Here is a 72,089-nt window from a genome sequence, read left to right as displayed (position 1 = left end):
CAATTTCAGCAATGTGAGAGATATGTTTGGTTGTGGGAGGGGAAATCTGAGGAGGATCAGTTGCTGAAGGAGGGTATGAGGAAGGATGGAGGGGAGTGTGGGGTGGGAGGAGAGGCAGGGGTTAAATCTGACTTTGGTTAATGTTGAGGAAAAGACTCCAGGGCTTCAGAAGTGTCTCTGAGTTTACCCTTGTTGTCTCTTTTTCCTTTGGTTTTAGTTCAACCATCAGCAGTGTTTCCACATCATTTTGATGGGTAGCATGCTCATCATCTGTGCCTTAGACGCTGGGTTTGTGTGTGTGACTTTGAAGCGTATGCCTTTATATGTGTGTGAGGGCTGTCAAAGTCAAGTGTTGGTGTCTAGCCAACCGCATTGCTGTGCTTGACTGCATTTACAGACACGCGCACACACACGCACACGCACACACACACACACACACAGCAAGACCTGCTGTCATAGAGATGTGCCCATGTCTCCTCCTGAGTCTGCCCTGAGGGCTGCAACACAACTCCACTTTTTTGCTTTGAGAATCTCCACTTCCCTCCCTCCCCATCGCGACCTCTGCCCCTTTCGCTGCCGTCTTTGACTTTCTGTGGGTCTTGGAGCACAGTTTGTCAGTGTTCATGTATAAATTGGGTCCTCAACTGACTGTGACTCTTTACTGTGGTGTTCCGAGGTCCCTATAATAGACACAGCACACTCAGAGAAGCAGTGTTTAAGTGATGCACAAGTTGGACTCCATTATGTAACTGTTATGTTTGACAACTGAGACAAAAATCCTGCCAAAATAATAGTTACATATTTTATCAATGTCACCACTGCAGGGCAAGTTGTATTTGTTGGTGAGATTGCTTTATTTTTAACAAAATGAATATCTGAATTTATTTACAGCTTGTTTACAGCTATGTGGCTTCCATATCAGGTCAGGGCTGCCAAATAATTATTCCCATTCGTTTTTCATTTGTCTGGGAGGCTTCAGCAGCTTGGAAGAAATTATATTGAAAACAATGTGACATTTATTATGTGCTACATTGTTTTTTTCTTAAACTAAATTAGCATTTCAGCCGAAGTATGAGAAAGTTTGAGCCGCAGTGCATAGTGTGTCAAGTCATGAGCTGGTTTGGCAGGTGAACAACATGAGCTGGGTCACTTAAAAGAACTGGTCTTCTCATCACTAGTGCACGGAGTTGCCTCTGCAAGGTGAGAAGCTTGAGAGGCACCAATCGTATCTCCCGAAATGCAAGCTATTGGCTCAGGTGTTCATTCATCTCATTAGGCTCCTAATTTCCAGGTGAAGGAGAAGGAGAAAAATCCTCCAACTCATAGCTTATGTTAAACCCTTTTTACAGCAAAATTAGTGTACCAAGGGTAGTCTAAATGGCAAAAAATAAAGTGATAACCTAAAACAGCCTCCCGAACCATCCATCTCTATGGACATCAGTCCTGATGTGCATAGAGATGGATGATCAGTACCTCCTGAGGTACTGCTCTGAAAGACGTTAATCACTTTAAATACCTCGGCTCATGGATTGACTCAACAGAGCAGCACATAAAAGTAAGGAATCTAGCATGAAAGGCTCAGAACAGCATGGCCAGTGTATGGAAGCCCAACCTCTGCCAACATATCAAGCTCAGCTTCTTCTCTGCGACTACAGAGTCTGCTCTCCTTTATGGATGTGAATGCTGGGCCCTGAAGCCCACCCTGTAGAAGTCCCTGGACAGATGCTACATCAGAATGCTGAGCACAGTACTGAACATCAACCAGGCTGTGCACGTCACCATCAAGAGTCTATATGGAGAGCTGGCTAGGGTGAGCGTCAAAATAGCATCCAGGAGAGCGAAACTGGCCAGTAACTGCCAGAGACACTGGAAGCTCCCAGCCAGGACATCGTTCACAAGGACATCCCACATCAACATGCGTAGATGTCCTAAAAAAAAGATGCAGGAAAAGAAAGTAGAGGAGTAGTAGTCAGATAAATGAAGGATTGAGATGGCTGGACATGTCGATGAAAGGCCCGTCGATGGAGGGCTAGTCTGAGGACAACTGAATGATATGCAGCTTTGCCTTTGTTTTTTCCACTTTGTCACACTACTAAACGATAGAAAGCAGCATGGGGGCCAGTGAAAATGTTACTCTTTCAAACTCAGTGCAGGCTAATTTTGAATGAAGTCTGGGCAATGCTTGGACAAAGACAGATGGTATATATAGTGGCCTGTCATTACATTAATGCTAGCAAAGTGTCTAAAATCAGCAAATCGTGTGTCGTATTTCCCATCGCTGCAGATCAAAGTCGATCTAAGCTGGAGGCCATAAATACCTGTGACTACTGCAGAGTCATTTGTTCTGGGACTGAATACCTGTAACCTTGCTAATATCGATGCTATCACTTTGACATTTAGGATAAAACAGCAATAGTTACTATGGTAATGGATTATGTCCGACTTTTTAACCATCCCCTAACGTTAAAACTCAGCCAGGGAGGATGCCATTAATGTTTACATCTTGCACTGCAGAGGCAGGCCTCTCGTCCATGAGTAGATGCACAATTCCTTCTGCATTGTGATCCATTTTTTCTGGCCTGTTAATGGACTGTATCACATCTGTATGATTGCATATGATGAAAGCTGCTACAGAAAATTATGAATTTAAAATTGGCATTAGTGGAGGCTGATGTGACTTTTTGACATTTTAAATGTGAGCTCACCATCATACCCAAGTCAATACACATACTTGTTGGTATAGCACTTGTGATGCTCCCTCAGGTGCATCCATCTGCACTGAGAGCTCCTGTTAGAGACAAATCTCAGAGTGAATGTCAACTCAACTTTTTTATAAAAAAAAAAAATTCTGCTGTGCTCATGTGGTGGCTGAAAAAGAGAATAAAATAAAACTATCATAACAAGGAATGTGCTGTGTTGTAATCACTTGGGTATTCTCTGCTCAAAACCACATGGGCTTGCGGAGTGCACCAAAGAGGTTGGTGCTCCAGTGAAGGAGATTTCACACAGACGATCAGGTACGTTTGCGTGTGTGTGTGTGTGTGTGTGTGTGTGTGTGTGTGTGTGTGTGTGTGTGTGTGTGTGTGTGTGTGTGTGTGTGTGTGTGTGTGTGTGTTTTCTCTAGGCCAGGACCTGAATAAAAAATTCATTTTCTCATTCTGAGGTGAAGAAATGGCTTACAGCTGAGAAGTGCCCAGGTGGACCACTGGCTTTAGGCACACAGTGTATTGTATGTTTGCAGTATAGCCGTATGTTTGCAATGTGAACATTGAATCTTGCTCATAACCAACAGGATGCTGCATGCCCTGAACCTCACATCTGTTCTCTCTAAGACCATTATTAAAGAATAACAATATAAGGGAAGGCCTCAAACAACTGTAGATGCTAATGGAAAGACTTTGCTGTTTTTTGCTTAGTTGTGTATACCTATGTATTATATCTTCATAGTTTAAATGCCACAGCAGTTGGAAATTACCAGTCTGGATTACAAGCCTGCTAACAGCTCCTCAAACACTAAGAGCTTGTTAAAATGGCTCCCTTGTGGGAGGGACCTGACACTTATTGGCTATCTGCTCCATATATCAAACTGCAGAGGGCTAACCACTGAGTTCATCGTCTCTCTATTTATGTCTTTCTCTTTGCTTTAACTCATTTTCTATCCGCCTCCATCCCTCTTTTGCTCTCTCCATCTCTCAAGAGATTTGCTATCATAACTGATGTCACGCAGAGTAAAACTGTCAAACTAAAATTGCCCCCGTCGCTCCCCTGCCTGTCTGCTCTGCCCTGGTTTTTGCTTTGCCCCGTTGTGATGGAAAATTTAGAAAAGGGAATAAGAAAGAAAAAGAAATGTAACCACAACAAAGCCTGAAATGTGGGGTCATGATACGCGTACTGCTCGAGCGCATGACATTTCGCCAGACAAAAGTCGACACTTGGAGTACACGTGTTAGACCTGAACAATAATCTTTCTTTTTCCCGCGGTCAGATTCCTTCTGTTCCTGAGCAGAACTGCTGAATGCCCCGCTGCTCCTGCAGAGCAGCTTAGCAGCGGACAGAACAGAAGCCCGTGGCTGTAAAAGGCAGGTGTGGATGAAACCGAGCAAGTGTGAAGCTGCTGTAAAAGAGCACGGGCGCTTGGTCAACCTACCGTGAGTTGATAAAGTTTAAACTGAAATAGAAATACCAAGCAGTGTTAGCTTGTGCTCCGTGCATGTAGTAAGCCACAACTATGAACTAAAAATGGGTTGTTTTCTTTGGTATTACTATAAATCAAAAAGGAAAATGCTTTTACAACAATCAATTATTGATTTGGTCAAAAAGCCAAATTATTTCTGACAGCTGCTAAAAAAAATGAAATTTTCAGGGCCGAGACAAAAACAACAATAATTAATTTATTGTGGTTTTAATAATCCGTTAATTTAGGTCATTTATCAAGAAATGTCAGACATCTGCGAGTTACAGCTTCTCAAATTTATTTTTACACTTTTCTCAGTTTTATCATTGATGCATTATTTTCATTTTTTTATTCCACTTGGCTGACATCACATCAAGTATTGAGCAATATTAATGGACTTTTTTAAATGTTTTTTTTTTTGTTTGTTTGTTTGGTTTTTGGCTAAGTATCTAAAGGGAAGGTTTACAAATTTTTAGGCCATCTTAAAATAAGTGCCCATTTAAATATTAAAAGAGGTTTTCCTGTAACAAAATGCTGTGATTACTCCCTTTTACCAGCCTTAAAAAGATGACTTCCTAATGCACTTACATATGTAAGTGATGGAAATTTAAATCTAAAATCCTTCCTAAAAATGTATTTAATCACATCATTTTGTTACCATCCCACCACTGCGGCTCAACAGGATCCACAAAGAGGGATTTTAATACTAACACTGTTGTAATTTTAAAAAGATATCAACTTCTTGTCTGACTAAAATGTTGATGCCTCAGATACAACGACCTTTTTTTAAGAATGAGGGTTGTGACTTTGTCCTTCATAGTTACTCTAAACAAACAAAACAAAAACCTTTTTTTCCCCCCATTTTTTTTTGCATATTGAAGTCGAACATCTAAAACTTTCTAATTTACAAAAAAACACTTTTTCTCTCAAACATTGTTCACAAATTTGTTAAATTTGGTGTCAGTGAGGTTTTCTCTTTTTCCAACTGAATCCACACCCCTGACAGGTGTGGCACTTTAAGATGCAGATGTGCTGTGGGATGGTCACATAAAAGGCCACTCCAAAATGTGCAGTTTTATTGGCATCTTAAGGTCATTCATTCTGCATCAACAGGGGTAATGATTACAGCAAGCAAAACCTATTTCCTTTAAGTGCACCTATCTTAAGACTGACTTAAAAACTTGTGAACCAACACATTTATACCGTGTAACATCAGAACTGATTAAAATTTCTAATGAGGTATTTTCGACCCGCAACCTTTTCACGGTAAGTCAAATTCACTAATATGCGTTGTCTCTCTCATTATGTCCTCTCCCCCCTTTTCTTTTGCTTCAACAGTGACACAGTCCTTAATTCCAGCATGGCTATCTGTGAGACCATATGCCCACAGCAGGCACCCTGAAGAGGCTGGCAGAGGGCCCATTCTCAACCAGCAAATAAATAATGGGCCATTATGTTCAATCATGCTGAGCTATAAAGGTCTAAAGCTCAGAGCTGCAGTATGCAGTTTGCGGAAGGAAGAATGGAAAAGAACAGTAGAGAGGAGTGAACTGTAAGGGAGCTGTATGCGACATTCAGAGCGTTATCTGTAACTCAGTCTGAGCTGGGATTGTCTGCACACAGCTGTCAAAATGGACGTGTCTGAGTCGTCGGCTAGCAGCTTATAGTGCTAATAGCTCAAACAGTGCTAACTACAGCAGCAGTGCTGACAAAGCTAACATTACTACCTGGGGGCAGGCCAGTCGGAGCTACAATTCCACAATAACACTATCGATGTTATCAGCAGCAAATGCCACCGTATGAGCGCAGTGATCATTTAAATACACACACAAGGACTCACGTGTACTGATATGAATGCATGGCCAGACCATCTACAACCAACAAATAGAGAGGCTCATTTTATAACACACAGGAGCATGACATGACTCTCTGCTCAGGACGCCATTACTCCACTATATCTTTACAGAGCAGATAGCTGGTTGCTGCTTTATTAATGCTTCGGATGTCATATAAAGCTCGTTTATTACTGCTGTCACACAACTAATAATTGCTCAACAGCAAAGACTATTCATAAGTTATACTACTCTTTACATTAATTAGCCCAGCACCATTAACAATGCTTTTTAACAACCTCTAAGCCCCTTACCCACACCTCACATGTTCTGTGTACAAATGTCAAACAATGTGCTTTAACTATTTGTCAGTCTGTGTTTTGGAGCTCGAGATGAGAGCAGCACATCCAGGTATTTTGACCTTGCATCATGTCTCAGGTCAGTCTCATTAAGATCGAGATCTCATTTTCAAGGGAGACCTGAGTATACAATAAAAACATAAAACAAACAATTAAAGTATACAATATCAGTCACTGTAACTATTTATTTATTTATCTAATTAAAAATCATAAATTATAATAGAGCAATATAAAAAAAACAATGAGTCAATTCCCAACTTTGGAGAAGAAAATTAGAGACTGCTTTGTTGTAAGTGTTTGACTTGAAACTTTTAGGCTTATTGACACTACTTTTTCCATTTTTGTTTCAGCAGCACCTTAACAGTGCTTGTTTTCATCCAAAAGTGCATAGTTGTTCTGAAGACAGGGAAGTGACATACTTTCATGAATGACCATCAACAGCCAGCTTGTCACAAAACACTTAAAATTAGCCCCAGAGACTGCACACAGCACTTCAGAGGGTCCGTCCCTACAGAGACGCGTAAGGGGCTATAAACACGTTTCAGCTCTGAACAAAAGCTGTCACTATTGTTTGGAGGTTAAAAAGCAACATGTAAATTACACAATTTGAGTTACCAAGAAAAGCATTGTTTCTCTAACTGCCTCCCAACACCCCTAGCTGAGCTAACACATCCCTGACCAATCTGTCCACTGACCATAAAGAGAAAAAACCCAACATCAAACTCAAACAAATCCATCCCCAAAACAAAAGCTTTTCTGAGAATTACTGGGCTTAGCATCTACTACCTTAACTGAATTTTAGACCGTCATCTCTTACACTACTCATTGCATGAAAACACAATCACAAAACTTTAAAAAACATAAACTTTTTTTTTTAAAAAAAAAGCAGCAAAAGAACAAGCAATCTAAATTTGTCACCTTGGGCTTAGGGAGCATGATAGGTAGTTTACAATATATTCTTACATTTTATAAAGTAAGCGATTGATCAATGATTTGATAGAATAAACAATAATGAAAAATATAGTTAGTTCCAGCTCTAATATAATCATGCTTCTGTGTTCACACCAGCTTTGGCCTCATTAATAGTGGATACAGCTGTTTTATTCATGTTTAAAAAAGAGTTTAACATTTTCATATTGCATGCCAGCACTGCACAAGAATACACAAGTACCATGTTTCTTAGGCAGCATAATGGCACTGTGCAATCACTACAGGAAAACTAACAAATGCAATCTGAGGCAATCTTTGCTTTGTTTTTTGTTTTTCTGCATTTAAAAGCAGTGAATGCATATTTCAAATTCTCTCGCTCCCTATTTTCTCTTCTCTACAGCCGGCAGGTAAAGGAATCAGAAAGAAGCCTGAGGTCAAGATAAAATAAAGGTTTTTAATGGTGAAGTCTACCGCAACAGTGACAAGAAATTATTTCGCCTTTGCCTGAAACAAAGGGTAATTGATGCTGTCGCTTACCTTGCATGTTGAAAGAGAGACGACAGAACAACTCAAGGAGCATGCCATTGCCTTCTGTCTAATACAGCAGTGTATTGATGTGACTGTTTGAGCTGCAAATTAGTTGAAGTGACAGCATAATGGACCCAAGTGAAAGGAAAGGGAGAATTTTAGTTGAAAACAAAGGATTCTTTCATTCCTTTTACAAGTATGCCCACCAGTGCTCTGTATCAATTATAGTTTCATATCAAGGAAATATAATCTATTTAGCCTGGTTTGTTATGCAAATAACCTGAAGAGCTTGTGTGATGAAGTGTTTTATAATGTGCAAGCCTTCTGCTTCTCTCTGCTGCTGAAATCAATTTATGCTTTTTTAAACATGTCAGGGATGGCAGCTGTGGAGGAGAAATAGTGATTGTAGTTAAATGTTTGTAATAAAGGTGCTTTAGATGCTGATGGACTGTTGTTGATATGAACAGTATGTTCACTGAGCAGGTTGTATACAGCGGGGACAGCTCGTCTTGTTTCACAGCACTTTCCAGATGCCTATAAGCCTTTAGTATTCCCCTCAGAGGTCAGACACCAGCACGGATTTTCCATGTCAGGCTTAGAGCTGCTCTAATCCCTTCAGCTCTTCTGAGAGTTTTAGTGTCTCTCAGCTCATTGTTTTGGTTCTGTTTTGGTCTTCTTCAGCAAAAAGCCCTGATAAACTTTTATGTTTTACAACATAAAACTAGATATATCGCCATGTGGTTGTTGCACTTACATTTTACTTCCACGTCTGTGAAAACGTGGATGCTTCACACACATCTACCCCCAGCAGCACAGATCATGCAATCAGCACAGTTTTGGGGTGGGTACTCAAAGATCTTGAGCTATGTCCAAAAACACATTTTATAAGATCATCATGACCTTATCTCTGACCTTAGACCACCAGTTTCTAATCAGTTTATTCTTGATTCACGAAAATGAGACAGATGCAAGGTCACCATGACCTTGACCTTTGACCACCAAAATCTCATCAACTCATCCTTGAGTCTACTTGAATGTTTGTGCCAAATTTTTAAAAATTTCCTTAGCGGTTTTCTTGAAATATTACGCTCACAAGAATGAGACAGACAAGGTCACAGGGACCTTGACCTTTGAGCACTTATGACCACTAAAATCTACTCAGCTCATTGTTGAGTCCAAGTGAATGGTTGTGTCAAATTTGAACAAATTCCTCAAGGCTGCGATATCGCATGTTTAAATTTTTTTGTTTTAAAAAAGACAGATGCTAAAAAGTGGCCAATTGAGGCTACAGAACGTCATGGCGCCGAACAGGGATTTACAGCCTTGTGGTGATGACGTTTAAGTCATGCAATTGGATTTAGGTCTTTTACAGCCTAACATTAGCTTTTTACTTTTGGCAAATTGCATTTACACTTCAAAGATCATAAAAGCGGTGTTCTTTTGTGAAGATTATATTGCTGAACAAAACAATCACCATAAACATTTGTTTGCCATAGAGCTTATTTTCAGTAATAATCCAAAATCCAATGGGAAAATCCGATAAGCTTTTTGATGAGGGAACCCAGAAGATACCAACATCCATGTTGGCCTACAAATAAACATAATCCCTACACCACTCTATTTCCCTCAGGAGGTGGTAGAGATCAAAAGGGAGCTAAAAGAATAGCAAACATTGGACTTAAATTCATCCGGTAGACAGAACTCTGTGCTATGGTTAACTGGTGCATTGTTTGTCTTTATGGATCAAATAAAGAATCTAAAGTTTTACATTACAGTTTAAAGAAAGAATGTAATATTTAAAGTTATAATATCTATAAAGTATTGCTGTGCATGGGCATCTTGGCATCCTGGACTAATTTACAATACTACATGCACAAAATGCCAACTTGGATCTGTGTATATATTGTATGAAAGTAGTTCAGTTACATGACATTGGTTTTGTTACAGCCAGAACTATAGATTTGAGATTTGCCTTGAGGACTTAGCTGCTACAAGAAGTTTACTTTTCAACTTACACATTTTGAACTTACTAAAACAATAAAATATGAATAAGACTGTGTCAGCCTGGCCATGCATAGCCAAAACAGCCTGAATATTTGATTATTTGGCCTTTGCATTGCATGGACTGTGTCGAAGCACTGTGAATATCACGTTGAATAGAAAATGTTCAAATGCTGTGCAACTTCAAAGGACTCAGAGATGTAAAAGGCTTGCATCTCGACTTCTGATTTGCAAATGAAGACTTGGTTGACCTAAGGCGGAGAAACACTAAACCAACATCAGATCCAGACACACCAAACCTATGTTAAAGAGCTAGTGACAACAAAGGTCAGCTGTGCCGTGTGTCCCGAGCAAAAGATTGCACTTGATCACACAGCAAAGACTACAGCCAGCGGTCAAACCAGCACTTACATTCTACACCTGCATGAGAGGAAATAACTCTCCAAACCAGGAGGCAGCGGTAGATTGTATTCGTCATTCAAAAAGGGAAAAAGGGGACCAACACTGCAAAGATGCTAGTTAGCCAGTTAGCACATCACAGCGCAACCAGATGTTGAAAGAACAAAGTCTATTTATCATATATTAGTGCCTAATAGCTCAATGGCCAAAACATGATCTTAATGATTTAAAACACATTCATTTATTTGTGGCGGCCTGCCACAATTAAAACATCTGCTGCAAAGTATTGATTTTTTATGTTTGGAGATGGACCATCAACAAGAGCACTATTGGAATATAAATGCCTTTCTGTTTTCTGTTACTCACTGAACCACAGTCTCGGAGTGCAGAACATCCTCTGGGCAAAGAAGGAGCCGCATTCATTGCGCTGGGTCTAAAAGTTTGCATTCCCTCACCTCTGCAGCAGCTAATACTCTCATCAATCAATCTGATCAGATCAGCTGTGATCGGATGGACTGATCAGTTATGCACCCTGAAACTCAAACTTCACAAACTGCTGCTAAGTAGGAAAGAGTTCTTATAAAGAGTTCCACCTAAGTGCATTCACACACCGGGAAAGACGGGAAAGTTTGCCGACAAAAATACTCAAAAAAGTAGCAGCAACTTTTGTTACATTGTAAACTATTTTAGATCATGTTGCACAGAAAAGCTGCCAAAAGCATACATTTAAAAAACAAAAAGGTATTTTTCCCCAGTAACTGACATGACTCATCACAACAAGTTCTTCCCCGCATATAAGAAGAGGATTGTTGAGTCGTGTGAAAATTCACAGCCAAGGTGTGAAGATTCATAGTTAAGGATATACTTTCACACTAATAGAAGTTATTAAACACATCTCAGTAAACACTGAGCATGTTTTGGAAGAAATGACTTCCTGAACCACTGAAAACTGTGATATTAAAGTCTGATAGCCTGTGGGTATAGAGCAACATAGTATCTAATACCAGAATGACTGATCTGAAATTGCCTCTTGATGCCCAATTCGCCATGGGAAAAACAGCACCAAAGCCCAGGACTCTGAGAGTCACAGCAAAAGGTAAATATTCCCACAGGTTCCAAGGAAATTCATTCTGATACAATTTGAATGCATCATGGAAATAAATATTTCATACTGAAGGGAGGCCCTGAGGAAAAATAGACTGGGAAACACTGGAGTAAAAGCCTCAGGACCAGTGAGAAGGATCTTCTTCCAGGCTCCTACTTTTCCCCAGTTCAACTATCTGTCTGTCACATTGATAACCTGTCACCAGATGAATATAGCAACTGCATCTTTAAAACATGAGCTTGCAGAGCATGGTGCAGGGTATAGTCTGTGTGTGTATATAGTATATATATATATATATATGTGTGTGTGTGTGGTGGTAGTGCTGTGTGCGTGCAATGTGTCATCTAAAGCAATAAGTATGTGACGGATTTCCCCGAGGAGATCATTTGTTCATCATTAGTTGCACACACACACTAACATCGAACAAAGTCACAAATTACTCCTTGTCATGTTAATAAAAGCATCTAAAACAGGATCTGCAATGTTTAACCTTTAGCATTCCCACAGGATGACAGATGGGGCATGGCACGTATGTGTTTAGGCTCTGGGGAAAAGGCCCGAAATAGTTTACATGCAGGACCAGGAATGATATGTACAGTGCATATTTTATATGTGGCCATGCCTCAGTAGCACACGAATGCAGGATTTCTAAATTAGACTACAGTAACAGCTTTTGCATGAAAAAAAGTCAAAAGAAATTAACTCCTCGACCTCTCGACACTCAACACTGACACAAATCAGCAAATTCAAGTGACAGAGCCTGCTGCTGACTGGGCGTTTGGTTCAGGCACAGATGACTTTGCCACCCCTCCCAAGGCTTGTTTGTGGGATATGTAGCACTTATACCCAACAATATCCGCTGGGTCAGGGTTTGCATTGACTTTCAAAATTACAGGGTCAAATGCTGGATTACTCTACTGCCTTTCGGCCTCTCTGAAAAGGTGTACGTCCTGCGGGAATGTAAAGGTCACTGTATTTGTGCAGCAATTTCAGGCTACATAGAAGACAGCAAACAGCTGTAGCAAGAGTGATGTATTCGTTTTACTTCTCTAGAGAGCAAACTTTTCCAGTATTTTAGCCCATATCTGCAAAGACTGCCTGACTTAGTGTTTTCAAAAAGCTGCTGATGGGTACTTTTGTAAACAACAGTTAAGATCAAGACAAAAACATTTCAAATCTAGCAACGTACTCACTTCATACAGAGCAGTCAGCAGGGTTTGGGGGAAAAAAAATCAAGAGAAACTAAAAACACAGAGAACGAGAAAACTGAAGCCTGACTGATGCTGTAGCAAATGGCAATATTAATGTTTAAGATTTGTAAATCTGTAATAATGCATCGACTGATGTTCATTTTTTGACATAAACACATCACATTTGAAATGAGTTTTGACCAAATAACTGAATGGGACTTGGAAGGAGCTACATGATATCCAAAGTTGATATTCTGGGATTTCCTGCACAGGGCTCTCATCTCTAACATTGCGAGCCAATATGGAGGTGTTGGAGCAGAAATGGCAGTGGCAAGCCTTACTAATGGTCCAAACAGTGCTAACGGAGCTAAAAACGGCATCAGATATGACGGAGCTAACAATTTTAGCGGTGGGAAAGGATGGGTGAGGCAGAAACGGGTTTGGTCTCATTGCTAATTTCGACATTCATGAAAATTGCATGAGGATTAATTTTATATAATCCATCCGTTAACATTTTTCAAGGCTTTAAGTTATGCATAATTAAGGGCGGGTCACTTTGAGTGACAGGCTGTCTGCTAATAATGTCCTTGGTTTCTCAGTAAGATCCAACCCCTCCTCGACAGCATCAGCCTCTTTGCCCAAAAAGAGGATGGTAGCAGCTACGGCCATTGTTTTCTACAGTCCCTGACTACAATACACACAGGGGAAGCGTGACTTCATTCTCCGCACTCTAAAACAAAATTCAGGGGTCCTATCACCACAGCCTAATTAAATGAATGGTTGCAGGATAAAAATTAAAGTTTATTGATCTAGATAAACCTTTAAAGTTGCCAACATAATTTTGATGAGCTGCGCTTACATATTAATGTTGATAATTACATCAACTTAGTATTGTGTGAAATTTACACTCAAATGTGTGTGTTGTAGTTAGTTGCCAAACAACTATGACACATATAAACTGAGTATCTTTGGGGTTTGAAAGGATGTTTGGATATAACAAGGGTTAAGAAGACAGCTCCCTGGGATCTGGGAGATTAGAATTGGCATATTTCAGACAAGACATTACTCAGTTAATCAAAAAAAATCATCAGATTCATTGATAATGAACATATTTGTTAGTTGCGGCCCAATATTTAACATTGATAAACATTAAGTGAAGTTGTGTGTTTTGGACAAGCCTGTTTTATGAACACACTGAGTTTTTGATTAGAGTTCAAATTGCCTGTCATACATAATTTATCATTATCTGTTAATCTGCACTTGATTTCAGTTTGACTTTTTCCAATGACAGCTACAGGGAAGCTTTTCTCCAACCATTACACACAAAATTTAACAAGCCACCCAGTCCTTCAAGGACTCTCCAGGACCGATTCCTTAAAATTCAAGGACCAAACACACATAGTTTGAGACAAGGATCAGGACTGAATACTGTTGTAACACTGAGCTTTTTTTATCATGAGAACTTGCAGGTTTACAGAAGCTCAAAGATAAAGATTTAAATAATTCAAGCACTTTTAAAGAAGACCCATGTCTATTTTTAAAAAAAACTTTCAAGGCCTTGATTTTTCCCTTCAAATTCACAAACTTTCAAAGATTTCAAGGCCCCACAGGAACCCAGCAACAGTTTTGACAAACAATTAATCATTTGTCATTTTCCAAGCAAATATTTAGTGGTTCTAGTTTCTCCGGTGCAAATGTTGAGCCTTTCTAAACTGTATTTCATCCATAACATTTAAACAACAGCTATAGACGTTTGTGTTTTCATGAAGGCCATCGTTCTCCAACGCACTTGGCACAATGACAGAAGTTTCAGTTCTGCAACATCACCGCTAGATGCCACTAAATTCCTGCACACTGGACCTTTGACCAATCAAGAAAATAATCAGCAGCAGAGCATGTAAGCAGATCATGTTGGGCCAAAATGGGGGATTCTAGATGGAGAGCAAAGTGGATTTTTTTTTTTTTTTTTTTTTTTGGAAGCATCTACTCATCTTTAGTTCGATCCAATTCACACACCATAAGTTCAAAGCATTCCTTACCCAGAATGCATCTGTGTATTGTGCACATACACTATAATCTGTGAAATATTGGGTGCAGACAGCTCAACAATTGATTTTACATAATACTTTCATATTAAAACTGAGTAAGCAGTGAGTGATTTAAGTGGAGCGGGGTGACTCCAATCAAAAATGACTTTTCAAAACATGACTTTAGCAGCTCTGTACTGCAGTTTCTTGCTACTTAAAGATCAACTTATACGCTGATACTAAAATATCTGTTAAAATCTAATATCAGCTATTCATATCAGCCCAGTATTGGCATGTATCGGTCAGGCTCTAGGAAAAAAAAAGTCTGAAAGTTTACAGAGGAGAAGTGTGAAGGTGCACACAGAGCAGAGATAATAGCAGTGACTGTGTCAGCAGTGGGTCTATTTTACACCAACAGACTCAGATCAGCTTATATCAGTTCATTAAGTACCTACTTACCATGAAAAGGCCACCGTGACCACAAAACAACCCACCACCCACACTGTACCTATTTGTCTCACCGCTCCATCTTAACCTCCTATCTCTCTCTCTCTCCTCCCACACACACACACACACACACACACACACACACACACACAGAGAGAGAGAGAGAGAGAGAGATGAGAGAGAGAGAGAGAGAGATGAGAGAGAGAGAGAGAGAGAGTTCTGTTTAATCAAAATAGACCTGCCCTTCAACACATTTACATGTCTCATAATGGGGGAGACTCACTACGGAGCACGTCATTACGCGCACCATTAAAACACAGCAGTAGACTAATCTATCGCTTCTGTACGGGACAGCAGCAGCAGCAGGAGGAGGAGGAGGAACAAGGGGGGGGAGGAGACGTGGTAGAGGACATGGGAGTGGAGGCTGAGAGAGGAATAGTGTAGGAGGAGCAGGAAAGCCAGTAAAAGGTTATGAAAAGAAAGCCAGAGACAAGGACAAGGACTTTGAAGAAGATGTGGGAGAGGGGGGTCTTGAGGAGGAGCAGAGGTGGCAAGAGCAGTGGGAGCTGCTTGGGGAGGAGTAGCAGGAAGAACAGGAAGAAGAGATACTGGAGGGGGATGCAGCAAGAGCGGTCGGTAAAGTGTAGGAGGGAGCAGCAGGTGGAGCAGGAACTAATCCACTAGGAGAAACAGCAGGAGATACATGGAGAGGAGAAGAAAAAGGCGCATGGAGGCCATGCTTGGGGAGGAAGTGATGCTTAAGGAAGAGCAGGAGTAGAATTTGATGCTGCAACTGGAGATGATGCTTGGAGAGGTGCAGCACCACCGAGACACATTTGGGGAGGAGAAGAGAAAGGAGCATGAGGTCATGCTTGAGAAGGAAAAGGAGGAACTTGGAGAGGTTGGCACTAGTGGGTGATGTTTTGGGATAATGAGGAGGAGTAACAATAGAGGGATCAATAATGCTCAAAGAAGAGCAGCAGGAGGTAAAATTTGTGGAAAAAAATAGTGATTCTTGGGAAGGAGCAGCAGGACAGTCAGTAGGAAACGCTTGGAGAGGAGCAACAGGAGAAGCAGTAAGTAAGAGGAAAGAGCAGCGATGGTTGCTGTGAGACTGTAAGAGGAGCGGGGGAAATCTACATAAAAAGGAAAAGAGCAGGAGTAGGATTTGATGCTTGGAGAGGAGGAGCAGGAGGTGATTCTTAGAAAGAAGCAGCAAGAACACAGAGATACTCGGGTAGATATGGCAGAAGGAGCAGTAGGTGATTGGCTTGGGGAGGAACAGCAGCAGATACAGCAGGCATTAAGAGAGCAGCAGGAGGTGATGCATGTGAAGGAGAAGGGGATGACTCTTGGTTGCATTGGGAGATGTAGCAAGAGGTCATGCTCTGTGAGGCGCAGCAAGAGAAACAGGAGGTGGCACCTGGAGAGAGGCAAAGGGGGTAGGCTATGTAATGTTTTGGGAGGAGTAGAAGGAGCAGCAGAAGTAAAATGTAGTATGTGGAGAGGAGCAGTGGCAGCTAAGGATGCATGGGGAGAAGCAGCAGCAGTTAACATGCTCAGAGAGGAGCAGCAGCAGCAGGTAATGGTGGAGGAGCAGGAGCTGGATCTGCATGAGGAGCAGCAGGAGCATCAGCAGGCAATGCTTTGGGAGAAGTAGCAGGAGATTGGCGAGGTGCAGCAGAAGAGAGAAAGAAGAGTGGTGGGAGATGTCGCTTCAGGAGGAGAAACAGCAGGAGGAGAAGGAGGTGGAGGAGGAGAAGCAGGGGAGGTGGCAGCAAACTACATAGAGCGTCTGGGCACCTGTGAGCTATAATTATGATTCGCTTTGCTGCTGCAGGTGAGCAGCAGTAAGTGTGTTAATAGCAATACTACAGTGCACTCAGGAGGGAGAAACACAGTCATGTTTGATACCAAACACCACACAACATATGATACAGCAGGACACCACAGAGTGCAATGGATTATGGGTGAATACTTGATCATTTAAACCTCTGATATCAAAATAATGTAATGCTATATGATTTTTAAAAACAAAAAAAACAAAAAAAAAAACATGTTATTTCAAGCCTCTAGGATTTTGCATGAATATCGTTGATATTGGAGAAACATTTTCAAAAGAGCATGAAGGAGCACAAAGCCTGCAGGTGACTTTCTCGCTAATTTCTTCATATGTGAGCTGTGACACATGAGCAATGAGATGGTGTCTTTTCCCTCTAATAAGGCTCAGTTGCATTCCTTTACTGTTCAAAATGACATTGCTGAAAGGTAATTAACTCTCATATTTTACCTAAAACACACCCTGACGAACAAGAAACTTACTGGTAAACCCTACAGCTCTTAAAACACTTAAATATCTTCTAAGTTACTGTTGGAAAGCTTCATAGAGCTCTACGCAAAGTTAAACTGTCAGTGTGTAAGAATATTACAGGGATAATAAAAAGCAGGTCAGTTGACAGGAGCTTTTAGCACATGAAGCTTTCCCCCTGCACCACCGGAACACTGAAAAATGTCCCCCAATTTGCAATCCTACCTTCAACTGCGCACACCGAAGTAATCACACAGAGAAGCACCGCAGCCCAAGTGGCCCGCATGGCCACAGTGACTCCCCGTCTGTCCGCTCCCATCATCCGGCTGACAGTCAGGAACAAAATCCCACAGAAACACGCTGTATTCCTCTGGTAAACAGTCACATCTCAGCACTTCAGTATGTGTGTGTATGTGTGTGTGTATGTGCTGCACCGGCAGAGTCAGCGGGGACTGAAGCGGATACACTGCTGGTGGATCTCCGCTCTCTCGCCTCTCACACCTTTCCGTCCAATCACGAAAGGGGATGGCGGATCGTAAACCAATCACCCGTTCTTTTCCACCTGACCCAAGCTGAATGCCCAATGGTCAGGTCTCCCTCCGCCCGCCCCGGCAGAGTGGGTAGTGTGACGGGACAGCGACACCTAGCGGCCATACTGCAGTACAGCAACTCAATTGTTATTTTTAGAGGGTCTGGTGCTGATCCCCTCAGGGACACGTGTGGGTGTGAAGGGCTCGTGCCTCTTAACCCTCTGAAACCTGGATAGACATCGCTTTTCTTTTTTCTACATCCAGTTGCCTTTTGCAAGTATTTAAACCTCTGAAATATGAGCAAATTGGTTTGATGTATTTCAAAAACATGGGTTGAAAGACATTTAGCAGTTTGACAAGAATTGTACTGCAAAACGCAAGAATTTTGTTAAAGCTGAAAAAGAGAGGGGAAGGGGATATATATTTAGGTTTATAATTATTATTTATAAATTTAAAGTTATGTTACAAAAAATATAATTTTTTATTTTATTGTAATTTTGCACTTATTTTCCAGGCTACTTCCTTGTTTGTTCTCTGTCCCCCCTTTTTTTTTTTTTTTTTTTTGCTATTTTGTAGGCGATTTTAATATAATCTTTTACTCTTTTCTTGTGTAGAATTTTTGGGTCGTTTCTTGTTATGTTGCTTTTTACCATTTTGCGTGTATTTGAATGAAATCAAGCCAATTTGGTAAGTTTCAAACGGTTAATGACAGAAATGGAAGGAGTTTTTGGAATTTTTAAGAATCGCGCAAAGTAAGTTCTAAACATAAAAAATCCCATAACATAATTTTTTACTGATGAGGTGCTTTGTCTGTCGATACTTTCTCTGATCTCCAAAATATTTCTACTCTACTGACTTTGTCCCAAGTAAATAGCTATCTTCATAGTCTTTCTCTTGGCTGCCTCTATCATCTGCAGCAGCGCTGTTTAAATATACTGTATTATAGTGCACTAATCTGCAGTCAACAGAGAATGTCAAAATAAAGGCATATCCTAAAGATGATATGGATTGACGTTTTCACTTTTGCATTGATCATTGAATCAATATGTTGATTCAGATCGATGGATCATCACACCCCTAGTTTTCAGCATTTATTGTGATCAGGAAGTCACATTATTAATTAATGTTCTGTTAACTGAGACTGTTAAGAAACCAGCAATAACCTCAACAACTTCCAGATACGGGCGAGATAGAAAATTCGTGGTGTGCTGGGAAAAGACTTGTGTGACAAGTCTAAGATTTGGTGAAATCACTAAACTTGAGCAATGCAAAATCTGACTTCAAATGAATCAACAAGTGTTTCAGCAGTCTTTTAGCCTGGTGATGCAGCTGATCGATATAATTTTACATAAAATGACTTGATTTTGCTAAGTGCACACTCCTACTGGTGTCTTCTGTTTTTCTGGCTAAGAGGTATGGTGAGGTCATCAAAATTCATCTGCCAATAAAGTGATGAAAGTGTAAATTGTTCCACCCCAACAGGTCCATCAAAAGTTTTTAGGAGAATGGCTCAATTAAATATGTACATGATCTTAAGATCCCAAAAAAGAGGTCTTATGGGAAAAATTATTGACCTAAACATCTGTGCAGATGTAACCTATCATGTCTATGCAAGGTGGTGGTTGAAGCGAAAGAGAATGTGTCCAGAAATCACTCTCAAAGCCAGACACTGCTACACTAAGCATCTTTAGACTGCTTTTTGTAGATTTTTAGAATTTATTCTTTGGATTCTTTCAGCAACACTTACTATAGGTTTCTGGTTTGAAATTCCCAGATAACTGTTCATATTGACCATGCACATTAAAGTCTGTACAGACATTTGTTTCACCTACACACCTTTTCACTTATTCTGACTAAAAAGGCCTCCTCTCAGAACAGTGTGCGCAGGCTGTCGGATTGACTTCAGTTCCTTTTGCATTACCTGTTTGATTGTGACAGCTTACACCTTAATCATTCTAAGAGGCCTTTTGCACAGCAGATACTTTGGTAAGCAAGATAAACAGGTGTATATCCCGACATTAATCACGGCTGCAGTCTATTTAGCTTTACCTTTGATTACCTCAACACAGCGGCCTAATCAGTCAAGGTGAGTGAAAACACCTGTGTGGGTGTGCTGGGTCTTTAATTAGGTAACCTCCCAATCTCTCTGTGAGCATTTAACTCTTTAAAACCTAAAAAGACATTTCTGTTCTCGCACAGTGTCAGACGCCTCAAGCAATTTTTTAAACCTTTGAAATGGGATCTCTTTCAAAAACATGGAAAAAGGCAATCAACAACTTGGTATAAATTGTCCCATAAAACTGCAAAAAAATATCAAAAGGGAATTTAAAAATGACTTAAAAAAGAGAGAAAAAAACAAAGAAAGAAATGTATTAAATGACGAGGGAAAAATATCTAGAATAAAAAAAAATGTTTTTGTTTTGCCGCTTCTCTTTCCTTTTTTTGGGTCACTTCTTCTTCCCATGTTTTTGAAAGAAATCAGTCAAATTAATCAGAAAAAAAAAGAAAAAATCAAAACAAAGAAAGTTTTTGATTACAATAATTTTGAGACATAACGTTTGGACTTCCCTTGAATGGGGCCTCTTTTTGAAAGTGACTCCCCAAAAAGATATATCAATACACTCAGTACATGCTCATATCTATGAAATATTGAATTCCTTTTGCAGTCAGTAAAAATTCTTCATATTTCCAGTATCCTGCAGGCAGGACAGTGGATGGAGGAAAAAGATTAATTACCTAAAGGCAGCAGAATTTCCTCCTTGGTGACATTAAATAAAGTTTATTTGCAGTACGTTACATTCATTCTGTCACAACTCCCCCACCATCATGTCATCTTACACAAAAAAAAAAGTTTTCAATGGGTTTCCACACAATGGGGATTTTAAATTTGGGAGAAAATAGAGCATCTGTATCAAAATGATGCTCAGTACTGGCAGAGTAGAGGCATTGGAATTGTTATGAGGATAGAAAAAGTTGGACAGACGCATCCCTAGTAGCAGTACTATAGAAAAAGTGAAAAAGAAATACGAAAAAAAGTTTTTTTGGCCAACAACAATCTGAAAGTTTTAATGACAACTGCAGTTTGAAAACTTAGATACATCTCAGCCCCCAATGGCCTTGGATCAATTTACTCTTGAAGTTTCTGTCCTTTCTCCCGCCTCCTTCATCTCATGCAGCTTCCTGTCTCTTCCTCTGTCTGTATAAAGGGGAAAAAGCTGCTTGACAACATGACAGTGCAGATCATTGCTGTGACACCGCATTTTTCCCGGCCCTGGAAGTCAATTTGCAGTTTCTCAACATGACATTTAACTTGTCAGTAGCTTTCATGACACCACACCATGTACCACTATGACAATCACCTTTATTCAGTGGCTCTTGCGTCCTTGTACACATTATCTTAAAGAGTTGTGTGTTAGTGAAAAGCAGACAAAGAGATGGGGATGCTTCTTATCTTAAAGCCAGCAGTTGGGGGCATTTGAAAGCAGTCACATCTTCAAAAAAACACATTAGCACTGAGTCTGTTTCTTCATAAACCACAGGTGGAGACCCAAAAATCGATTATAGTCCTGCTGTCTGCCACAGAAGCACAACAATTATGTTTAAGCTGTCCCTAGAGTTAAGTTACATTTTTGGAATTTGTGCAGCAAGAGTTATGGCACCTTTTGTAAAAAGATATCTCTCACCCGCGGGACTCGACATGGTGGTCATGGACAGACAGCTCAGCTCAGAGAGATGGGCATCGATTAATCTTCTTCATGTCTAGACAAGTAAAATCAACAGCGTGGTAGACTGTGGCTGCTACACATGCCCTCCCACATCTCAGTGAAACTGAAAGCTCAGATTCTTCCGTCACATCATTCACAATTACAGAATGAGACACATTTTAAGGGAAAAGACACGTGATGTAGAAAAAGGACAGATGTTCAGATCAGGTCTGCTCAGCCACAGATAGTCAAGATGCTGAGAAATGAAATGTGAGCCCTGTACACTGAAACATTCACGACTTTTCCATCATTTAAAGACAGAAACTTGTGAAGTGAACTCTTTGTGTTTGTGCCCGCTGCTCTGCTTCATATGCATCAGGAGAATAAATCATTCATTAACTCCAAACCCCCTGACTGGTGCAGGATTGTCATCCCCACACACAGCACATGGCCCCGTTTTTCTCCAGCAGGGCAATGTGAGGCTTTTCGGTGCCTGGTACCAAGACTTATATCTTTATTTATAGCTGTAGTGCAGCTGGCAAGTTGAGTTTTTCAAGAAAAACAAAGTCATTAGAATCCGTCCTTCGTGGAACATGAATCACCGTTATGTAATAACAATGACAGTCCAGCTTACTTAAAGTAGAAGTCCATGGTAAAGGTTGGCAGCCTGAAAAGCATGCATCAGGGTGCTTTAAATGCTTTGCTTTATCCATGTGAAATGCTTTGCTTTCACATGGATGACCAATGTATTTCGACTTAAACATTCGTCATCAGGATATCAAGATACCATGTTGAAGACTTTTTATTAACTTGCAATCAGAGTGCCTGCTGCTTTTCAGACTTCCAAGCTATACCATGAACTTCAACATTAAGTAAACTGGAAAGTAATTGTTGTTGGTTTTTTTTATTATTATCTCACTGCTTGGCCTAACCTGGAGGAGAACATGACTTTTTACCATCACCAATGCATATTGTCTTGGCTGATGTGGTAAACCATCCAGAGAATGGTAAAAAAAAAATGAAGCTGCAGAGGCAGAGGTATGCCAACTTTTAGTCTCTAGTATGAGTCAAGGTCCATAAACACCCAATACTACATTTGCTGTAGTAAAACTTGGTAGAATAACTTTGTTTAAACTTCCCTTTCAGTTAAAAAGACACATTTTTCAAACATGATGGCCCAGTTTATAACCTTTCTGTTCTAATTTTTTTTGCCTCCACTACCAAGCTGATGACTTCCCAATGACATCTTATTTTCTTGAGCTTCAGAAAGCTCCATCCAGCAGCTCAGACACCAGAGGAAAATGTTGGTATTGTATATTACTGCAGAGAAAAAAAGTGATGTAGTATATTGTCATCTGGAGGTGGAGGGGACGGTGGAGTGTGTGACACCAAGGCAAGATGACTGCTATGCTGCAGACCACTGCAGACCAATGTTCGAGAACAGCTAGCCTAATAACAAAGCTGGCTGTGATTTAGAGAATCACTGGTGTGTTTTTCCAGCTTTTTTTTCTGCACAAAACATGGGTATTTTGTAATGACCAGCAGTTTTCCAGCGGTTGTTTTTTTACAGACATTACTGCTTTTCCTGCCGATACTGTGCCCCAAAAACCATGCATTTTAAGAAAGCTGCAACCTCGGAGCTGAAAAATTAAGCCAACACGGTAGTGCCAAAAACTGCAGTTCGCTGAATGGCCACTTGAAGCTGACTCCAGAAGCGATTCAATCCCATAGACCCCCATGTTACAACGTCCAACTTTACAGCAAAATCAACGTGTTTACAGCCTGGTACAACAAACGGTTTTGATCTCTAGCTTCAATCTTGTCCAAATGTAGTCACTTCTGGCTAAAAAAAGCAAGATTGCAACGGCAAAAATGCCAAACCCAAGGCTTCAAAACCAATGACCGACATCACAGCACTTATGTCCATTATTTTTTGTTGAAAAACACCATTTAAAAATATTTGAGATAAAAACGTGCAATTGTAACTTATCAGTGGTTTGCGGAAACATACAAAGCCAACATTTTTTTCTGGGGATTGTGTTGCATCCAGAGCCACAAAGACATTATAGAGTTTTGACCTTTTATGTGTATAATCAAAATGTACATGGCAAAATCCACTGCTACAGTCAAACAGAGTTTAATGAATGAAATGTGTGATAAAATACACTGATGGACCAAAAGCTCAATACACAACCTCAGTGTGTGTACATGTGTGTATGTGCAAGAGACCTGTGTGAATCAAGACTCCCTTATGTACCAGAGTAGTAGTGTAGACGGAAAGAAAGGCATGCCGAGTAAATTATGCATCACCAGGCAAATGTATACATGTCCTCAATATTCTGCACACCTCCTGTACTATATGTACAAAACCTTTGTTTTCTCACTGATGCATTTTTTTTCTTTAACATTATGCAGTTAAAAAACCTAAAGAGAGGGTTGTCACAACCGAACCCGGGGCGTCATCTGCTGTCAGAAAATGTAAAAAATTGTTTAGTTTAATAAGTGCTTTGGTTTTTATCGACTATATATCAGCCACTGTGTTGCTTCTAAGACTTCATTTACTTAACGCAGGTGTGCGTTCAACAAGGAGTCCTCTCTTGCATTACTGCATCATAAAATGTTCTCTGAGGGGATTTTTGAGGTTATTGCAACCAGAAGTGTCAGAATAATGTGCAGATTTCTGTCTTCATTGCAGGAAAGAAAACTGCTTGTCTGTGCTTGTTTACAAGTGATTAGACGTGACTGCTCATTTCTTTTCAAGGGTGATGAGTTGTTTAAAAAAAATTGCAATCTCCTTTTTTCCTTTGAAATGGTTGGGTATACTGTAAAAGTGAGGGAAAATCTTGCAATCACAACATGTATTCGTTTATGCCAACACACACCGAAACATCTGGACGACTACATCACAGATTATGGGGGGGGTTCATTGCCAATATAGTATTATACTGTACATTCATGGCTCAATATGGTGCCAGTTTTTTAGCTAATGTACACAAACATTTACAACTCACACATTGTAAAGGTAGACAACCTCAACTCGGGATCAAAAAAACAAAATAAAATTAAAAAAAGCCTTGTTGAACGCACCACATATCAGGGCACTAAACATTTTTTTCACTGAGCTCTGCCACCTGGAAACTGGAGCTAAATGGACCTGATAGAGTTTTTAATAAGTCATTATCAATATCCCTATCATCTTTATCATCCCAACCATCATTCTTTTTGTCTTCTTCACCTCCCTCAACTTCCGTCTTTGTCCAACAATCCATTGAAACCAGCTCAACAAACTGAATCACACCCAAACTAAGACATTAAAACTGAGCAAAACTAAATAAAGAACATTGTCACTGTCAAGTTTTGCTCCGTTTGCTCAAAGAAAATGTCGTCCATTCTTTTCTCCAAATGTCTTTTTTCATTTTTTGGCAAAGTTACGTTCCAATCTTTCTCTCCCACCAGTCCCATGGTTCAGCCCTCCTCTAGACTTCAGAGTCTGAATGGAGGCAGCGGCTGTCCATCATCGCTGGAGCAGCAGGATGGTGAGCGGGAGCAGGAGTAGGAGGCCAGAGAGGCGGGTTTGAGACGCGGCTGCGCCTCTGACACGGTTGTTGTCTGGTGGGTAGGAGTACAATCCCGGTCTGTTCCGAGAACAGTGGCCACTTACGCACATCCCGCTTCCTGAGCCGCTGATGTCATCACCTAAGAAGGTCATCAGAAAGAGACAGAAATAAAAACATTTTAACATGAAATAGTTAACTGTGTGAATGCTGACCCAAATCTTTGTTATTTTTGTTTAATTCAACATTCTTAAGTATGTTTTTTTATTAACTACTACTCCATACCTTGTGCTACGGAAACCACTGAAATATCCAAACATTAATTTCTTAGTTCAGCTTCCAACCCTGCCAGTTTTTAACTTCAGGATGTATTTGGCATTAAGATTCCTGTTTTTTCAGCAGTTCCTTGCAATTTCAGCTGTCAGCATTCAAACGCATTTTCTGCAGGAAATGCATTTTTTTGTTACTTTTTTTTTTAAATGAGAAGGAGATAAGTTTTTGTGGAGAAAAATGTCATTTTAGATTGGTTCTGATAAGCTCCTACCTTTCAGTTAGTAAGCGCTAATTACTGAGTGGAGATCATTTGACCTTCATGAATAAAATCAATATTTTAATTTGTTTTTTTAGTCATTACATGGGAGTGTTTGCTCTGCTTTTACATGGGGAATGAGACCATTAAATAACTGTAAGTGTGAGACTGCTGTGTTTATGAAAGATAGAAACATAACAAAATGACCAAAGTGTGTGATGTGTAACATATTAACATTAAAAAATACTTTTTACGGAACAAATATTACAATGTAGAAAGGGACCCACTTGCATCCTGGAAGTCCACGTCATTGCCATCCAGTGCGTTTTTCAGCCTGTTGCTCATGATTTTAAGTTGCATGATCTGCTGCCGGATTGTCATGTCAGGCTTTGTGATGTCGAGCTCCACCTCTGGGTTGTTGATCTGATTGGCCAAGCCGTCGCCCATCACCTCAGGAAGGTACCTGATTGGAGGAGAGGAGAAAAGAACAAGTGGAAACATCATTAGAACAGTTCTGGTGTAAAAAAAAAAAAAAAAAGTAGTCATCGTAGGGGTATGATCTGGTTAATGAGGGGGTAATTTGGGGAATATTTTGTTTACTTGAAAACATATGCAAGCCGCACTCACTCAGTTAATCTGCACAGCTGTTTTCAATTTTCTAAATGAGATGTGGCATTTTGTGCAGACAGCGCCTGGTCAGCAGATGTACACTGAAGTACACAAACACAACTCACACAAGCAAACAAACACACACATGCTTGTGCTACTGCAGTTGTGAGGACCCACAGTGACAAGAGGACCCCACCTATGTTTTCACTCCAATAACATTGTTGGACTAATAATATGTTCATATTCATATTCATATTAGGTGATTAATTTCCAAAACAACACCAACAAAAACCCATGATACACTTTTTCTCACAATACCTCTACACATTCCATGAACAAACAGAAACAGGAAAAACTTATAATACCTACCCCCTTTATTACTAATAATACACACTACTGTAGATATAGATACAAATGGCCAACCTCTCTATTTTTACCTTTTTAGCAATAATAACAGAAACAATCAATTACAGTCATCTTAATATTACTGTTACTCATAAAGTTGAAAATGTCCCATTATTTTTTCTTTACCTTCTTACAGGACCAACACTAATGCAGCAGAAGTAAACATATTTTGTGTGTGCAAATACCACAGTACCTCACAATTTAGTATGCCAGACAAAGATTTAATATGTCCCAATATACTACATGTCAAATACAGTATGCCAGAAACACCAGGATGTCCTTTGCAGAACAGCATGCTTTTTTGACTATTCTGACCCACAGTCCTCTGCACAGCAGAAGACACATCAAATCGACTGCTGCACAAAGTAGACTGCAAAGGATATATGAACAAGAGGGTCAAAGTTCAAGGTACAATGTCATGACGAAGTAGTATGTCCCAATTGTATACATACTTGATTCAACAGTAAGCACCTTTTAGGGGCAGCTGCAGTAAGTACTGAAAGTAAAAAAAAAAGATGCGCAACTAGTAATGCAGCAAGTCTTTTGTATTTCATGCTTTCTACTTCCTTGTCAAAACATGGGGCCAACATTACCCATAATGCAACTTGACCACCGACAGTTCCATGGGAGATTCAGGTGTGCTATGCTAAATGTAGCCTCCAGCTGCTAGCCTCAAGCACAGATGAGGACGGGGCTATCTGCTTTTTACTACCTAAAACTTAGCCGTCTTGGTGAATGGACCTGCACTTGTATAGCGCTTTTCTAGTCTCTCCAAGAGTTAACATCCATGTCTGTAAAAATATGGATGATTTACGCACATCCTTTCCCAGCAGCACAGACGATCTATACGATGAGCACAGTTTCAAGGCGGACATCCAAGATCCATGTCACCAATTCAGTGTCTGACCAAATGTCTCCCCTTCTGTTCCTGGGTTACAGCACTTAATAATGGCCAATAAAGTGTTTTTGCAGAACATTATCAAGTTACAGTAATGTTAACTTTTAAACTTTTCAATATAAAATGTCAACACTTCATCATTTTATTGCATTAGACAGTCTTGGCCAAAAACATATTTTGTGAGGTGACAGTGATTTTGACCTTGACCTTTGACCATAAAAATCCAATCAGTTCACTGTTGAGTCTAAGTGGACATTTGTGCCAAATTTAAAGAAATTCCTTAAAGGTTTTTTTGAGATATTATGTTTGTATTATATAATGTTTGAGATATTATATTATCTTATGTAACATGAACGTGATGGAGGCATCACAATCATGTTGACCTATGACCACCATATTCTACTTAGTTCATCCGTGACTCAAAATGGACATTTGTGCCAAATTTCAAGAAATACACTTAATGCATTCTTGAGATAACGTGTTAACAAGAATGAGACACATGTAATGTCACAGCAACCTTTGACCATCAAAATCTAATTAGTTCATCGTTTACTCAAGTGGACGTTTGTGCCAAATTTGAAAAAATTACGTCAAGGCGATATCACATTCACAAGAATGGGACAGACAACCCATAAAAAACATAATGCCTGCAGCCATGGCTACCATGGCATACAAATGTGACGCTATCCTTTTTTCCCAAATGTCCTTTCAAAGATGTGAGAGGAAAATGGGATGAGATGTAGGAAGTCAAATTGTCTTCAGGTTTTAACATTCTTTGTCCTCACAATGATAGAGGTACATACACACATTTACACATACACACAAGCACCATGTGCTTGGGGTTGGGATTTAATTTATGCTCTTGAAGCTGCTTAAAAATTCAAATAACCCTATTTAAGCTCTATATTTCAACACTATGCCTTGTCTTTCACTCTGAGTGTTTATGAGTTGTAATTTTGTGTGACATTTATTGAGCTTTCCTGAAATCCACAAGATGTCGCTGTATAGTTTCAAGATGTTATAATTCACTCTCTGCCAGACTGAGACACATTTCATAGTTCCTTAATCTGTCACACACTTTCAGCAGTTCATCTATATTTCTCCCTTTCTCACTTTTCTTTCTTTCTCTCTGTCTCTCTCTCTCTCTCTCTCTCACACACACACACGCATACGTGCACACCTATATATATTTCATGGCCTTTTACTGTCATATATTTCTGAGTGTTCTGCTCAGCACAAATCTCATCAGTTAGCTGGATCCAATCATTTTAAAAGATGCGAGGTGTGTGTATGGGGAGTGAGACGACATGCATATATATAAACATGGCATCAAATTGTTCTATAATCCATTTACACATGGATTAAGGGAGGCTGGAGGGTGGTCATAACTGCTCGTGTTGCACGATGTGAATCTCTGCAGGCTTCTGAAAGGCTGTGTGTGGAAGAGAAGTCAATTCATAACACCTTCAAATTAATTTCCATTCACTGCAGTTTTCAGTTTGTCTGAGAAGAAATAGCTTGTCGCTTCTTTTCTTGTGACACAAAGGACACAAATGGCCTTCAACGAGAAGAGAACTGACCTTTGTCATAGCATCTTCTTCAGATGCAAGTTGCCTCCTCTCCTTGTTGTGTACTCCTGACCTCAGAAGTCTCTTTAAGCTTTTAAGCACCAAATGACAAGCGTTTTCTTTGTGTAATGTATCTGGTTTCCATTCTGATTGAATGAAATTTGTGCTGAACAGATTTCAGACCTTGAAAACATTTTATTCAACACTCTACAATCCATTTTTCTGTTGGAGGATGGGGGAGTTGTTGGTTCTGGGAACATCAACATGAGTTCAAGGATTGAAATCAGAAATGCATAAAATTCTGGAATAAATACACACATGATGCATCAGCAGTCATGACTCATAAAACGCTTCAAAAATGGACATGAACAGATATACTAAACTAATATGTTAATGTTAAACCATGACCATGTATAGTCTGGATCAGAGGGGCATTTGGGGGTTTGAAGATACAGTAAGATGGATGAAACTGTTTCTTTAAGTCACATTTAACCCTTTGATACCTGGATCCACATCACTTTTCTTGTGTTGTATTCAGATGTTTTTTAAAGGTATTTAAACCTTTGAATTTTCTCTTGAAAAAATGGAATGAATGGCAATTAGCAGCTTGGCAAGAAATGCAAGTGATTAGTACATTTAAAGTTATATTTTAGAAAATCTGTAGAAAATGTGCAAAACACTTAAATATAATTATCGTAATTACATATTAAAGATATTGCTACATAAGAAATGATTTTAAGGACTTTTTTCCTGATAATTTCCTTGCTTGTTTTTGTTTTTGACTTCATGTTTTTTATTTTTTTTTGTTTTATTTTAGTGCTATTTTTCAGATAATTTTCTTGTACTTTTTACTAATTTCTTGCTAATTTGGGGCCATTTCCTCTCAATTTGATCATTGCTTCCCATGTCTTTGAAAATTATTGAGCCAATTTGCTCAGGTTACAAAGGGTTAAACAAGCTTTTGATTGGTCAGTGACAGGCGGCGTTTTAAAGAAGCAGATTTCTGACTCACCTGGCTTTAGTTATGCCGTTCCAGCATTTATCCTGACCGGTACCTCCTGCTGCCAGCTTGCTGCAAAGTGCCACAGGGAGCTGTATCCAGTACTGCCGCATCTCCCTCAGCTTACTGGACAGTTCTGACACCTGAGGACAGAGACAATATTTTAGTTTTACAAGTCTAAGGTTGTCCAAAACAAGCAACAATAGGTTTTAAATCACATTAAATAGGGGATGCAGGGGACAACTCAAAATTTAGAACATGTCTTTGTCTCCCCCAACAGAATTACAAAAAAACATTTCCACCATAAAATGATGCAGAAAAAGACACAACCCCGGTGCATATAAATTCACCAGAATACAGGAAATCAATGCTTTTTATGCTCAAGATTTTTCTAGAATAAGATTCATAGCCCACCCCATATTTGTCCACAGCCCCCGAAATGTTGAAATGAGACCTACCACCATGACAACATCTACATTAACAACCTGAGATGTAGTATTCATGTACAAAAATACGTTGCGCAAACATTGTTAAGGAATTAATTTGTTCTCTCTGAAAAATACATCTTTTCATAGACAAAAAAAAATCAATGCTACAGCTCATCCTAAAATAACCATGTCCCCGCTTTTAAAACATTTCATCTTTACCATGAACATCAAATACAAATCTCGCAGCACACTAAAGTCATTCATGTAAAACCACATGAAAATAACAATAACAAAAACTGTGTTGGCTTTATTTTTCAAATCCACATGTCTGCTCTTCTTTGTTTCCCATGCCTCCAAAATGATCTTTACCCATCCAAAGATTAAGGCGTACCTAAACTTACAGTATAGATATATATGCACACACACCTGCATCTCCAGTCTGAGCCCCGCGGTTGGAGAGGGTTTGTACTCTGATGCAGTCAGGGAGCCGCTCTTCTTTCTCTGCTCATTGATGGTGGGACTTCCTGTTCCTGGTTCACCTGGAGTTCCACATGTCTGGTACACCTACACGTAAAAAAAACCCCACACACATACATAGACATACATCAGCACTAACATGTACTAGAAAGTGTCAACTTATGAAGTCTAACATGTAAAATCAAACAACTTTAGAAATCTCTGTTTTGTGTGTATTGCAACATTTTGTGAGAACTAAACAAATCCACTAGATGTCGCCAGAGACACGTGTTTCAACTGGGAGGATGATCGGGCTCCTGGTTACCCCATACGGGTTTCCTGGCCAGATTAATTTTTTTAGAACATGGCCTATGTGTTCAAGAGCATAGCACTGATATTATATTAATAGAAATACTACACATAGTTCTAAAATAAATTTCACTTATGGAAGTGTAAGTATGGAGCAGCTTGGCATTGAAAGCAAGGCCAAGACTGTTGGTAACTGCACTCACTGCTTGTCCAATAAACGGACATTGATATATTCATCAGTTAAATTATGGGAGCACTGCAATTTCATAACGCTGCCAAGCCTTATTTGAAGGATGCATCTATAAAGCCAATAAAATGTCATGGTGAGAGGTAGAGCCAGTTGCTGTTGAAACATATTGTTGAGCTTTATATCAAGTATCCTCAAGGTAAGCACTCCTTGAGGATAATAATTTTGATTTTGCATTTTTATAAATGATATTTGACCAGGGGACAATCTCATAAAGAGGTGAACGGTTTGACATATAACTCTGAAGGTGCATGATTGCAAACTTCAGGTGGCATCTAACTGGAGATAAAATGCTCCCGGGGAGATGTAGTGAGTGATGAGACAAAGTGAGAAAGCTTACTTTTGCAGTGAATGCGTCCATGTTTTCCTGCAGGTAGCGAACAGCCTCGAAGATCCGAGCAGGGATGGAGGAGAGAACCACATCGAGACTGGGCTCCGTGCTGAAGCTAGAGGCCACCTGGATCATGGTGTCTGAATGGAAACAAGGATTTTTGAATGAATTCAACAAAACTTGATTTGCTACAAAGTCACTACAAATATATATATATATATATATATACCCTTTGAAACCTGGATCAGTTTCAGTTTTCTTGTGCCGCATTCAGATGCCTTTCACAAGCATCTAAGATCTTTAAACCTTAAAACCCTGAGCAAATTGGTTTGATTTCTTTTGAAACCAAGCAACTTGGCAAGGAATGTCTTACAAATTGCAAAAAACTAGTAAAAGATGACAAAAAAATAACCTGAACAAGAAGAGAGAGAGAGAGTAAATTTCTAGAAAATTAACCAAAAAAAGGAGAAAAATGTCCAAAAAAGTAATTATTCAAATTATTTTTAAGGTCCTTTCTTTGTTTTGTTTTTTATTTTTATTTATTTTTTTAAAAACTTTTTTGTGTGCTAATTTTCAGGAAATTTTCTTGTAATTTTGACTAATTTCATGCTAATTTTGGGGTATTATTTATAAAGCTGCTCAATGCCTTTTTCTTTCTTTTTTTTAATTTAGTGATGCGGTACACTACAGAACAGGGGAAGACATGATGAACACAACATTTACTTATGTTCTTGAAACAAGTTAGGCCTGTTTGCTCAGGTTTCAAAGGGTCAAACTATTAAGTCATTCAAATTAAGTTATGATTTCCAGTCAAATGTTAATGTTTCCACTGTGGATTAAGACCGACTGTAACCTAGTATGGGTGCACTGGTACGTGCCACAAATTCTCATCATTCCTGTGTGCCACATGAGAATGAATCTGTTCATACGAGCAGCTCTTGCCTGAGTCCCAACGTCTGTCCCAGGTATCCACTCTGCCTTCTGGGAAAATCCGGATTATCCCCAGCTTTATCGACAGTGTCTTACTTTAATGAGTGAATCTCACCTATAAGGTTCTGCCACTCGGGGTCCAGGTCAGCTTGGTTCGCCAGGCAGCCCTTCATCACGTTGGAACAGTAGTTGGAGCAGGGTTTAACTGAGGCCATGCCGCGACAGTGGGGGCAGTAGACCAGCTTCATCAGGGCCTTCATGCACTCTGGACTCAAATGAACCTGCAGAGGTTAGACAGGACAGTTAGGCCAGTTGTGAAAGACGAACATTTAACCATTATAAACAAATTGGCTTGATTTCTTTCAAAAGCATGGAAAAAAAGGCAATTAGCAACAAAAAAGAAATGACCTTAAAATCAGCAAGAAATTATTAAAAAAACAAAAAAAGAAAAAAAAAGGAAGAAAGAAAATTACCTGAAAATGATGTTAAAAGTGTTTTAACATGGTGAAAGTTTAGTCCACTTTCTTCCTCTCACCTTTGATTGAACTGTTGTGGGATACTTCAAAATTTGCCTTGCGAATTGGCAGTTTAGCTTCTATATTCTTCCTTACCATAGACTCTATATAAATATATACAGTAAAAACATATATAAAAACAGCTAATGCTAATTTTTAGTGGTCACATCATGAAGTGTTTGCATCATGCAACATGTAAATGTGTGCTCTTACTGATATTGATACTAGTTTTGCAAATAAGTGATTGCCATAGTATGGCCAGAGGGAAAATTGTCCTTTACCTTATATATTCACTTTGATCACCTTGTATTTACCATATGTATTTACCTAAATCATCTTATATTAACTTTTGATTTGTCCTGAAGTTAACTCATTTGAACTTGTGCTAATCATCTGACCAACTGTCCTTGGAAGTTTCATTTGTGTGTGAGGAAACTCGCTGTTGCTGGGAAGAAGAGACAATTGTTCCTTGTTCCAGTACACCTTATCTCAGCGAAGGTAACCTCCCTTATTTCCCAAACACTGAGTTTGCAATTATAAATGTGTGACTGAGAGTGATTTTCTTTGTCATTAGATCTGCTCGAATGTGTTTCGCTGAGACCTATTTTATACTTTTAACATGAAATGCATTGCTGTCCTTTTTTTATTTTATGTTTTTATGTTTTTAGGGCATGTCTTATATCTATTTTGTGTCTTTTATGTATTATAGGATGAAACTGAAGGCAAATTCCCACATTTGTGGACAATAAAGTTTTCATAAATTCGTAAATTAGTACACTCTAGGTGTCTAAATTCTGTCCTGTGAGCTGCAAGGGAAGCTGAAAGCTGTTTTATTATATTTATCCCGTCTTTTGTTTGAATATGATTCAACCCTCTGTTTTTACTTCTATTAATTTATCTCAAATTCTCAACACCCCATGTTGTATTTTTTATTTTTTTGTTTGTTTTGTTTTTCTTTATTTTTTTCTTAATTTTCTTGTTTTTTGTTTTTATGTTGTTGCTTGTTAAAACTATTAACTGTTAAAAGAAATGGAAAATGGTTTACTCTGTAAAATTACCTAAATGAAGTTGACTGTCTCATAACTTTTGTGAAGAAAAACAAATCGATAAAATGTCAAAAAAAGAAAAAAATGAAACCTGTTTTATATATACCTGTCTGTTTTCCTCACAATAGGGAGCTTGCTCCTTAAAGGCCATGTAGTATAAAAACAGTAGAGGGCGGTGTTGCAACAGTTATAGAGAACAAAACCTGAACAAGAAAGCCATGATGGCCCCTCTTGTCTGTCTTTATACAGAACAAGGTTTCTGTTACACCGTCAGCTTCTCCTGTACTCAAGTCATAAAAGGTGTCCGGTTCCACAGAGGAGTTATTTTACCACTGCCACGCACAGATGAGCACATGTAGTTAAGGGACCACAACAATATATTTTTAAGATTTAAACTATTAACTTTTTTTAAAAATTGCATAGTGCAAGATATCTGGATGCATTTTCCAACTGCTGCATCATGCATTACAAAAATCAGTCCGCTGACTTTTGAAAGCTGCTCGAGTTGTATATAATCCATCACTGTCAGCATCAACTCTGCATTAATTTGTGTCAACGTTACATTATCGTTGTGTGGTAATGTGGTTTAAGTGCTGATGGGAATAGTTTGCACGCAGAACGATAATGTAGCTTTGACAAAAATGAATGCAGACATGATGTTCACTGTGATAGACTGCACAGCTGAATAGAAGCTAGTCCATGCCTGGAACTGTATGGAAAAATACACAAATTTCAGCAGAATATTTTTCAACATAATGAGCTGTGATGTGAGTTATAGAAAACAGGTTAGAACATGAAAAAAAAATCACAGGTATGGTCCTTTAAATTGCAAAATAGGGATGAAGTTTATACAATAAACCTGGCTTACAAGGCATGAATGAGAAAAAAAAAGGGTGTACGAATGTTGTTGTGACCATAAAAGTTACGTCAAGCATTAACAATAGACTTTTTTATAACAGTACATGCAGAAAAAAAACAAGTGCAAAGTCACATCAGACAACACTGCGTCTCCGAGCTTTAGGGGGAAAAAACTGCATCAAGTGCTGAAAAAACATCATCACACCCATAATTTGACAACACTGTTGTCATCTGTCCAAATGAGAGCTTTGTTCTGATGGCAACGTCTGACGCTTAATTTTTGATGATCTTTGTGTTTTTCATTTTTTAGGGTGGAGACTTTTTCTCTGACAGTTAGGGTGTGCCGACCAAACATCCATCATATGTGCTTTCCTGGGACGCAGCCCAGCAGGCCTCAGTCTCACAGTCACAGTCACAGTCACACACACACACACACACACACACGATTCTCTCTAAGACACAAACACTGACTCTTGAACTCAGTTTCTCTCACACCAACAACTCATCCTGTCTCTCTCTGTCTGACTCATTGTGTCTCTCCTGTTACATCTCATAAACACACACACACACACACACACACACACACACACACACACACACACACACACACACACACACACACACACACACACTCACCTGTGAGACCTTCCTGACCACCTCTCCGCTGATTATCAGCCCCTGGTCAAACGACCTGGCTGTGACAAAAGCCCGTATCAGCTTCGCCTTCATGTCCCGTGGGACATCTCCAAATGGCCGGAGCGTCTCCTGTTGCTTAGCTACACATTCAAGGTAGTCCTCTGACAGGTTGACCTGCCAGACAAAGGTGACAGGGGCGAAATAAGAAAAAAGAAGTTTGTTATTATTAGTGATCTTATGGACATTTGTTCCTTCATAAGATAGCATGCAGTAAAGAGCTTACAGTAAATGGAAGAAGAGCATAAAAGACAGCAAAAGACAGCAACAGTGATCCCACGCCAGATGCAAGTCCAAGACATTGTGATTACATGATCGGCTTCTTAATCTTTCAGACACCTCAGTGAAGCATGTCATTTGTGAGGGATTTTAAAATGCTTTTTTCTCGACATTCGTAGAACAGAAATCAGCTCTGGTTATGCATTTAAGGGTAATAACAGAAGCCAAACAGTGCAGGTGATTTATCTAAAAATAGACACTTTGCAAATGTTTGTTCTCTTTATGAGCCAGAGCAAAAGCAGGAACTGAAGAGATGCAGTTCAGCTAACAGCTGAATGGATCAGGAGTACTAGTTCACAAAATCCTTCAATCGTGTCGATCTCAACACTATAAAATCTGACAAGTTGATCTAACTTAGAGTAAACCCAAAAAGTATCTAAGCCGATTACACTTATAATTAAACATAATAATTATGTTTACAGACATGTTTTTAAGGCAATCAATTTACTAGTTTTTTTTAAATGTAAGATCAACTTGTTTACAGTAAAGTAATACCATCCAAATAACTTTCAGTATTATTAAAATGATTGTAACTTTGGCATTATTAAACATCAAAAATATAACTGAGACTGACACATTATGACCTCGTATCTCCCCTCTCATCTCAGTAATCAGACCAATGCTATGGTTTCAACTATGGCATCTTTTCAGCAGTCTCTCATTCAATTTGTGGCATAAAGTCTTTTAGTTGAACTTCTTTACTCACATCTGTCGGGGCGGAGATTTTAAAGGTGCGCTCCAGGAGGCGGGACCAGAACTCAGACAAGGTCTCATCCAGGTTGAGAGCCGAGCCCCGGTAGTACTGTCGCAGGTCTGTGTAGAGGTCTGCATAAAGTCGAGTGTTCTGGGAGTACAGGGGGCCGAGTGGAGACAGCGCCTCCTGGAGGGAGCGCTCGGAGCGACCATGCAGCTCAATGAAATAAGCTGGAGGTGAAGAAAAGACAAAGGAAGGACAATAGACAAAGGAAAGATAGAAGGAGATTAGATGAAAAGCAGAAAAGTAATAGAAAAGAGGGAGAAAACAACAGAAATTACATACTGCTTTGCAAAGTTCATATGGTTAACGTGCGGCTGAATAGTTCCCTTTTTACACATCTGCAGACAAACAGAAACATCAGCTTTTAATTGGAGATGTGTTTCTGTCTACCTGACTAATGAAAGTCCAATAATCAATCTCTTTTTTCATTCTGTTTTTGTTGTCGCTATCTCCTGAGAAAAATGTCAGCTATTTAGCTGCTAAATGCTCCACTACATTCACAAGCTGCTAACTTTTGTTTATGAGCTGTTTGGTGATGAGTAGGTAGCTTTCTGGGGGTTATCATCTCTAATAAAAGCAAAGAGAGAATGGTCATAAAACTCAAACTTAAAGCGCTCTTTACAGCTGAAGGGATCTGCACATTCGGGTGATAATCCTCTGTGGGTTTGTCACTATGAGTAACCTATTACACAGAGTCATCTGATCCATTGTTTGCTGAGAAATATTGATTAATGCAGCTTTAAATGTCATTTTATTTTATTAAAAAAATATTCAATAAATCACAATTGAAATACCTTTGAAGAATGAATTAGGCCAAGCATATAAATAGACAATGGCTTTGGGTGCACTTTTTAAAATTTCTGCCCACTTTATAAAGATTTTTAAAGGGTCCTTTGAAATGTTTTTGGAGCCAGATGGATACAAAGCGATACAGAGGTCAAACTGAAAGAATAAGAGAGTCAGCTCGTTGTCTCTGCAGTATATGGGTCTGGGCTTTTCCCTCGTGCTTCAAAGGCTGTGGACCAGTGCCAGCCTGATTTAACCACAACCAGATGGGCGGCCACATTACTGCTACTGAGGTGGCCTGCTGCCTTGAGACTAATAATACTGTCCTCCTCCTCCTCTGACAACTCCTCCTCCTGCTCCATATTTCAACTTTTTTCATTTTTCATTTTGACTGTTTTTACCTTCATAATGACACATTTCTCACTTGCCGCATTTGTCTATCCCCCTGTTGTTAGCAGAGGCAGTTCTCAGTCTTTCCTTCTTTTCCTCCTCCCTCCATCCCTTTCTTTCTCTGATGTGCAGTGATCTGCAGCCTTGGCTCCTCAGTGGGTCAACTGCTCATTAGTTGAACCAGCCACTGCCCTGGGGGACACCCCTCTGTTTGTGTGTGTATGTGTGTGTGTGTGTGTGTGCCCCTTCGAGATCAGGGGATCGGCTTATCACGTTTCATTGTGTCTGGCTGACTCTGCTCTCATTATAACACCCAGTCAGGGGTCCCCTTGACGCACAGGACACAAACACATCCTCCCTCGCACACGCGAAGCTGCATTATTGAGCGCTGAGCACAGTCAGAGCTTGTACCAAACACAAATTCACAAATATACAACATACTAATGTCACACTCCTCTGGGCCTGTTGCTGAAGCCTTGGTGTTGAGCTCAGTCAGTAATGAGCATCTATCCTGCAAACACACACACACAAAGACACACCCTACTTACAGTCGAAGCTCCTGTGGAGAGCGTTGAAGGAAGACTGCAGCGACCTGCCAGCCTCTCTGATCAGTCCCTCGGTCTCTTGTGCGCTCAGACTGCCCAGGTTCTCCTCCATGGTGCTGGTACAACATGTTGGACCCTGAGGACACATTCCCAGATGTTCACCTGCAAGGTAGGGGAAGACACACAGTCAGAGTTAATTAGGTTAATTGTTTAATCTAACCGAATTACATAATTTAATCACTGCGTGTGTCATCTCTTTAACATGTAGATTCACCATCAAATTAGCCTCACCAACAAGGCTAAGTAAATGAAAATGCAGGTGTATAGTTTTTTTTTAACACCTGCATGACTCTATAGCAAGGGCAGTTGCTCCACCTCTTTGATCCATACTGAAAAATCTCAAAAACTACTGCATAGATCGCCATGACATTCTTTACAGACATCCACAGTTTCCAGGCTTTTATGATCTCCTGGCTTTTCATGGAGAAAAAGATTGCCATTTGTTTTGAGAGAAATGTCCCAACAATTTTTGGATCAATTGCCATGATTTTGTTTTTTCAGACATTCATGTCCCCTCTTACTGTCCTGAGAATGGGATTTTTTAAATTTGCTGCCTTATCATCAGGTCAAAATGTTAAGGTGTCAAATTATTTATGACTAAATTCCTGCAAAACTAATGCCACTGGAATCACTATAAAGGCATAATTCTATGCTCCTTACGTGCAAAAATGTATTCCAAACATTGTAAATGTCATTGTCCTCATACTTCCATGCGTCCTTAACAACGCCTTCTCATCCCAAGTCCTCACAAATTGCCGCTTTGCAGTAGACGTCTGCATCTGCACATTACTCCAGCTATTCTTCCTGCTGCTCCCATGATCTGATCATATCATGTGGACATAAAAGGTGGGCGTTGGCATTGGGATCTTATGCAAAAAGCACTGTGAAAGCAGTGGTATTTGACGACTTTGGAATGAGAACGGGCTGTCCTTTATGTTGGCACAGATGAGGCCAAAGGATGGCACCAGAGGGCAGAGTCAAAAGATTCAGATAACAACAAACATGGCAACAGTGGATAACATTGTAATAATGTACCTTTTAATGCAGGCAGTGTTTTAAAGATGCACAAATAAGGATGAAATGAACGCAGAGTACCGTTAAAATGCTCTGCCCGTCTCCATACACATCTAACATTGAGCAAAAATGAGCCCTAAGATGTACGTTGTGTTAAGCAATAACTGGCAGATGTTAGCATGCAAACATTCTCAACTATGATGGTAAACAAACAAGGTAAACATTTTAGTGGCACCCTTATTTAACATTCTCACATTAATCTTGAGCTCAAAGCATCACACTGCCTAAAATTTGCACTATATGGAGATGGAGAACTGGATACTGGATCTGCACACAGGTGACTGAATATTGCATATATCCATCTGATATAATGTATCATACTGTACATGATATGACAGATTATCACAGTTTAACAATGAACTCCATCAATCCATCAATCACCACTTTGTAAGAAACCACTATTCATTATGAGCACTTACACAACGGATACTATTTTATATTGTCTGATAATAGTTATTTAATTTTACTTAATTACAGTTTAAATGCAGGACTGGAGTGTTTTTCCAATGTAGTTACGCTACTTTTGTTCAAGGAAAGGATTTGAGTGCCTCTCACCCCACTGCATTAATCATTTATTGGAATCCTTTTATATGTACAGTAGTTACCAACAAGAAAAGCACTCTGTACAGTAAATACAGCACACCTGATCTATAAAATGGCAAGCAGGTTTGTTTTTCAGCTTTTTGTCTCTTTTTTAAGCACCGGATGTTCTGCAACTGTAAACAATTGCAGGAAATGGTGGATGAAGTACTGTGACATTTTACCAAAGTAAAAGTAGCAATACCACAGGATAAAAATACTCCATTATAAGGTGAGGTCATGCTGTCAAAATGTTACTGAAGTAAAAGTACATAGGTTTCGGAGGTAAAATACTATTGGGTGATTTTTCTATAACTATGCATCATATATCATAAACTTACATTTTATATGTAAAGCCTCATTTTGACATGTCACTAGTAACGAGTATATTGCTGTAAAATAAATAAGTGTAGTAGAAGTATGAAGTAGCAGAAAATTTACACAGCCAAATGAAGTACAAGTAAGTGACTTAAAATACAATTCAGTGCTTGAGTAAATGAACTGTACATGATAAAGAGTGTTTCAAACAAAACTTTTATTACATATACATATTTTTAGTCTCATCGTGTGGGCTTATGTATTAGCTTACAGGACATGTCTGCTGGCCAGAAGTGCAATATAAAAACTCAGTGATGATAATAATAATAATAATAATAATAATAATAATAATTTCTTTTATATTTTAAGTGCTTTAAAGGGTAATCAAAGGCAAATTGCACGGTATTAAAAACATGTTGATTGCTGAAAATAATAACTGCCTTAAGTCAAAAACCCTGATCAGGACACGCCCAACCTGAAACTGTGCCCTAATTTTCAAAAAACAAAAATCTGGAACAGGAGTCTAGGAAATTGCTCACCTTCAACATTTTGTTATCTATTCTTAAGGGGATGCTCCCACAGTGGAGAATAAAAATAAAGATCTTTTTACAAACACACACACATTTAAAGATACTTGCACAAACACACCCTGGGTCTGCCAGACAGCCTAGAAAGCAGTCTGCAGCATCAGTCTCTTGGCAGACTGTGTGTTTGTGTGTGTGGATGTGTGTGTGTGTGTGCGTGTACACCAATGCCTGGAAAGGTTAAGGGTGAGTAAGTGCCCCACAGCTGTGTGCATCAGTGCTCTCGTTCTTCGTAACAGGTCCTGGGTTTGAATGTGTGTGTGTGTGTGTGTGTGTATGTGCGTGTGTGTGCGTGTGTGTGTGTGTGTGTGTGTGTGCAGATGAGCGTGTGGGTGTATGTGTGGGTTGGGGGGCAGAATTTGTCCACCAGGGTAAGTGGAGCAGAAGAGGAGACGCCTTAATCATCACTCCTCCATGAATCTTTCATTGGCACTGGCTGGGCGTGTGTGTGTGTGTTTGTGTGTGTGTCTGTGTGAGTGCGCACATGTATGCGTGTGGATGTGTGCTTGTGTGTGTGTGTGTAACAGAGAGACTGGCAACCGTACTATTGGAAATAGCAGTTTATGTACCACCTTACGTCTTTTCCCACATCCCCTTTTGGGATATTTTGAGCCTTTTTTTTGGCTTTATCACAAATCTAAGAGAACAAGTGGAGGAATAGAAGAATAAAACCCTGGAGTGGAAGCTGCACACACTCACTATGCAGATCAACCATGACACTCATTTAATATTCCCATTTCATCAGTAATCCTCAAGTGTCAAGTGCAGGTCAGTCAGTCTGAGTTGAGACGCATCAATCCTCTGAACCCGAACATCATAAAAAAAATCACTTCCCACTAATCACAACTGTTTCCTCCTGAGTTGTGTGTCTGATTGTTGAAAGTTGGAAAAAGCTTTTAAAAACATGATGGCGTCCTCACACTTTAGCTGCAAATTTTCACACAACTCCCACAGTCCTGTCAATCTACTCTGCAGAGAGAACTACTGCATCACCTCCACCTCTTTGTGTTTAGCATTGACAGCTCATGCCATTTATTTGTTTTTAATATATGTTATTTATCTTTAAAACACTCACCTCCGACAGGAGACTACCATTCATCAGGACCAAAACCTCACACTACAGGAACAGTTTTTTTCCAGAAACTGCAGTTGGCTTTATCAGCAAGGCCCAGGACCTCCACTGGCACTGACTCCTCACTCCCCCGCCCTGAGATGCGAACATCTTTACATCCATCCATATACATTATATTATGGTATTATTCAGCTGCATGTTGCTTTCCATTCCAATTTTTTTTAATTGACATAGATGTGTCTCTTGATTTCTGCAATGCCTGATTTTCTTTTTAACATATTTTCTTTTTACAATTTTGATGTTTTGCAGCAATACAGCAAATCAGCTACTTTGCATCTCTTTGCTAGAGAAAACTAAGAAATCAGTATACTTTGTGTTTGTTTTGACTTTTGTACTTATGTGGTCAAAACTGAGATGACCTAAAAGAATTGTATTTTTTTTTTTGTGCAATAATAATCCACATTAAAGTTATTGCTGTTATTATGATTTGCAGAGAGCAAGGGAAATGTCAGTTCACATAACAACCATGATCTTTTCTCCTACGATTCTGAATCCCAAATTACATTTTTTTTATAGCTTTGTTAATAACTTTATGCTAGCGGATCAAAAGATGTTGAACTTAATTGTGACGCTATACAGCAGGCACGACCCAAAGTCATTTTACAGTTCACCTTTAAAGTTTTAGTCCATTTTGAATTTATAACTTAATAATGAACTTTAAAAAACTAAGGTGAAGTATATTATGTATAGAGATGGAGTACTTAATTCAAAGTAGAATTACAGCATTACAGCAGCCCAAATACGCCCCAAAATCATGAAACAAGCAGCATAAGGACTTTAAAAGAGGCTAGCAAGAAATGAAAAACTAAACTAAACTGAACTAAAACTAGGATCATACTTTTTATATTTAGGAATTCGACAAAAGGCCTTTCTTTAAACCAAGCAGATAAGACAGGAGCATTAATCAATTAAATATCAAAATGGGCCCTTCAATATGGGCCCTTCAGCAGTTGCGCAGTTGGCAATCAGCCTCAGGGCTTCTTGTTAAAAGCACCGGCTTTAAAATGTCAGTTACCATGAAAACACCTGTTCCCACAAATATGTCAAGAGCAGTTTGATCAATAGTTGCAGTATCATTATAGATCACATTTCAAATTTCAGTTTGACTTCAGTCAGCACCTCGGGCACACTCTTGCAAAAATTGAGCATTATAAGCTAAGGAAGAGAGGAGAGGAGAGGTGTGACACAGCTGAGATCTGAGGCATCAATCAAAGTCATTTTCTGTCATCAGGTCACCTTTCTGAAAATCTCTTAGAGGGCTTCACAGTCAGGCAGAATAAGGACAGATAATTCCTCTTCTGGGGTTTTAAAACCATCAGTGTTAAACGTGTGGCTCGGAGGCAGCAGACACCATCTTTGTGCTCATGTGCATCAGCTAATGTTAAGTTGTTGGTTTGCTTACCAACCTAAACGACACAGGGCGTTTACCACAGGCACATATGCTTTACTGCATTCCTGGGTTGCTGGGTAATGGAAGCAGCTGGCATCCTGCTATAAAAACTTAATTTACTTGGAAAAGACCAAACTGAGCATGGTGGTGAGACACTAACACATGTAGAAAAAGCAAGCTTGCAAACATGCTAATACATGCAGATGGATACATTACAGTCGTTGAAATGACTCGTGCAGGTTGTCTTACAACCGCTGAGAATAAGAGACTTGCTCAAGGGCTTCATGAACGGCCTTTAGGCAACCATCTGCTCATGGAGAGAGGTTATCAAAAAACTCCCTGGAAGCAAAGCCTTGAAGACAAAACGGCTTTTAAACAGGAGAGGAGAGGAGAGGAAAGGGATTAGCTGTGAGGAGATTTAGGTCGACTAAAATCTGTTTCTATCGGTGATTAAGTTGCTCACATTGTTTTTTTCTTTAAGCTTCAGCATATATTTTGTTAAGACTACATTTTGGAGGGTACACACACACACAAACACACACTTGTACTACATTTGTGGGGAATGGCATTGGCTACAGTTCCATGCACACCAGTATTGCCCATTATTCTGATTATGACAATATTTGCAATTTGATGTGGGTCATATAAACAGCATATTCCATTTAAATATTACAAATTACACTGTATTCCAAAATTTTCCAAATAAGATATGTGGGATATGCTTGTATTATTTGGGTTTTAGGAGCATTATTTGGGCATGTATACAGCCAATTCATAATATAAGTTTAAACTGAGGTTTTTACTGCAGTTTGCGACAGATGGCCACTTGTGTGCTTACGCTGGCTCCATGCATTGTCATGGATACGTTGTACACAAACCAACTCGCCAACACTGGTATGTATAGATGCATGCAAAAGAAAATCACACAATTCTGGTCAAAAGAAGAAACACGCCTGCTTTTTAACTTTATGAAAGATTTGGATATCAAAAGATTTTTGGATATGCGCAAATATCGCAGCACTGACCTTTTCAAGAAGGTGAAGGAAGTAAAGAGAGATCAAGAAGTCTGCCACTGAAATGTTAAAAAATCCTACTTTGATGCAAAGAAGCAAAATGACAACTGGCTCCAGCTGTTCTACTTCTCCATTTTGTTGCAATAAGCAGTATATTAGGGCACATTAATCTGAGTATACACAGCTGCATGTAAACTGAAGTGTTAGTGGATTTTTTAAGATTTTTTTTTTTTGAAGTTTCAACTGCGCATCCAAAAACAATTTACACAAATATGCAAATATACATCATCTCACACAGTAACATACTCCCACAGACAAAGAAAATGAAATGAACAATGACAATAACAATAATAACTGTAATAATAATAATAACAGATTAGAAATAAACAGAAATACATCAATTAATTAATTTAGAAATAACAAACAAATAAAGAAATAAAACAATAATGAAATAGAAATTAAAATAAAATAAAATAATAAAAAAATAAAATAGAATAGTAAGTAATATAACAAATATCAGAGTAATAAAATAAAATGGAGTGTTAGTAGAATAAACATTGTCATTAGACATGTAAAAGCTTAGTGGGTCTTTTTCCGGACTATTTCCTGCATGTAAACATACTCACTGACAACACATTCCTCGGTGCCTAAGGCATTAATCCTAATCTTAGCATCTGAACATTAATCAATGAGAAAAGCTATGCCTTGATTGCCTGTTGTGGTTTGACAGGGAGTCTGTGCTGCAGAGACATTCTCTACTTATTTCACTGAATTTCAGTACACATCTACACTTTTAGCCCTATAGAGAATGCTTCAAACAAACTTGTCGGTACAAAAGTTTGTTATTTGGTATGAGTGTTAATAGCTGTTCAGAATGGACATGCTCGAAGGAGGTGTGAAAAGCGTGTCATCATGCAGAGGTGGGGAGATGCAATGAATCACGCAAACATGGATAATGACACACACTATTGGACCGTTTCACCTGGAAGGCATTGCACTAAGTGGTAAACATGAAAAATGACTGGCATATTTTTTAATGAAGAAAAGAGAGCTTGAGATAGAGTTTCAAACCTGAATAGTTGCATCACTATTGCACACCTGGCCAATTGCTGCTAAAGTGGGACTGCTTGCTGAGTTGTTGGTTTTGGAAAAATGTCAAAGGGGGTTTCTAGACACATTATGACGGTCCGACATAATGCACCTGGAGCTTCTGTGGGTTCTGCCCTGTCAACCTTATCCATCTCATCTCAGATCACTGACCCCAGTTTGAAGTGTTAAGTCAGTTAAAGGTGCTGTTATGCTTCTTTTGTCCACGGGGCTCCACTTGTCTCGAGTGACTTACTGCAGTCCAAATCCTGCTTTTGGTGCATTATTCCAAATTGATGGGTGACATGGAGAATAACACTGAAGAAGGCCCCTGAAGAAGTGACGACCAGAAAGACATCTGCTCTGCCTCTCGAGGTCTAAAATTGGTCATCACAAAGATACAATGGAACAGCAAACGCACAGAAATACATTCAGTTATAAATATGCAGAGCTTTAGTTTCTGCCCAGCAGTGATAAGATAAATTCCCTTTGGGCTATTAGGAGGAAGTGCGATAGTGTGGGTCTATTTTTTTTTTTTTTTTTTCAAGAAGGACTTTTATTTTTATCTAGGCAGTTTAAAATGATGAGTTGTAAAGGGAAAAAAAGGAAGTACAGAAAAGAGAGAAGAAAGGCACATTGACAGCTGAATTCAGTACAACCTTGTGAGAACATCGCCGCAGAAGTCTTTATGGGAGGGAGAACAGTTGTTTAATCGGTCTTCACTTCTTTATCCCTTTGAAACCTTGAGTGACAACAACTTTTCTGGTGCTGCTTTTCAGACACTTTTAACAAATATTTAAATCCTTGAACCCCAAATTGGTGCAATTTTTCCAAAAACTTTGGGAAAAAAGGCAATGAGCAGCTTGGTAGGAAAATAAAAATTGCAAGAAATTAGTCGATTTTGAAAATGTAGAATTTTAATAATAACTTATTTGAAGCTAGTTTACAAAATTATTATAATTTTTTCAAATCATTTTGTTTTTTTGTCTATTTGATAGGACAGACTTAGCATGGGGTGGGTGGATAACATGCAGCAAAGGGCCATGGGTTGGAATCAAACCTGCGGCCCCTGCAGCAAGGACGTTGCCTTTGTATATGGGATGCCTGTTCTACAAGATGAACTACTGGGCACCCTTATCATAATTTTTTAAGGGCTTTCCCCAGGTCATTTCCTGATTTTTTCTTATTTTCAGGTAATTTTCTTGTACTTTTTACAAATTGCTTGCTAACTTTTGAGTCATTTCTTCTTTCATTGCTCAAGCTGTGTGAAATCAAGCCAATTAGCTCAGGTTTCAAAAGCTTAAATGATTACTTTCAGTGTTTAAAATTTAGTTTAGTAATGGTTTCTCACATGTCACTCATCCAAGCTGGAACTGCATGTCGATATGACACCAGGAAGATCTTGGACTCTTACCTCGGGCAGACATTAAATTTTGATTGCAAATCCGGTTAATGACATTTGAAATGTCTTACAATGTTAGAATTTCACATTGTGTGGATGTTAATATTATAACATTTAGCAGATGTTGGGTTTGGCTCTACATACTTTACAACTAAATGTCATTATTCTACATAAAGATGACGGTGGCATGAGATGATTGGGAAATGCTGGATCTGGATTACTTAAGGTCACAACTTAAAAAAAACCCAACAAATATCAATGTCACCTGTCGTCAGTATTCTATGTCAGATTGACCTTGGTATTAGACGTCCTGGAATTGGATTTTGATCATAACCTTTATTCAACCAAATATCTTTTTGGCAAAAAGATGCAAAAGATGAAGTAATTCGGATATCTGCCGCAAAGGTGTGAAGATTCTGACTACTTTTCGTTGACTCGTTTCCCGCAGAAAATGACTTCCTGCAGCTCTGTAAACAATGACGAAACTCAAGAGCTACAGAGGAGACAGTCTCTCACATCTGACTGATATGAATGTGACACTCTTGGCAGTGAAATTGTGTTGAAGCTGAAACAAAAAAATATGAAGAGCTGATGGAACTTAAAAAGCTCTTGTCTAATCATTGCCCACTCATATTTTAAACATTTATATATCCAGGATAGTTCAGCTGGGCTCCTGGCCAGTAAAATTCTGCTTCACATTATTATAATCATCATTACAATCAACCCTGAGTGCTCCTTAGTTCGATCACAGCCTTCTATTTTTAGCCACGGCTCACCCACTTTCTCCTCTTACATTTAAAGTAGCTCAGGGACTCAAACCGACAACCTTATGGCCTCAATCTGGTTTCTATAAAGTCTGAGTCAAGGATGTAGTCACAGCAAAATCTATTTAAACTCAGATTACCCCGCTTAGAGGAATAGGTTTTTTCACCTCGTTAGACTGGCATGAATCCTGATGAGGTAAATTCTTTAGTATTGATTATGTGGAATCGTCTGATGTAATATTTATGGGTATAAATTCATTTAACGCTGGATGTTTGTGCCAAGTCGAGATCACAGTTTCCCACAGCCCTCCTGCAGCTAAGTGCTGCATTAGAGAAACTGCAGAGCCGTGTTCTGCTGCGGGATATTTTTGCACTTAATCATTAGTGAATCCATTTAATTTGGAACTTGTTTTTTGGTTTCGCCTGCAGACGTTTAACAGCTTACACGGGTCGCCATGGAGACCACATCAAGACAACATCACATAGCCATTCATTTCCTTTTCCCATCAAAAGCATCTGGCTCTCACTTTCTTCTCCTCTGGCACACCCTCCTGATCCGTCTCCCTTTTTATTCCCTGCATTCCTCGTGGCAGCCTCAACATACCTGAGCCCGTCTCAACAAGTGAGACAACAATCGGTGCGCGTGCCAAGCAGGTGAACAGGTACCCTGCACCGCAGTGCAGGCTGACAGGACGACATCCAGCCAGGCTGCAAAGAGCTGAATCAACACCACTAAGTAACGGGAAAGTGTGGCGTTAACTGACACTTCAGAGGTGACGTCCTTTCTGCATCGTGTTGCAAAGAACTGTGATCTGTGATCTAAAGCTACGCTCAGTCACCTTCAACTCAAATGAAATTCAAACTAAACTCTCACCAAGACAAATTTTCACTGAACCAAAAAATCTAGTTGTGGCAACACCCAGATTTAATCAAATACAGGGCGTTGCTGATACAGTTGAATACTTGACAGGTGTCAGGTATTTTTTATGGTGCCATGCTGCTGGCTTGGATGTTGGCATGGATGCGTAACTTTGAAATACATTTTGCTTGTGGCAACAGACCAATTATTGATATTTCCCCTCTGGTAAAATGCATTTTTAATGTTCATGGGAAGATTTTTTTTTGCTCTACAAGTTGTTTATCTTCGCTACATGGCAAGGCAAGCTGATTATACTGATTTTAAACGAGTGCTCACAACAGATTTTCCCAAGAGAATGTGAGATAATTTGAGCTAGACCTACTGTAGCAGAGCCCAACAGGATTTAAATGTAAGTTTAAATTAAAGTCCTACATGATGTCCACTGAGAGATCCTGTAGCTCATTATTAGTGGCATCTGTATTCTTTTATCTGTCATTAATTTGTCTGTTGATAGGAATGGTCGGACATAATTTGGGAAGTTTAAGATGAGATGATCACAATGACTCTTATGTCTTTGCCAGCAGGCGATGAACTTGTTTAGCATAAAGACTGGAAGCACTGGGAAAGAATTTGCTCCCTCTTAAAACACAAAGTGTCCCTTTTATATTTCTGTTTATATGAGGATTAAACAAATGAGATATATCGAGTTAATTAATGAGCTTCAGAGGTGCTGGAAGGCAGATTTTGGAACTTTGGACAAAGTCATGGTAACCGTTTCCCCATTTCCAAGTAGTTTTGCCAAGCTAAAATAATCCTGCGAGAGTGCTATCGATCTTCTTATCTTTATCTCACTCTGGGAGAGAAAGTGAATAACCGCATATCCATAAATATCCGACTGTTTCTTTAAAATCAGTGGAATCAAATAATCCTAGGGACTGTTCATTACTTATGATGGGATAACACTATGGGAACAAGATAGCAACAGAAAAGACTGGTTCCTCATCATGATTACTTGCCTGCGTTGGTTGAAACTTTACCTCAAGAAACCTCAGACACCTTAACCAGAATACACTTCACTTGACTTCACAAAAGCATTTTTGTTGCTTCATCCTCATATCAGAACACTGTTGCCATCCTTTTTAATTACTTTAATGACTGCGGTGTATGGTTTGAATCCTCAACACAGCGGTTTAGTTCAGTTAGCCTATCTCTTAAATGTATCATAAACTACCACATATACAAACATAATACATCTGTACAGGGTAAGATTAATACTACTAAATGCAGAAGGGCCCATTTCCATCCCTGTTTGGGAGCTTATGAGAACAAATACACACACATATACACACATACACACAAACACACACACACACACACGCACACCTCCCGTCATGGCCATCATTAGGTGGATGAGGGTCACCAGACACACAATTAAGAAGATCAGGTCACTGTATTTCCTAACACACGCACACCAGTTATTTAAATTATATGTATAAGCTTTGATCCATCTACACACACAGACACGCAAACACACTCACACACACACACACACACACACACACACACACACACACACACACACACACACACACACACACACAGAGCACACACACACACACACACACACACACACACACACACAGAGAAAGGTAGGGAGACATTTAACATTACTTACACAGACATAATACCCTGAGGCTGTAGGTTAAAGGAATGTACATACAAGTTAATCTCTTATCTTTCCCCCTCACACACACACACACACACACACACACGCACACACGCACAGACACACACGCAACTCACAGCTTTTAATATGTGCTATAAAGCTATTAAAACATCAGCTTTTCGTGATTCAGAAACTGTGCTAAAACAAATGAACATCCTAACCCATGACCCGATGTTTTAAATGAAGACAAATCCTCCAAAAACAGATTTTCTAATTATAACTATAATCATAATTAAGTATCTGAATGGCTGGACTTTGCTGAACTGGTGAAAAGTTGTTTTGGTTGCACTTTTTTTAATTGTAAGTAATTAAAGACTATTTCTGCACCATGAAAAATACGAGATCCATTTTGCTTTACTTGAGAGATTCAAGCAATGTTCCAATATCTGGGATTGTCGAGGCATCTAGCAGGTTAAATGAGACGTGCAAATCCAATTACACTCTCAGCCACAGTAGAAGTGCTCCATCACACTTCTAACCTGCACCAATGCTGCAGACTAATCTTTCTCAGAGGTCGGACAGTAAGCGCTGAAGCTGAATCAGCACACAGTAAAGCATAACTGAAGTCTCTCAAATGACTAGTTTCCAGATGTGAGGCCGTTGCTCAACCTGTTTCAGCTGCTGACAAAGGGATAAAATTGGAGTTTGACAAACAGCTCTCCTGTAGGGTGGAGCATCACCGGTGTCCATTTCAAAGAATAAAACACTTACTCTAAATGATAAACCCAGTTGATAACAGCATCTGTTGTACTTTCATCATTTCTATCAGGAATACTGTTACTGTGATCACCAAGTTAATTGTAGTGATCTGGAAATGTGGCAACAGCATGAGTCAGCAGTCAGAGTAAGGAATACAAGCAGTAAAGGTTCAGACAAATTTGTATCTTCAATTTTACCGGAAACCAATGGAGGGATGCAAGAACAGGTGTTATGTGGGTATGACGGCTCGTCTTTGTCAGGAGTCTTGCAGCTGCATTTTGAACCAGTTGTAAACGATTTAGGGCGTCTTGATTGAGGCAGGTGTAACGGGTATTACAATAATCTAAATGAGAGAAAATTAAAGTGTGTATTTCTTAACATACATCTGATTTCTTAACTGAATAAAAGAAGGACTGCTCAAGTTTAGTAATATGATGGTCAAAAGTCATAATACATTGTTGGTGAGAGTTATCAATAAAGTCTTCCATGTTCAGTGTCATTCGACATGAAGAGTATGTGATGAAACATGGATGAACAGACTCACAGATAGTTCACCATCGCACTTTGCACTTTCCTTCAGGTTTCTTCTCCTTTTTCAATCCAGTTTTCTCATTTTGTCATCCTTTAAATACCTCCTCACTGCCTCTCTTTGAACTCCTCTCCTCAACTCAGCTTCTATCACTTCTTCTCCCATCCCTCCACCTCCTCTAATGTCACTGCTTCATTCCTTTGCTCCACCATCCCTCCTTTTCTTTTTTCCTCCCTCTCTCCTGCTGAGATGAAAGTTTGTCATAGGAAGTGACCTCGCACTGTGTTACCGCGCTAACAGTCTGTCTCTTGGTAACTGATCTGACCTTTGACCCTCAAATCTTGAGGACGCATATACACCGTACGAATGCACGATAAACACGGAGCAAAACATCACACGCTGCACTGTGATCACATTACAAATAAAATGTAAAATCGGTGTTGGAAGACATAACTACCACTCTGACACACATACACACATGCGCACACACACACACACACACACACACACACACACACACCCTGAGTCTGCCCCAGCTCTGCCATCACACACCACATCAAAGCGGCTTATGGCTGAGCAGTAAAAGTGGCGCAGTGGTTTGAATTTATTCCCTTCAGTCAGACGTTTATTCACTGCTTCCCTTTCTTAATGAGCGTCTTACAATAACCCTGTCACTTACTGCGGCAAATTACTGCTACCTAAATGAGGGGCCGATGGTACGTCTGTGTTCATGTATGTGTGTGCGTGTGTGTTTCCATCTCACACTCTCTTAAGGGCACCTGTATGTGATTTAACGTTCCACATGGCCTTCCTCCCAAAGTACACTTTTACCTTTTTACTATCCACCAGAAAAGCGTTGCGGGGAGAGGAGGAGGGAGAGCCAAGGAGCTGTAATGATGAAAGAGGGGAAAGATGGAGGGATGAGAAGGCAATAAAATGGAAATGAAAGAAGAGGGAGAAGCGGGAGAGAGGAGTGAAAAATCATCGGAGGAGACTGGAGAAGAAGCAGAGAGGAGAAAAAAGGGGAAATAGAGTAAATTATAAAGCTGTAATCTACTTCGAAGTGTCTAATAAATCTCCAGCTTACATCTTTTCTGTGATTTTCTGATTTAAAGTCACACCACTCTTCTTTTTTTCTTTTTTTTTGCTGATATATTCACTGTTTCTCACAAATGGCTGCGTAATTGACTGACACTTCATTGAACATCATTCTCCATCATCACAGGAAAAAATGACTTACACTGCAGTTTTGTGACAGTTCATCACAATTTTCCTGCAGCGAGCAGAGCTGCTCAATGCTGTGGTCAACACGCAGATCAATGAGGCTGCTTGTCTTCCAGCTTATAACAATATTTGCATGTTTGCTGCAAAGAATGGCGAAAGTCTCTTGGAAATGCAAATTGTTGTCAAAGTCAAGGTGAATTATTAGTTGTTATTTGGATGATTGACCAATCTTAAAGTAGCAATTAATTCCTATATACATTTTTTTTTTTCTTTACCTGTAGTACTATTAGTCAGTCTATATCGTTCTGCCTTCTCTCCAATATAATGGAATGAGACGATACTTGATTTTTGGTGCTCAAATCGCCAAAAAAAAGCATTTGGAAAACTCAACAGCAATGTCAGCAAAGATCATCCACAGACCTTGTTGTGAGCAGTTCCATGTAGGAACTTCTTTCTCTCTACCAAACTACACCTACCAACTGTATCACAGCACAGAAGGAAGTGTGCGTCTATTGCTGGCTCACCAACATTACAGCTCAGGCGAGGAGGACGCCATTAATGTTCACATCTCACGCTGTCACAACCAAAAGCATCTCATTCATGAGTAGATGCACATTTTCTTCTGCCTGTTAATTCGGTTGGCGGGTGTAGTTCGGCACAAAGAAAATAGTTCCGACATGGAACTGCTCACAACAACATCTGTGCATTATCTTGAGCAACTGAGTATCATCTTACTGCATTATATCTGACAAAACGTGAACATCTTGAGGTCCAATATTTCCAGCCCTTGGCAACTCACAGCAAAAACAATCTAGATTGATTATTAACACTACAGGCGATTTGATTTTGAGATAAACTGCCCCATAAGTCTCTGTCAAGCAAAAAAAAGCAAACATTCCACAAAAAGCATCCCCTACATCCAGCTTCTTACCATATGCCAACGTAGAAGGTGTTTCAGTTTTTCAGATTTCATGTGATGGCATTTTTTACTCCACAAAGATTAAATGATTAATCAGCTAATCACGGAAATATTTGTTACATTAGTCAATAATGAAAATAACTGTTAGTTGAAGCCTTAGAATCTATGACCATGCTTGCATCAATGTGAGGCTGTACTTGGGCACGGTGGAGCTTAGAGCTAACAGCATGCTAAAATAGTCACTATGAAAATGCTGCTTTTAGATATCACTCTGAACCACACTGGGGAAAACTGCTACTTTTTATGTGCCATGGCTTACACTCCCTTGTTTTGCTATAACTTCAAACACATCACCCATGGTCATTACATATCCATTCCTATATTCATTGTTCTGAGTATAGAAATGTTTAATGAGAAAAAGAAACGGTAAATACCGACAAATGGAAAATGTAATTGCTGATGCTTTTTAAGTCTTAAGAGCAGACTTGTAAAAATGAAATTAAAAATGGAAATAAAGGGGAAAAAATAAATGTGAGTTAAAGAAAAGACAGAGTAAAGAGGCAGAGAGGGAGGTGTAGGCTAACAGTGTTTTCGGGTGAACCTTTCCTTATTTTATACTATTACTGCACTAAAAATACTCCACCACCCCACAGTCCAGCCCCGTCTGCTGCCCAGCGAGTGTGTGTGTGTGTGTGTGTGCATGTGTGTGTTCACATGGCACCAACTTCACCGTATAATACTATAATTCTATGTCATTTCTGGGAGTAGTTAAAGGCTCTTAAACTAACTACTACTTTTACTCCCCTTTACTCAGTCTGTAAAAAAGCAAGTGCCAACTGGTGTGTGTGCCACGCTGTGGAGAGTTGGTGTCTGACGGTGCACGTTTTTCGTAAGTATGCGGATAATTCTGTTGGAGGCAAAGTTCAAGTCTGCTATCTTTGACTGCAGGGATTAGCCTTCAATTACTGTTGAACGTAAACAGGAGATTGCGTCGCCCTGTGACAAATCAAAAGGAGAACTTAAGTGAGAAATAATGAGAGTTTATGCGGGTGTAAACAACCTGAATGAGAGGGTCAAACAAACAGAAAAAAAATATGGAATAACTCAGTGAGAGAGTGTGTTAATGCACCGGGAAGGTCAGTGCAATAGCTGTCATGCTGTGAGCTAAGAACTGTTAACACGTAGATTAACTGGCCAGGATTAGCAGGAGATTAGACATCAGCCCCTAATCCAAACGCACAGTGTTGGTGATGGTGATGGGAAGGTACTGGACAATGAGAGGTGGGAGTTTATGAATGTGTGTGTGTCAAATGTGAGTGGGGGGTTAATCAGGGCACATCAGAGACAGATTTAACGCCTCTGCTCAATCTCAGCAGGGAGCATCAAATCTCCATAGTCGGGGGAACATTAGGTCCCAGCCTGAGGTCGGACATTTCCAGGTCAAGTCCTCAATGTCAGAGCAGTGGACGCACTGAATGAGTGTGGCACCAGCCTTCTGAGCGGCTGTTTGAACAGAAGTGTGGTTTTGGAGGAAGCTGAACAGAAATGTAATGTGAAGTTTGACTCCAGAAATGTTGCATACAAGTTTTAAACTCTGTTGTATGATGTAATTAACACAAACACACACACACTCGAGTTTGAAACTTACAAAATGAAACTTCTGTTCAGGAGAAACATCATCATTATACCTCTTGTGCAGTAGTTAAAGAGGAGGTATTATGGAAAACAAGAACTGTCTAAGGGGAATTTTTGCAGTTAGACATGTTATTAAAGTGTTGATTACAAGCACTCTTCGCTACTTTGCCAGGTTTTTTTTTTTACTGCAAAAAACGCTTCATTCAAACAGCCACTTGGTGCAGATGGAAAAATTCAAAGTATTTGGCATCTCTAGTAACTTTTTTTCAGGTTCTGAAAACATTTTTTTATAGACCATTTCAAGTTAACAACAACCAAAGCTGTTGCCCCAAGAAAGCAATGAAAATGGTTTATACCCTAGATATTCAATAGAGGTCTAAAATTACTGTCTGATAAATTATTTTTAGTTTTAATTTAAGTTTTCTTTTTTTTAAACAATTCCATTTTTCTGAAAATACACATTTAATTTACAGTACATGACATTAATGACAGACTAACTGTAACCCATGAATTCATGTGCAATCATGTGAGCTAGCTAATGCTAACTCAATGTGCAACATCTTTTTTTCACTGTGGTCCTTATCCATGAAGGAGGAAAAATAGTCAGTAAATGAGCTGCAATGGATCATTTGTAGTGTGTGAGGCCACTGGTTTAGCAGCTACAGGCGAGCGCAAACAAGAGAAAACCAAAAATTATTCTGCGAATTATCTTAGTGCAACTCAGTATATGCAGTAGGGGTCTCTGCTCTGTCTCTTTTCTTGGCCTGAAAAATGTTGAGTATCAGTAGTCTTTGCTACTAGATATGATCTTTTAACCCAACCACCAGACAATAACTAATTGTAGTAAAAAAAAAAAAAATCAATAAAAAATGCTATTGTAAAATTCTTGCTTTTTATAATATCTGTGCATGGCAACTATGATTAAGGTTCGGCAAGGTCACCATTATGGTCATTAAACTATGGTTTAGGTTTGAAACAGGACAAAAAACATCTAGTTTCTTCTGCATGCAAATCTTATGTTCTTAATGCTGATCCACAAACTCATCCTCCATAATTTTATTCTCTGCCTTGCAATTGGGCACCCCACTTACTGCATTAGTAACATTGTCATAGGAGAGACAAGAGTGAACCAGGCCTGTCTGATTGTAAAGAAAGAGATTGACAGAAAGAAAATATTATGTGTGACATTGTGACAATTCATATTTGAAAAGTAAAAAAGCTCCAACAATTACTATTTGCTCAATAATCTGTGTCCAGTTTTCTAAAGAGGTCTATTAAATTTTGTTGTGCTTACATGCGTTACAGTGCTGATGGAAATCATGATGTGCTGAAACAACTAATATGGATATGATTCCTCAGGATTTTCAGTTGGATCTTTAGATATACAAGGCCAGCAATACCACCAATAAACTAGTATAAGACTTTATGAATTATGCTGTTGTTATGTTGATGAACCACACGCATCCTGTTTCATTAGTGGTTAGTATAGCTCTGGAAAACAAGTGACTTTTGGGGAGAACGATTAACTTCTGCTCTACAAGCACATTACACATTTTAAAGACCAATTCATCACAAAAAATGGAGTTTTGCTAAGGAAGGACTAAAATGTTCAGCAGACAATCATTGTTCATTTGCATAAGGTAACTGTAAATCTTTTGCAATGTCTGATAAGGTTTGAAAGAAAATTTAGGAAAATCAGTTATTTGTATTTCATAAAGAGCACCTCTTCCACCACTCGGAAGTCTATTCACAAGAATTCATTTTTAAGTTTCCCATGGTGCCTTTGGGCAGGGCTGTGAAAGCACTGTGCTATAGCCGCACACAAAGTGTGGTGCATTTCAATACACTCATATGGACACCCGGGTGTATTGTCAGGATATGATGCACAATGTGTCTTCAAATGTTATGAGCTAAGAAGCCGTTTTTATGCAGTTCGCCACCTCCGTCAAATAAATGTCTCTGTCACTCCCGATGGCAAACTATCTAATAAAGTAGAAATGCCATAAAAATAACAATAAAAAAATAACATGAAATGGCCTCTGAGCTGACACTCAGGAGGTTAAAATGATGAAAAGTACGAGGGAGACTGGCTGCACAGAGCACAGTAAGGATCACAGAAACACAAACGCAGCAGGCGTGCACAGAGTTTGGATTTTCACAGAAACATGTCTAATTATAGGCCTCACATGCACACACAGACACACATGAAAACACCCTAACACACGCTGTGATTCTTCCTTCAGATGCAGCATTTGGTCTCACATTCTCCATTAACTAACCACACCTCTCATGATATCCTGGTTGCTTGACAACCAGCAGGTGACAGAAGAGCACTTGGATTCAAATGAAAGCTACAGCATGATCACTCACTGATCTGCCCTTGAAAATACACTCCTCAACATCAAAATCAATTATCCTTTCACTCCAATAACATGTGATTTATCAGAGATGATCACTGCCTTCGGTTGCTATTAGAAACCCGTGCTAAGTCTGTTTGTGTTACCTTGTAGTGCCGTGACAGATATACCTGCCACAGACACCCGGTCACACTCAGGGAGATCTCTGATAATACTCTCCAGCGGGCCGTGATCCTATCAGTGCTCATGCATGTTTGTGACCTCTCAGTCAGGACACAGAGTGGCAAAAACATCCTTTTTTTCACAAATGTACTATGTCGCTTCATTTTCATGCCTCCGCACCAACTTCAGCCATGGCTGCAGGCATTTTGTTTTCGGGTTGTCCATACATTGGCACATTGGTACAGTGTTACTTGGGTACATCAGTGTGTCCGTCCCATTCTTGTGAACGCCATATCTCAAGAGTACCTGAATGGATTCCTTTCAGATTTGGCAAAAACATCCTCTTGGACTCAACTATGAACTGATTACAATTTGGTGTTTAAAGGTCACGGTCAATCATCTCATTCTTGTGAAAGCAATATCTTAGGAAGGCTTTTGGGGAGTTTTCTCAAATTTGGCATGATGGTCCCTTTTGGACTCAAGGATGAATTGATTAGTTTTAGGTGGTCAAATGTCATGGTCACAGTGACTTCAAAAACATGTTTTTAGCTCAATTTTCTCGATTTCATATGCTAACTATAACAAATTTAACACAAATGTCCGATAGGATAAAATAATAAAGTGATATCATTTTATGTCCAAAAGGTCAAAGGTCAACGTCACTGTGACATCATAAAAACACTGGCCATCATACAACTATTCAACTCAGGAAAAAAGAAATTACATTTGTCGCAAACGTCTACTTGTAATGATGGGTGAACTGATCAGAATTTGGTGATCAAAGGTTACTGTGACCTTGGCCATTACGCAAGATTACATTTTGTAATTACGAAAAAAAAATCACACAATTGTCTTATAGAATAACATGCTGAATTCTAATGGCATTTTATATTCAAAAGGTCAAGGGTCACTGTGACATCATAATATTCTGCAAAAACACTTTTCTGGCCATTACTCAGCATCATAACTCAGGAACAGAAGGACGGGCATTTGGACAGATAAACTGCTGACATTGATCTTGGATTTTCATCTACATTTTAGAATTTGTAGCTTCTTTGCACCAGCATTCATATTTTAAGCATTGGCAACTGTCATAGCTACATATGAGTCCGGACAGACTGTAACTTGACTGGATTGCAGAGGAATACAACTGTGAGCCAGCTTTTCTTTTTCTACAGAGACCATTCAAGCTATAAAACAGATAAAAACCCTGCTGGGGTTTGAGGAAAATACTTAAAAACTGTGTGATTAGCTGTAATAATGTAATGTCTCCCCTGGTGACTGTACAGTACACTGAACAAATGTACTCATCCTACATGCTGAGTCTAATTTGACAGTTAAATATTCCTGGCTGCAAACTAATTCTAAGGTTAATACATTACTGTACTGTACGTCTTCTGGGGATTTTGACAAATTATAATTTCCTTTATCGACCCTTACGCGGCCTGTCAGAAGTCTCAGTCCTTATGGATCACTTTCAACTCACTTTGTGCTGTAGCAGCAGCTTGAGGTTTCAATGAAGAACTTCAAAGCATTGATGCCTAACTCATCAGTATGACGATGCATATTATGAAGTTATTAACATGATTTGCATTCTTCACAAACTAGCTGCCTTTTGCTTTGTTGACCTGGAAGCTGATTTATGAACATATTTTTTTACCCATGACATACCATACATTATTGCCAGTTTATTAGACAAATAAAGCTAAAACTAATGCAATGTAATCCTACTGATGGCTGTGTTGGCAGCCGGAATCAGGCCTGTGTATTCAATTTCAATTCAATTCAATTTTATTTATAAAGCCCAATACTGCAATTTAAAAATTGTCTCAGAGGGCTTTATGACATACGACATCCCTCTGTCCTTGGACCCTCACATAATTACTGTTCTTTCGTCATTTTTCTTACAGAACTTAGGGGATTGTTCTACTGCAATAAAGAAATTTAATTGTCTGTAATAAAAACCCAATTATTTTTCTCGATTCTGTGGCGTCATTCATCCAGGGTCTCAGCTGAATTGAACAACTAGACGCGATTTCTTCTGCTGTGCCGAGTTTAAGCCAATGCTGGGCCAGAATATTTGGGCTACCAGGGATATTCCTGCAATAAATCCTACTTTATTCAAACTTTTTTAGAAAAGTGTGGATCAAACAAACAACATTTTGGAGGCTGCAGTTTGTGGTGCTGTATTGCATTGTACTAGCAAGTGTTTCTATTATTTTGTCCACCCCATTAATATCAAAAAGGGTAGGCTAAATAACAGAAACAATTCTCTGTGTCCTGCAATAAATTCCCCTCCCTGAAAGTACGATCTATTGCAGAACTGCTGTATTAAATAGCATTGGTTTAAGCTTGCTGTACCCAATATTCAGACAACAGAGTGTGTATTACATTCATCACACAACCATAAATTCAAGCCATGGAAAACTGGACTTGACCTTGTTCGAATCTGGTCAGTGTTTATTCTGCAGTAAAGACTTGAATAGCAACAATCCCATCAATCCTTGTAATAACCAATTAATAGAATTCAAAGGCCTTGTAAAGCTTCACTGTACATTGTCTAATGTGTCTGTCTGCAGATAACCCGCTGAGGGGACTGCACTCGTGTCCGTCCCTGAAATTACAAACCACAATGCATGACAGTTAATATGCAGAGCTGCAAGCTGTGAGCTGAAACGCAGAGTGAACGCACTAAGCCGACACATCTCATCCGCTCCTGTCGTCTCTATCCACTGCTATAAGAAGTTATTAAAAATGCTTCAACCTCAGCTCAAGTGCATGTGAAGGCCCCTGACTGCATGGTGAGTTACTATACATCTGTACAGTGTTGTACTATATTAGTAAAAGGGATAGTTTGGATTGAGTTTTATTAAAGGAACAGTTCAGTGGAGGTTGTTTGTAGCACTTGTGCACAGTCAGTGTATAACATATAGTAGATGTCAGTCGGCACGCCCCCAGTAAAATCACGGACACCAAGCAATGTACTGTGACAAGGGCAACAGTTAAACATATTTTAGCCACCTAAAAGAAGGGAATAGTTTAAGTGTATTTTCACTGCTTTACCTTTTCACAGATAGCTTTTCAAATGTTGAAACTGTTAACCCCATCTTGCTGTTGTTAAAGACACCAGACTCCATTGACAAAAATAATAATTGTAGCTCCCTGAAAACACGAGATGCTGATCTAATGCTGCCTTAATCAGTTCATTAGTATGTGTTGTTATCTGACTTTGGTGGGTCTGAACTAACCCTTTAAAACACCAAAGTCACACAATAACAAAAGTTAATCAACTGATTGAGGCAGCAGTAAACCAGCAGCTCCTGTGTACGATGATGTTAAATTAGTGTTTTTCTCCACTGAGTGTGGCTTTTAAGAGAGTGATAAAAGAGTAATATCAGTTACTCGTTGAAAATCGTTGTCTGACAGCAAGATAAAACAGTGAAAACATTCTCAGCATAGCTTACAACTCAACTGATATTGAAATTCCTTTAGTTGGGACTTGGGGATTTGCTGCCCCCATCCACAGCAGTGCATTGTTTAGTTTATGTGGTGGTACTCCAGTCTGCTTCTCCAAACTTAGGGTGTGCTGACTGGCATCTACTTTGTGTAAAACACTGGCTTGAATAAGTACCTCATACAACCCCACTTCAAAAAGTCTGTGAGCCCTTTAATAAATCTCAGTTCATTATTCATCTTTACCTAATGGAGATAATGCATGTGTCAATAAAAATGCACAGGAAAAATGTGCTTTGACTACATGGATTAATCACTAACAGATTAAGGCAAGGCTACAAATAATTTTAATTTTCATTATAAATCATTTTGCATTAATTTATTTATTTGCATTTTTTCCGCTCAATTATTCAATAATAATTCCAATGTCCAAAACCAATATATAATAGTAAAATTACTTGTCTCAGGCTCTCAGTGCTTCCTCAATATGAAGAAAACCACCAAATATTTGTATTTCGGAGGCTGAAATCAGATAATTAAGGGTTTAAATGGCCAATTAATTGATTAATTATCCTTTCAGCTTTTATAAAATGAGTATGCTATTTGATTACCTTGTTGGGGTCTCTTAATGTAACTGAAGAATCAGCTCAGATACCACCATTATAACCAGTTCTGCACCAGTTCATTTAACTATGTAAAAACGTGTTATACCAATAAATCTCCTTCCCTTTAGTTCAAAGACACACACACACACACACACACACACACGGTGTATGGGGCTACATGGAGCATATGGATGAAGAGCGTTGACTCATAAAGCAACCAAGCAACCAGTGAGTCCACCACATCAGACAAACAGCACATCTTTTCATTTGGAAAACAGATGGACGCTCGATTCCCAGAGAGGGGGAGAAAGATGAGAGGAGGAGGGCTGGGAGGAGGAGGAGGAGGAGAAAGTAAAAATAGCGGCTGATAAGAAGGAGGAAGTAAATATTAAAGGGAGGAGAAAGAACAAGGAGGAAAGGTGTTAACCAGAGCGAGGGAAGAGACAAGCAGAAGAAAAGAAAGACAGAGGTTATCGAGAAATGAGGCTGGGTTGTACCACATTGATTTTAGGTGCAAAGATTGATGTTAAGGCATCGAACAGTTTGTGCTTTTGCTCCTCGTTTCTTTTTTTCCCCCCAACCTACCACTCCTATTAAACGTGAACATCGTAGGGATGCAGTACGGCTGTGTGATTCTTACCCTTGCATTCATCACTTTGACTTGATTATAAATTGGCAGTGGCGGAATTTAATCTATTGGACCTTTACCTGCAGTCATTCAGAATAATAGCCATGGGCTGATATGTAGAATGTAAATGTGCATTATAAATGTGGCTGCATTACATATATCATTAAGCCTCATGGCTATGAGGATAATAATAATAAGATAATTAAGGTTTTTATGAAAAATCCATGCTAATTTGCCAAGCCCCCTAAAGGTTTCTATTTTTGCACGACACATGCACATTACAAAGAAAGGGTGGCAAATATCAGTCCTTATTCTTAGTCATCTTTGAAACAATTGCTCCTTGGTTTCAGATGGAAGTACACAAAAATTGATTCTGACATCTAAAATGACAATTGTCTATCTTGAACGCCCTAGCAAGCCAGCTGAATAAGCTAATTTTACTCCTTAGAGTGAGTTTAAAACACAGAACTCAAAGTAAACAGAACTGAATACAGCACTTCGTAAGTCTATGCAGAAATGTCTTTTTGGATAACATGGAATCACGTGATGGACGCAGTTCCACTGTTTGGCCACTTCAAAAATTGGCTTCAAAGTGCAGTTCCTGGGGGCAAATTTTCATTTGTAAAGCGAAGAAATGACCCGCCCGACTCTCCCTTTGATTGGCTAGTGCTCGTTGCCTATGTTGGTTCCATTGGTTAAGCTTAGGCAAGAGGAGTGGGATTGGTACAAGTTAAGGTAAGAATGTCAGGGTAAGCCAATCAGAAGTAGAGTGTGTCAGAGTAAGGCAGGCAATCCCTTTGCAAACCTAAGAAATGCAAATTTGCTTCTTTTTGGCCTGGACCACGCCCACTTGGAAAGTGGGAAGCCTATACTATTTCATACCATTGGCTGAGCTTCTTAGTATGTGTCATTTTTTGTTACAGAGCATCTTTGGCTTGGTTACTCATGTAGGTGGTAAGAATGCTAACATTTGCAGCTTACATAAGAAAAGATTAACACAACAATCTATTTGTTTACACATTTAGTTTTCTGTTTTCGGTTCATAAAAGGCTCAAAAGACTTTAAATGTTACTCTTACTAGCCCCTCCCACACCGCTTTGAAATGCTAAAAAATCCAGATCTCAAACTAATATTAGTTAACCTGTGGTTGACTACAAAATTGCTGGGGAGAGGTTCGGTAGAAAACAGTGAGTTCTACAACATTTCCAAATATTTCCTGTTGCCTGCACAACAACATATTTTTTCAGCATTTAATAAAAAGCCACATAAAAAGATCAAATATGAAGCACAGGAGCCAGGATCAGTATCAAACCACTCGTACCAGCATCCATCCCATGTCAATGAAGCAGAGATGACAGGACAGAGCCTCCTCCCCTCTTCCTTCTGATCTCCTCTCCTCACATCCTCTCCCCTCTCTCACTCCTCACTTCCATCTCTATCTCTCTCATGTCGCTGCATCAGACATCATGAAAGATTCACAGCTCTGCTTTTAACAGATCCTGCGAAGAGCCCACTACCACCACCACCCCTCTCTCTCCACCTCACACACACAAACACAGGCAACCCGTCCGCCCATAGATCTGAGCCTGTCTAGAAAAACAATGCAGAGATGGAAGTAAGAAAAAGACAGACAACAAGGAAAAGGAAGAGGGACGAGTGCAAAACTTATAGTATAAAGAGACTGTGTGCGTGTGTGCGTGTGTGTGTGTGTGTGTGTGTGTGTCTGTGTGTGTGTGTGGACTGGGTATTCGGCGTTCCACTTGGTGGCGTGTGCTGTGAGCGCCTGAGTGAGCATGTGATGTGTGACAGATGACGGACAGTATCAATTTCCTCTCTCAAACACACGTACGTAAACACACACACACACACACACACACACACACAATGGTTTCACAGACACAGTGGACAGATATGAGCTGCCATTGCCAGATGTTGCAGCAGGTAAAATATTGATGCTGGTTTAAATTCCCTAATAAAATATTCTTAGGCGTTATGGTTTTGCATTACTGTCAAAGGTAATGTAAACTTAAAAATGCATAAAAATGAAATGCCCTGTAGCAGGGTTGGGCAGGTGTGAAAATATTCAAATGGTCTGATATTGAGCCAAACACCAGACTGGACTGGTTTACCGAATTTTACTCAGCAGCTGTTCCTAAGAGGAACATAGTGTCACATGTCCAACATCATAACAGCATTGCAAAACATTGGAGCTGTTTGTCCACAGTGAATGTGATAAAAATGCCCTTCTGTTACCTCATGCAAACAAACCACGTAGCTATCAGCTGTGTACGCAAGATCAGACTGGATGCATGTAACAAATGCTGCCTCATCCGGTTTGCATAAAATCAGATCAACTTAAGCTTATACACTGGTCCGGACCAGCAAAACCAGACATCAGTCCAACTCTGCTTCTTTGGTACTCTTACACAGGGCACCATTTGAGTAAAACACAGACTGGGTTTGACCTCACAGGTTTTCCTACTATGTGTAAAACTGACTAAGCCCTTGATCTAACCATTCTTCATTGTAAGAAATACATATTTGAGTTTAGGGCTGAAACGAGTCCTCGAATAATTCGAGTAACTCGATTACAAAAAATGATTGAGGAATTTTCTCTGCCTCGAGGAATCGTTTAATTTTGCCAGCTCAAAGCATGGTATTTCGCCCGGACTACTTCTAATGCGGCACAACGCGCGGACGTCACGCACGTAAAGGAATAAAAAAGAGGCGGCGGATATGTTTGGTTTTAACCATGGATGAAGAGGTAACGACGAAGAAGGCGACGAAAGCGAAGAGAAAGGCACAAAGAAAAGGCAGAAAATGTCAAAAGTGTGGGAGCATTTCAAGCTGGACACCAAGGCGAACACTGCTGCGTGTATTCACTGTAAGACAGCGCTTGCATACCACAACAGTACGTCTTCAATGTTGCAGCATCTCCACCGAAGGCCCCCTGTTTACTCCGAGAGCGGAGGACCGTCACCCGAGACAAGGCAAAATGAAGTTAACGTAGCGCTAATTAATGAGATTAACGTTACTGTACCTTGCTAACATAACGTTAGCCCTGCGGAGGGCTAGGTTTCTATTAATTATGACTACTGTCGATGCGTGGCTAACGTGCCTTTCATACAGGCTTTATTTAATCTGTAAAAACACAGCGCTGCAGAGTGATGAGGGTGGAAAATGAAAACATAATAAAGTTAACTGGGTAGTTAAAAAAGGAAACCAATGGTTCATTGTTAGGTGAAATGTCTTATTGTCTCATGTATATTTATAATTGCTCTTTAACTAAACAAAAATATGTTTTATCCGATTACTCGATTAATCGATGGAATTTTCAGTAGAATACTCGATTACTAAAATATTCGATAGCTGCAGCCCTATTTGAGTTTACAAAATGCAATTTGGTTGACAGAAACAGTCATATAATATGCTATTTGCATGACAGTAGTGGATGGAAATACAGATTTATTTGCATTTTCTAATGCAGATTTTCTGGAATTTAGAAAAAAATGCACTTAATTGAGAGAAGTATTTAAAGAAAGGGCACTGACACTGTGTAAATGCAAATAAATGTAAGCTCCCGCCTTGACTCAGCAGTGTTAGAGAGTTACTGACTCGTAACCAAACCTGTAATGTCTCATAATCTACAGCTAATCTGGCCTAAAAACACAGTGTATCACGTTTAACCTCCCTGCATCTCCTCCATGTTCTTTCAAACAAGCAACAACGTGACAACTACTCAATATGAAGGCTACATAACACACACAGGTGTCAAAACTCAATACCTCCCAATACAGAATATGAAGCGTGCAGGATATATAGTCCCGCTCTGTTTCTGTGTGTCATATGATCACATGGGTGTGTGCTGCTCTGCATGGACAATGCATGTGTGAATGAAACTAAGTGTCTTCCCTGGAGAAGGTGTTGGCTTTCACTGACTTTTAAACACACGTACACTCTCTCTCACACACACACCCACACATAAGACGACCTAGTCCTTTAACTATTGACCAGGTACAATGTGTGTAAGTTAAAAACGCTCGCAGGCACAGAGACAGACTGGCAGACAGCAGGAAAGACAACTTCCATTCTCATGCCGTTAAACCTATGGGACAATAGGTTTGAGAAGAATAGGAGCTTTTTTTAAACTCTGTGAAGGAATTAAAAGCATCTGCCTATCCAATTACATTTACTTTGGAGTTTTCATATCTATAATTTTCTTGCAAATACAGATCTTACACCCTGTTTATGACAGGCAATAACATGCATTTCATATCCTCTGGTTCTGATATACATCTGGCATTATATTGTGCTTTTTCTTTCACCCCCTTACAGATTGGCTGTAGTCTATATTCAGATTTTGGAATCTGCACACACACTTTAAATTGATTTTCTGTGTTGATTTGGAAAAACACAAGACAGATGGAGAATTATTTTTCCCCACGCAACTAATTGCAAGTCAGGGATGTTTGAGTAGTTGGTATTGGTAACAGTTGCTAGAAATAAAATCTGTGCTTAATAAAGGAAAAAAAATGCACTCACAATAACAACATTCCTGTCCACTTGCACTTTCCATGCACTTCTGTGTTGACACTGTATCACTTATTCTTGGGACTGTTTGAATGATTGTTCCATAGATGACTGACAGACCTCAGAAGCAGTAATACAGTGTAAACAACTGTGTATAAAACATCAATACTGTTTGACAAAATGTGCCTGATTCAGAATATCAAAACTAAAGATAGCATGTTTGGTCTTTAAACACTGTACTGAGACATTTTTCATATCTATTTTATTTGTGAAAGGATTTTTTAGAAAACCATTTCAATTTTTCTCAAACTACACTATTGAGGGAGGTACAATTTGGGTGCTGAAATAGAGCTACTGCAGAAAATACTTGACAATGTCAATCCCTTACCAGGAGAACTATCCTGAATACTGAGGGATGTGTCACCCGGTGCTGTCAGCAAACTGAAGTAACCTTCTCAGCTAATTCTGTGCTCTGCAGATCATGCTAATCACAAACTGTGGGTGACTGGCAACAGCTGGGTCTTGTACCAAATAATAAGGAAACTGTTTGCTCCTCCAAATGTGAGTCTGCATGAACAGGAAGAACATCTATTAGAATGGACAAACTAAACAGTAGCAGCCCCTCCGTAATGAGCAGCATCATAAAAACACTTAACATGAAACTGACTTATTCTGTATTTTTAGCGGTTTAAATCATTGGTCCTCTGCATTGATTTGGCTCCCAGTAAAAACCTCCTGAACGTCTGGATCTTAAGTTATCAGAAGAAAAAAAGGTGAGCACACATTAGCAGGTGCTAGGCTAGTGGCCCATTTCCAACAAGCCAAACGGCATGGAAGAAACACTAACTAATGACATACTTGGATATTTCGTCTGCCGGTAAAAAACTCTGAGCAATGAACACTGAGGGAATTGTAAACATGAGAAGTTTCAGCTGGTTGCAATGTGCAATTATCGCCATTAGATGCCACTAAATCCCCCTAATACTTACACATTGCTCATTTAATACATCTGTTGATTATAACCTAAGGATAGTTGTCAATATATTATATACAGGACAGATTTACACATTGATACACATTAAAATAAAGTAAAATTTAATTAGTTTAGTGACGAGTTTGTATTTGAACTTATATTCAAAGAGAGAGAGATTAGCATTACTCTGTTAGTTTTTAGGACCTTTTATAGGCTCTGACATGCAACAGGGGCATAAAACCTGAATATTTTTATAATCAGGTCAGTTTAAACTTAAACTCAAGAGGCATGTAAAAGTTTAGATTTCTATACGTACTTGCAAAAATAATGGTGGGTCAATATGCAAACACTGTAACAACAACTTAAACAATTATGATTCCCCCTGATGGCCATAAAGATGCAGAAAAGGTATCCACAGTGAGGTCTTTCCAGGTGTAAACATTAGTCAATTTCACCAAAATAAAGTTTATATGATGAGCCCTCACCTTGGGCAACAGCAACACCCTCCAGAGTGACACTGACACAAGATTGCAGGGGAGTCTGTTTCTCCCTGAGCAGAAAAGCTAAATTTACCAACCTTGTGTTTCTAAGATGAGAAAGATTGAAGAGCCCCCGTTCTGGGGAATTCTGCCACCGATCGCCATCTTTCTGTTCCTATCTGGTTGTCAGCATTAATGGGTTCTGTGAGGGAAAAACTCTTGCTCAGATAACTAGAGCAGATCAAGGTCCAAGTAACTGAAGCATTGTGTTTTTCATCTGTCAATAAAAGATGAGTTTTTAATGGAAAGGGAGGGAGAGAATCCTGTCGGGTCTGGCTGAGACCTTGAGTGACTCATTTTGCTCTGTCTCTGTCAACGCACCTCACTGTCTGTCTGTCTTTTTTTTCCTGTCTCCACCTTTCTTGGACTCACTCTTGTCTTGTTTGTTGGTCTCTATTTCACCCAAAAACCCACGCACACATCCAATATTAATAACACACCCGCCCATATGAGACTATTTTCATTGACACAACATGAAATGACCTTCAGATCACACCCGCTGAACACATACGCACACCTCGATCTGGCCTCCCTTTCATCTCCTCCTCTTCTGAATGTCTTTAGGTGAAATGCGGGAGGAGACAGAGAGTCGGATGATTGCCTTAAAGGCGAAAACAACTCAATTTCCACTATTCCCATCTTGCACTTTCCTCAAGGCCAGGACAGTTTAATCAGTATGTGTGAAGGGTGGTCGACCAGGGAGACGAGATACAGAGACTCCGATGTCTGACTGAGTGTCAAGCTGATTGATTAATTGACTGGCTGGGTAATTGACTAATTGATTAAATGCATGATTGCTTGAATGGCTGGTTGGCTGTCTGACTGACAAGAAAAGATGAAACAAAAGAATAGAATTACATCTAGAATTGTACTCTCTTAAACTTTTGCTACTGCAGGTTACGCTGTGAGCCTGCTGAGCTGCACTTGTTAATGGATATTGCCCCAGGCTAGCCTAAATTATTAGTTTATGCAAATGCAAAAATAGGCCATTTCAGCATCTACTGAGTCACACACACACATACACACACACACACCACACCTGCAGTCCAGAGCAGACAATGAAAAATGCCCTAGAACACATTAGGGTACTACTGCTATTCAGCATAGAGTTTCAGCAGCCAGGAGCAGAGAGCAGATCTATACTCTCCTCTTATATTAAAAGCTGTTCACACCTGCAGCACAAACATCAGCAAACCACCATAAATGCATTGAATAGACAATAATAGCTCCATAAGACACATAGCTGACACCCACCTGCCTCCAGCAAACAATGAAAATGCCCCAGAAAGGGCTGTAATAGAGATGTGCAGGACTAGGAAACACTTAAGTCAGGATGGGTGCATTGCTCAGTGAGAGAACATGGAAAATAGCAGTGTATAAAGAGGCTTGAGATATACACTAAAACACATAAACAGAGATGCACATTAATATAGGCACACCTGCCTTTTGGAAAACAAGTTAACAAGTTGGCTAAACAAGCTTCAGGGTCACAAAAGCAAGCACCTCACCCCCCATGTCATAATTTTGAGAAAAGTAATCTGAAATATTTCAAAGGAATATTGCAAAAGAAAATGACTGCTGTATAAGATAGATTCATGTCCACGAAAAAGATGAGAAAACCACATCAGCCTATATAATAACATCCTATGATATTTGAGCAAAATCATGATTTAATCATAATTTTAAAAACAGACTTAAGAAGTGCATGAAATAGTGTAATTTTTCTGTTGAATCCTCCCAAAAAAAACTCACCGGAGATCTCTGTCTGGGGTACGTCCAGTAGAGTGAACCCTTTCCCGGAGTAGAACTGCCGCAGGTCGGTGCAGCTCCTGTCCGCCCCGGCCACCGGGCCCGGTGCTGCAGAGAGGCACGCCACCACACAGAGAAGCACCGGGAGACGCATCTTCTCAGGAAGTGTAGTCCTTTCTTTTGTCACAGTCAGTCTGAAAATCCTGAGGAATTCTGCTCCGATTCAAACAAGCAGGAGTTCTTGGAAGATTCTTCAATGTTTTGTTGCTATCTTTTGATTTTTTTAAAGAGTTTCCAGTCCGTCAAAGAGGCAGCGTTTCCCCGTTCAAAGTGCACTCAGCTCCGGGTAACTTACACGCGGACAACCCGGTGAGAGAAGAGAGGCACCGGGGGCAGGAGAGTCCTGGGTGTTTCTGCCGGAGAAGAGAGCTGCGCCGCGCGGCTGTAGGTGTCAGGTACACCCCGCTCCTCCTCCTCCTTCTCCTCCTCTTCCTGCTCCTCAGCGCTGCTGGCTGTGGGCTGCAGAGATGCCAGAGACAAAAGACAGAGGAGAGTGTGTGTGTGTGTGTGTGTGTGTGGGTTTGAGAGAGAGAGACAGAGCAGGTGTCGCTCAGTCAAAGCCGGTGCAGATCCACGCGCTCACTACCGGTTCATGATTACGGAAATCAGCCGGTTTAAAGACGACAAACGAGAAAAATCCGTTATTTTAAATGAGATTTCAGACAAGAGAAGTGTCCAGTAAATCCCTCTTTCCAGGCTCTGGGACAATGAAATGAGTGTTTGAGGGAGTGTGCGATAGAGAGTGTTGATGCTCCCTCTCTCTCTTTGTGTGTGTGGATAAGTGTGTTTCCTGCTGCAAGGACCAGGGGCTAAACAGCGCCACCTGCAGGTCCTTATATAAAGAGGGAACGCGTAGAAGCGCGATAAGTATTCCAGGAATTCCCCATTAAAAATGTATAATATTTATTCTCATTAATTGAAAATGACAGTGTAAACAGTGGTTCCATTATTCCTACACACAATCCTCAAAATGAGGGTTTAAGATTAGATTAAATCACAAATAGGGAAAAAATTGTGTAAAATCAAATGTGGGTACATGTTTAGAATATGAATTATGATTGGTGTTCTTTGCATGAAAAACTACCAGAGCTATACTTTTGACAGTCATTTTAATAGAAACTGAGCAGAAAACTTTTAGGATGACTTTGCTCCAGTTTTTCGCAGGTTTAAGTTTAAGATCTACGTTTTTTTTAAATGCACTTAATAGATACATTTCTGAATGTAAAATACAAACAAGCAAGGAAATGATCTGGAAAAAAGTGCATACAAAATGTTGTGGTAATAATAAATATAGTCATCGATTTAATAAATTCTCCTTGTTTTTTTCTTTTTTCCCTACTTTTTATTACATTTATTTCTAAAATCTACTCATT

General features: G+C 39.5%; 2 protein-coding genes across 2 annotated transcripts in view; both read right to left on the bottom strand.

The window, feature by feature from the left end:
* Nucleotides 1-17,715, bottom strand: part of LOC121964183 (ephrin type-B receptor 1-like) — a 103,928-nt gene extending 86,213 nt beyond the window's left edge. The window contains exon 1 of the mRNA XM_042514399.1: nucleotides 17,526-17,715. Within this exon, the coding sequence (XP_042370333.1) occupies nucleotides 17,526-17,622 (97 nt within the window). The 5' untranslated portion in view covers nucleotides 17,623-17,715. The remainder of the gene's footprint in view (nucleotides 1-17,525) is intronic.
* A 3,456-nt stretch (nucleotides 17,716-21,171) lies between these two features.
* Nucleotides 21,172-71,456, bottom strand: LOC121941252 (glypican-1-like). Its single transcript, XM_042484008.1, has 10 exons — nucleotides 70,660-71,456; nucleotides 38,671-38,829; nucleotides 36,896-37,113; nucleotides 35,854-36,027; nucleotides 32,914-33,079; nucleotides 31,878-32,008; nucleotides 30,952-31,089; nucleotides 30,110-30,240; nucleotides 25,905-26,080; nucleotides 21,172-25,230 (listed from the first exon to the last, which is right to left on the bottom strand). Exons 1-10 carry the CDS (start codon nucleotides 70,808-70,810, stop codon nucleotides 25,049-25,051), a joined length of 1,626 nt encoding a protein of 541 aa, XP_042339942.1. The 5' UTR covers nucleotides 70,811-71,456; the 3' UTR covers nucleotides 21,172-25,048.
* Nucleotides 71,457-72,089: the final 633 nt, after the last annotated feature.

Source organism: Plectropomus leopardus, chromosome 3, assembly GCF_008729295.1.
Source record: "Plectropomus leopardus isolate mb chromosome 3, YSFRI_Pleo_2.0, whole genome shotgun sequence".
NCBI lineage: Eukaryota > Metazoa > Chordata > Actinopteri > Perciformes > Serranidae > Plectropomus > Plectropomus leopardus.
The sequence above is the reverse complement of the archived record's forward strand: the minus strand, read 5'-3'. Positions and strand labels throughout refer to the sequence as shown.

Excerpts from the sequence above, each read along its gene's own strand:
- LOC121941252 (XM_042484008.1), bottom strand. The coding sequence starts at position 70,810 with ATGCGTCTCCCGGTGCTTCTCTGTGTGGTGGCGTGCCTCTCTGCAGCA. Across the intron at positions 38,830-70,659 it reads ACCCCAGACAGAGATCTCCG|GTGAACATCTGGGAATGTGT; the intron begins GTGAGTTTTTTT and ends CCTACCTTGCAG. Across the intron at positions 30,241-30,951 it reads GGCTCAGACTGGAGATGCAG|GTGTCAGAACTGTCCAGTAA; the intron begins GTGTGTGTGCAT and ends CTCTGTCCTCAG.